The sequence below is a fragment of the Coloeus monedula genome (genome assembly GCF_965178545.1).
Source record: "Coloeus monedula genome assembly, chromosome: 1".
NCBI classification, from domain to species: Eukaryota; Metazoa; Chordata; class Aves; order Passeriformes; family Corvidae; genus Coloeus; species Coloeus monedula.
Window position 1 is genome coordinate 33,695,832 of NC_138781.1, and position 71,270 is coordinate 33,767,101.

Here is a 71,270-nt window from a genome sequence, read left to right on the forward strand (position 1 = left end):
ACTTTTGTCCTCTTCCCAAACAAAGCCAACACATTCCTGCCACATACATCAAATTATCTTATTTTCTGCGTTTTAGTATATTTTGTTCTGTTTGAGATAGTTTAAAGGATTTTCTTCTTGGATTTTTTTTTTATTCCATCTTCTTTCCCTTAGCTTTCAGCTAGTGTCCCTGGTGGGTTTTTTGTTGTTGTCTTTTGGCTTTCAGTGTTTGGTTCTTTTTTTTATATGGAAGGATCAATCACTTCTCACTTATCACTCTCTCCAGGAAGAAGTCAAGTGTTCCTCAGGTTACAACTGTTATTTCCACCAGCCTTGTAGTCCAAGTGTGTTTCTGTACATGTGTGCTGTCTTCTCCTCATGCACATGCCATTGTGACTGTGTTGGTAGGAGGAATTCCTGCTGAGCTGTGGCCTCAGCTGGTTCCCAGCTACTGTCTGAAGAAGGAATAAAACATGAAGGCACAGATTCACAAAAAGCCCTTAGGTGTTTTACACCCACCTATACACGGCTGCCACCAACTGTTCATGTACTGAGATCAGTAGATGCAACAAAAAGATGCCACAGAGGAACAAAGAGTGAATTTCCCAGAGCTCAGGCTACTGGGACAGGACAAATGGCCTCCCTTGTGGAGGATGGAGAGGAAGCTGGATCATATCCAGGCATGCCTTAAAAAATGCAATGTTGGAAGTTGGATGTCTGCTACTTTTTGAACTGTATGTCAACGAGGGAAAATGATACCTTCCATGGTTGTAAAAGGAATTGACATTTAATATATATTCTCCAGATGGTATAGAGATAAAACACTAAGTAGGTGGATGGTATGGGTCAAAAGAGAAAACCAGGAACCATCCCTTCCTGTGGGAGACTGCTGTGCCTAGGCAGAGTGCCAGAAACTGGGGGGCAGCTTGGGTAAGTGTTTGAAGGAGAGTTGACAGCTTGAATCTAAGAGATGGGTTGTGCAAAGAAAGTGAGTTTCAGCTTCGTACCACTTCTTGTCACACACTTAACTAGTTAAATCTGGGAATGAGTGGTTCAATGTCCAGGGAACAAAGCTTTTAGCTTTTTACTTTTTACTCTTTCAATATCTAGAACATAAGGTCTTTCTGTGTTGAGGATTAACTGACCTCCCACCCCTGAGGATAGATAGAGAGATAGAGAGATAGATAGATAGATAGATAGATAGATAGATAGACAGATAGATAGATAGACAGATTTAGATCTGTATCTGCTTATATCCCTTGCAAGGAGGTATAATGAGAGACAAGACATGAAAGCATGTGTGTGCTACAGCCCTGCTTAGGAGGACTTCATGACCCACTCTCCCATGATCTGTGTCCAGCTCTACAAGCCATGGGCTCAGCAGCACTAATGCAGCTATTTCAGAGCCCTTCCAAAGGATTTGTAGTAAGAGCTTAGCAAGATACATGATCCAGCCTGGTGTTTATACAGTCATTTCACTGGCATTGTATCTGTGCATCTGACATAAAGGAGAGTTGGTTTGAGTGTGTGAAAGTGATAAAAATGTGGTGTGTAGAAAATGGGTTCCAGATACCTGCTCAGTTTGTGTCTTTTGACTCAGAAAATGCCAGACCTGGCCACTGCAGATTCATTGGCTTTTTTTTTCCTTACTGCCCGTACAAACACCTGTAATTCATTAGTTTTTTGCAACACACAGGGCAAATATTTGACCAAAATTAACAAAGGGGTTTTTTTCTATTTGTTTTATAGCTAAAACTGTTAGGAGTGATAAATGAAACCACTTATTTAGTGGTAGGTTTGTGAGAAAGTGGTTATATCCACTACCAGTTGTAGAATCTCCTGTGACACAAAAAGTATGAAAGTGAAACAAGAACAGGGGTGTCTGTTAGGGAAGTAATAAAAGTGTTGCTATCTGGTCACAGTTAGGGTGACAAACTAATATCATGGTGAGAAATCAGTCAGATTTATAATAATAAAATTGGAAAATTATTACAGTCTAAAGCCAGGAAACAAATTCTTGACATTTGAATATTTGTGACTGACAGTACCTGCCTGCTCTAAGAGTCCCAACTTAAAACTTGCATTAGCTGTTGCAAGGATTTCTACTGCATCACTTGGCTTCTGCTGTAAATGCGCTGATGGTAAAGAGCCTGTCCCTTCTGTTCAACACTGGCATGAAGCACAAAGGTGTGATGGGGAGCAATGCACCAGTCTAGCACAGCAGAATCAACACTAAGTAGTTGAGCAACATACTTATTAAAGCTGATGTCAATGCTTCTCTGAGAGAAGATTATCTAAATAGGTTACCTTGATTAAAAGCATGTTTCAAAAGAAATAGGTTTATAAATTGAAAGAATTCAGAATTATGTATGAAATCTCACATGCAAGCAACTTTGCTGATGTGTTATTAAACAAAATTAACTGTTTTCAGAATTCAGCATAAGGGAAAAAACACAGTTATTTACTAGATTCACTGAATGTAAGACTCAGTATTTGAAACTACTGAACAATTTCTCTGGAATTAATGACTACAGATGCTCTCAGGAGGCTGTAAACAGCTGGGATGTAATCACCTGCAGCTCCATACATGGACACATATGCACTCTGTTCTCTAGGAATTCACACCAGGAGTCTGGTAAAAACCATTGTGGCACTTACCTGGGCTATGTGTCCAGCTTTCCCATATGCAGAGACAAGTGTAGGAGACCACATGCCATAGGGATCAACTCTCATTTCCATTTGAGTAACTTGGAAGAAACTTTGAGAAGTTACTACATTGCAAATTGAGGTAAAGAAGGAGACAGCAGCTTTCATTTTTACGTGCCCGGGCAGCCAGGAGGGCCAACCATGTCCTGGCTGGCACAGAATCACCAACTGGGCAAGGGAGGAGGTTGTCCCACTCCACTCTGCACTGGGGCGGCCTCACCTCAAGTGCTGGGGGCAGTTTTGGGCACCACGATAAAAAAACCCATTAAGCTGTTAGAGAGTGTCCAAAGGAGGGCCATGACAATGGTGAAGGGTCTGGAGGGGAAGTCTTATGAAATGCAGCTGAGGTCACTTGGTTTGTTCAGCCTGGAGAAGAGGAGGCTGAGGGGGGACCTCATTGTGGTCTTCAACAACCTCAAGAGGGGGAGCAGAAGGGCAAGTACTGATCTCTTCACTCTCACAACCAGCGATAGGACTCAAGGAAATGGCATGAAGCTGAGTCTGGGGAGGTTTAGGTTGGATACCAGGGAAAGATTCTTCACCCGGAGGGTGGCTGGCACTGGAATGGGTTCCCCAGGGAAATGGTCCCAGCACTGAGCCCGTCTGAGTTCAAGAAGCTTTTGGACAATGCTCTCAGGCACATGGTGTGACTCTTGGGGTGTCCAGTGCAGGGTCAGGAGTTGGACTCGATGATCCTGATAGGTCTCTTCCAATTCAGCATTTCGTATGATTCTATGATTTTTCATAGACTCAGATCAAGCTTTTAGTCAGACATAGGGAAGTCAATTGTCTCTTTTCCCCCAGCAGTGAGCTACCAGAGCAGGCCAAACTGATATGAATTGTCACATTTGCTGTTGTGCTGAACTTGACTAAGAGGTTTGGGGAGGTCTCTTGTTTAAGGGGTTCATTTTAAAAGGAGTGTTCATGCTATGACATTATCTACGTAGTGGTCCTTGCATTGATTCCTTAGTAAACATGCACAGAAAGAATACTGACTTTGCAGATCAGGAGGAAAGGCTTACTGTCTATGTAGACAGAGTGTCTAATGTGCAAAACAGCCACAGCATTGACTGGAAGAGGGCAGACAAGCTCTCTGACACCAATGCCTTCTCTGCGGGATAGTGCTAACTGAGCACACACTCGTTCATCACTATTTCAGGGCAGGATTTTAAAATCCTGAATCCTGAGCCAGAGACCTGAACAGAATCCCTAAATCTGCCACCATGGAATCTTTTCTGAGTGAAGGTTATCTCCAGTTTAAAGTATCTGGGCCAGCCTGAGGTTTCAGTCCCGCTCTAATGCCTGTGTGTGTTGCTGAGGGTCTTAAGGACCACGATTTAAAACCCAGTTCAGACGAAAACCTAACAGCCAAAAGCAACTGTAACAGTTCAGAGCTTCTGTTAAACATTTTGAACACATCTTGCTAAAGACTAAACGATTAAACAGGCCTGATTCATGTACATCGTTGCAGTGGCCTACAGTGGCCACAAAGAGGCTCTTGTCTCCCTTGGGGAGTGGGATGTGCCAAGTTCCTTCCTCCTTTCTTGCAAGAAATTCTACAGGCTATATTCACTTGTCATATATTTTCTTATCATTAGAAGACTTGATCTACAAACATAAAAATTATGTGCAAAGATTTTTGACCATGCTGAGAAAAAACCCCAAACAATAAAAGGTTTAACACCAATACATAATGTGCAATATAAGGACTTATGGTGGCTGTCTGTCTTGGCCTTTATGCAGTGAATCAGGATTGTAAATGTATTTACCTTAACACACATATAATTTATTTTTCCAACACCAAAATCAACTTTACATCCTCTTTAAAATCCAGAGCTCTCACTCTGGCATTGGGAAAAAAAACAAAACAAAACAAAACAAAACAAAACAAAACAAAAAAAAAAAAAAAAAAAAAAAAGCTGGCAATGAAAGATTGGTAAGATTGTATCCTATGCCAGGACATTTAGATCTTTTAAAGAAAACTGTTACTTCATTAGAATTCAAGAAACAAATTGCAATAAAACGTTAGGAATACTCTAATACACTCGTAGCGTGGTATCACACAGGACCCCACAAAAAAAGGAAATGTCCTCTGTGATAACAGTGAAATTGAGAAACTGTACCGGTTACACACAGAGTCATCACTGGGGAAGTGACAATTTCAGCGTCTGCCCGAAGAGCCTAACGCCTTCCAAATGCCAAAACAAGTCTGAAACACTCAGATAAGTAGAAGTGATGAGAAGAGATAAGGGACCTTTTCAGAGGACGGAGAACACACAGCTGGAAAATATATCTCTACCATGTGCGAGAGTAAGTTCCTGTAGTGCTGAGTAGATGTGCCGAGGAAAATGCAGTCCAATAGGTGGGAAAGAGAAGCCACTGAAGAGATACTTAGGGAGCAGGTTGATTGTAGTTAAAACCTGTACCTCCATCCTGTATTTTTATTTGGGGATTCTATTGACCGGGGCTTGTGGAGAATCTCTTTGCTTTTTACTTTTTTTTTTCCTTCCGGCTACTGTCCCATGTAACTCGTCTCCTTTATTTCCAGCTTGCTGCAGCAACCGCATGCTGCTCCTGCCCCCGGCACACTGACCCCCCAGGCCCCAGGTGGGGTCGCGGGCCCGCGGTGCCGCGGTGTCCCCGTCCCGCCCCGGCGCCGCCTCCCGTCCGCGGGCAGGGCCGGTGCGGCGGCGGGGAGAGCAGCGGGGAGCGGGCTTGCGGCTGCGGGGCTGGGGCTGCGGTCCGCGTCCCCCGGAGCACACGCACCTCCCGACGGCCTGCCCCGGGCAGTCATGGGGCACCGAGCCCCCGAGCCCCGCGGGCCCGCTCCCCCGGCCCCGCCCCGCCCTGGTGGAGCCGTCCCCCGCCCCGCCGCGGGAGGAGGATGAGGCGGCGGCGGCCCTGGCGGACGCGGCTGCCCCATGGCGGAGGTAAGGGAGGTGCGGGTGGCCCCCGCAGCCGCCTCGGCCGAGCGGGGAGGGCGCGCACCGGGGCGGGCGGTCTGGGGTGTTCGTGGGGGGCGAGAGGTGGGGACGTGGAGGAGGACGCTTTTCTGAGCCAGGCACTGTCCCACAAAGGAAAAAAAAAAAGAAAAATATAAGCGAGGGGGGACACACACCTTCGGCGGTGTGCGGGGCTGGCCCGTGCCCTGCCCGCGTCCCGGGCGGCGGGAGCCAAAGCACCGAGCGGCGGGGCCGGGCTGCGGGGCAGCCTCTGCTAACGGAGCGACGGAGTCTCCGTGCACCGGAGCGAGGTCAGCCCCGCAGAGCTGCCCTGGCCCGGGCACACGCCGGGCCCCAGCGCCGCTGTCACCTGCCAGGCAGAGTTGTACGGCCAGGACGGACGATTCTGCTTGGCATTTCCTCCGGCATCGCTTCTGTTTTCTTTATGTGGGCACCCAGGCTTCTCAAGAATATCCCGCAGCTGCAGAAATGCAGCTTCTCCATAGTACATCACATAGTGCACCCCTCACCTGGGCGCAGGGCACGCGTATGTCGTAGTCCGGTAACTACACTTGTCAGGAACATTTCTTACATGTAGAGGATCTTACTGTGCCAAGGCTATCCTCTGGGCTCCCTTATCTGCCCTCCGTTATCAGCGCGGCAGTTTGAAAACTCCCCGTGAGGCAGTAAGCACCAAGCAGTGCTGACCCATTTCCCTGGTTAGTCGCGCCTCATGCGGTCCGTGCTGCGCTTCTGTCTCCTTGCACCCACTCCTGCCCTCGTTCTGCACAGAGCTGAAGAGTTGTGCACAGCTGTAGCTCCAACATTAGCCAAGCCACTCGGCTGCGGCGCCGGCTTTTCTCAGTTAAATTGCTGTTGAGAATAGAGTTTCATTGTTTCGTGCGTAGTTTATGATCTGGGACTTCTGTGGTGCGCTTCGTGGATACAAAAGATACAGGAATGCCAAGATGGTGGGCTTGTGACTCTGATGTTCAGTACATTTTGAAATATCAAGTTGAACTACCAACATTTTTCAAGTTGGTTTTGAACAATTGTGGATAGCTGGTTCTTATTATGAATTAATGGGCCAACATCAAATGGTAATTGTTAAATTTGTCATGCATGGTAGATTTTATTTTTCTTTTTAAATTTTAGTTTAATTTTTTTTTCTTCTCCCCAATTTCCCCTTGTGTTAAGTTGGTTATTTCTGTAAAGTAGTTGCAAAACTAGTTTCAACACCCTGACTGTAAGAGATGACTCTTTTATGTGGAGAGAAGATGATTCATTTCTTTGCTAAATGTAGGTCTGGGCCTCTCTCTTAAGCACAATGCATTTAAGTGACATAATGACAGGAGCAAGACAAGGCATTTGTTCAGTTCTTGAAATAAAATGTAAAGGGACATCTATGTGGAAAACCCCATGTCTCCTCCACCAGATTTCTTTTGAAGTGCATGGCAGCTCCAAAACATGAAATTCAGATCAAAAAGTAGATCTTTGTTTTAAAGGTGGCCTTTGGTAGGTTTGACTGAGTCTACGTATGCTGTCAAAATGTTATTGTAATAGTGTAATGATTGCAGAGTGGTTCAGCTGATTTATAACATTCAATTTGCCTTTTGTAAGAATAGATTTGAGCTATTTTTAGCATTTCTCTTATCCACGCTAGATCAGGACAAGAAGTCTATGTAAACAGGTGGAAGTATTTGGGTTTTTTCTGCCTGGTATTGTGTTACATCATGAAAAGTTTGCAGCTGGATTTATCCATCCCTGGATTCATTTTATTCATTGGACTCTGGTCCCTGCTGAGAGCGTTGCTGGCAACACAATGCAAGCTGTTGGTCCTCGTCCTTTGAGATCTGGTACTTAAAACTGCTCTTGAAGACAACTGCAGATGAAAAAGAAAATTAATTCAGGGGTTTGCCTATTTTTCTGTCCTGTGCTAAGGTGAAGTGAAGTGTTAGAACGGCCTGAGCACTTTGGTTTTGATAAGGAGTAAAGTGAGCAGGTGTGTTCCTACACTCACCTTGTTGCCCAGCAGTCTGGGATCATCCCTAACCTTCGTATTCACTATATTCCCCACAAACTATTTCATGCTGTTAATTTCTGTAATCAAACATAGACTTGCTCATGAAATGTAAACCCCACAATATCTTACTGCCTTAGTAATAAAAATAACAAAATGTATTTCCTCTGAAATACACCCTTTAATGGAGAAAATAATCATATTATCCCGGTGTCTTGCTACTCATTTTCTTAGATGGATGTGTGTAACAGGACCAGGGACAAAAGCGTTTGTACCACTGCAGAGACTACATTAAAAAGAAGGGTTTTGTTCCAAGTGTTGAACTGTCCATACTACCCTGTTCTGCATCCCCTACAGAAGGTCAAAGCAGGCTACTGGTAGATGTGCCCTAATGGCTTAGGGTATTAGTTTAATGCCTCTGCACTGTTCTGATCTGGGGCAGCTACAGAATCCAGGCTCGTAGGTTTCGTTCTCAGGGATGTTTGAGATTAAGGTACCAGGATTCCTCCCTGAGAACCATGAGTTTAGAGGAAAAGAAGTAAAAAAGCAATAAACAATTACTTTGGGTAACTGGAAAAACATGCATTAGTTCATGCAAGGAAATGGATTCATTTCTGTAGTTATGAAAGGTGGTGATTCAGGCCCTACCTCTTTGCAGAACACCGGAGACCGGGAGTCCAGGCTCCTGTGGGCATGTTTGCTAAGGAAACAGATGAAAAGCCACTTAAGAGTGAACCAGGTCTTTTCTTTGGGGTGATTATTTCTCATGCTACTTTTTTTCCCCAGATCCAACAGTGTAGTGCTGCACCTAGTCTTTCTCTTCACAGTTTGCTGAAAAAAAGAGAGTGCAGTCCTGGTTGGTTTTGTTTGGATTTTTTTTTAAGGATTTATAATGGGAGCACCACTTACTCCTTAATAGTCAGCACTTGTTTGAATGCTGACATCTCCCTATTGAAAACAGGGTACCTAACTTTTTTTGTCCTACTCAAACCTACTCACACAAGTAAGTCACATTGAGTTACTCACACAGGTAAAGTTGGGTATATCTGCTTATTTTTCCCCAATGTGCTTGTAAATTATTGTTGGATTGCTCAAGGAAATAGCTTATTGTAAGGAAAACTAAAATTGAAATTTAGTGAAATTTAGAGGCACTGTGTGGCTGTATACATTTTGAAGTTTTAAGCACAGAGAAAGAAAAAAAAAGGGGGGGCACAGGGAGGAAGACATGTCGCTGACACTGGGTGTAGGTCTTACATTGGTGGGGAAAAGAGAGAAGCCATTCTACAGGCGCCTAACTTGGGTTACATTCCATGCCCCACTCTGCCAGCTGCATTTTCCTTGGGCTTCTCAGTGTAATACTGCCTCAAGAACACTTCTGAAAGCTCTTACACTGAGCCCTAAGTCCATATGAAAAATGGATGAGACACATTTTCCAAAGCACCTTAAAAACTGTGTGTGGGGAAACGGGAGGCCTCAGTGCCGCAAGATGCATCAGTCCTATGTGTGTGGTACTAATATTCCCAAACAGGGAAAGTCTCAAGAAGCTTGTCATTCAAAAGTGTCTTAGCTGAAGGTCTTGCAAGGGTTCAGAACTGCTCTAATTGATCCAGTGATTCTCTTTTCCCTTTCTGTGTATCAGTATTTCTAATGTGTGTAAGTATATGTTTATGTATGTATGTAGACATTTGAAGAAAGGGAGTTTAAAAACTCAATAGGTTCTTTATCTTTTACAGAATATACATGGAAAAATGGATGGACTGTGTAGCTCTTCTACTTTTTCTCTGTGTTAGTCTTACAGTAAAAATGTTCATTCTAAATCCCGTGAACCCCAGGCACTGATGCTGCCCATGCCAGCAGAAGAGGCAGTGCCTGAATGAGGGCAGGAGTTGCTGTGCAGGGTCATTGCACTGCATGTGAAACAAGCTCCAGCTTGGGGTGAGACAGAGAAGGAGGGTTCTGCTCCTACACGTCAAGTAGGTTTGTTATATCTGAATGCATTGCATTCTTTCAACAGATCTTTGAGGCCCTTTCCAAGAGCTGAATTCCTGCACTCGATTAAAGACCTGCTCTAAGTAATAACTGACAGCATAACATTACTGTTGTTTATGAATTACAACATTTAAGGAAGAAGATGCACAGTGTATAATTTGTATTGTTTGTACTGTTGTCTCTATGTTACTGTTTAGAAAGGGCAGTTTGAGTCAGGTTATGTAAAATCTCATACAAGCACACTTCTTTGAACCCTGTCAGAGGCAGAGTTTCATGGTATTAAAGCACTGGAAGGGGGGAGTCCATCCCAGACTTTGAGCACTGCTTGAGGTGTTTATATTGAGTGAGAATAATTCGAGTTATGGATTTTTTCTTTTTAAATTTTTTTTCTTGGTGAATGTCAAAGTTTGGCAAAGTGAAAATTAAGTATGAACCAGGTAGGCTTTTCTCTTAAGGTTTATCTCTGAAGGCTTTTCCCTAGTTCATTTGAGAGCTTCCCACTGAAGCTGTGTGCTTAACGTACAGAACATATTTCAAATTATTCTTTTCTTTTTTTCTTTTTGAATTCATTGAGCAGTAGGACATGGCAATATTGCTGTGGAGGGACATCTGCAAATAGATCGGTGGGCTAGGCCCCTGTTTGTGGATGGCCTTTACCTGCTGGCCAGAATTCACCTATGTAGTAAGGAGGTGGGGGAAGGATCTCATGGTGTTCCAGAAAGAGGTGGGATAAGAGAAGAACCTCAAACTTAGTCCTGAAAGGGTTTGGAAAAGCCAAATTCATTCAGAGAGGGTGTTAGAGGAAGTTAGAGTTGTGGTGTAGGACTGACTTGAACCAGCATTTTCCTGCTCTCTGGAGAGTGGCCAAGGTGTTCCCAGTGCTGGGGGTGCATGAAAAGTGCATGTGAAAGTAGATGAGGGGAATATCAGGCATAAAGAAGGAAGAATTAGAGTGTGGTAAATGTGGAAAATAGAAGAGGAATTACATACAGTGTCAGAGGGAAGGTGAAGATACTCAAATCCTAGAGGAGCCAATGTGTCAAGACTGGCTTTTAGCCATGCTCCGTATGCAGAGTTGTGACTTGGAAGACATTTGGTGTTGCAAAGAGGCTGGTAGCTTGGGAAATCTGGGAGTTGGATGCTTGAGAAAGTATGTTTGCCTTGGAGGACTCAAAAGGAGGACATCTGGAATCAAATTGTGTACAAAGTTTTATCTGAAAGGGTGGTCCCTGAGTAATTTTATGTTTATTGAGTAGCGACTACATCATACCAATGACGATATACAACCAATCTAGGGTAAAGGTAGAGCAGGAAGGGAGGGAGAACTTACAGAACCCTGATGTCAGGTAGTTCACTGACCACAAAAGAAAGTATCTTGGGGCACCAGAGGCATAGAAAGAGGTTTTGGGTTTGGGGTTGATTTTGGTTTTGGGGTTTTTTTGGGGGGGTGGTGGGAGGGCACGCATTGGGTTTGGTTTGGGTTTTTTTACTGTGCTCTGTCTGAAAGAGTGACTGAATAAATTTAATTACCTTAATCACATTTACTGTCAGGGGTATTGCATACTTTACTGATACCAAAATTGGCTGGAAAAGAAACTTGCTAACACAACTTGAAGTATTAGACAGCAGGCTTTCTTTGCTCTCAGTATGCTGAACACACCCGGGGATATCTCCTCTAACTGGGTGTGTGTGAAGCTTTACAACAAGGTATTTATTCCATCATGACCAGAGATACTCATTACAGTGTAGTTCCTAGCTAATACAGAAACATCACTTTTCCTAGAACTAATTTGCATGCATCTGCCTCTTACTGGAAGTCCTTTTATGGTCCTAGAGGGTTGTCTGAAGGGGTCTCTGGTGGTCATACTCACTGAGTGCTCCCAGTGTGACAGATGACCTTGCCTTGAACTTGTCTTAGGGCATGCGCTGTTGCTTCTTGTTACATGGCTTTGCCACAAAAGCCACTGTATTCCTCATTATCAGTTTATCCACTGGTTCCAGCTACATTTAGCATCCTGTGTGTCTACTTTTGTGTTCTTTTATCTACTTTGCTGCTTAGTCTTTAAGCTCTATTTGGCAGCTTTGAGGGGACCTGAAAATTTTTATTCTCTTTGTTGTCTGTCATTACAATGAAATCAGTTTTTGGTGGAAAACATCTGCACAGGACCAAATGGCTGGAGTGTGCACCTGTTTGGTGTGTATGTTAGAAGTGGTTTTAAAATCTCATTTTGAAGAGGATATTGAGCTGTTTTCAGCATGAAAACTGATGTTTTAATTGAAATCAGTGACAACACTATCAGTCTCTGTGTCTTCAGTTTTTACCTGTCTCTGCCTCCATCTGGGCAGTAGGTTGGTGTTAATTTTGTGTTGGAACAGAGTGCCCAGAGTATGTGTGTTTTGTAATAGCTGACACAGCTGGCCCATGCTGTCTAAAGCCCTGAAATGCATGTGGTTAGAGGTGCTACCATCTCCCTGCAGCACACAGGAGGGCTCTCACAGGGAGTGCTTGGTTGCAGCCCAGGTGGCATTATTAGGATTTAGAGTAGAAGCGTCATAAATGTTTGACAGGTGCCACATTTGGAGTCACATCTATGAACCGCTTGATCTACTCAGTAGCATTGCTTAGCTAGCATGGTTTATTGTAATTTTTAAGCCTAGCCACGTATAACATAAAAGTTACTTTGATATTTGGTGTTTCCATCCACCATTCCACCCTCCACACGTCCTTAACCCTGGCTGCATGAAGTACTCTTCTGTTCTGGTGTTCTCAGGATATTTTAGGGCTCATTATGAATATAGAGAAACAGCAAGAAATACTTTTTTTTTTCTTTTTTTCTTATCTACTAAGTAGATAGCAGTTTGTAAGATTATCATTACATATTTAAAGTACACAGGCAAAGAGCAAGACCACTAAACTTAGAGCTGAATGATATCAGCTATGCATCATTCTATTTAATTATTAATTGTATTTGATCCTACCAAGTAGTAAAGTGAAACTACTGGTTATGTTACTAGAAGCTGTTTTGCTTAACTTCTGCTGGCATTGTGCAAACTTTAAGGATCATTCCAACACAAACCATTCTGTGATTCTATTCTGGAAATGCTACTTAATTATTCAATATGTGGCGAAGAGCACCACGCCGGTGCCACATCTTTTCAGGTAATAACAAGGAGAGAGGTAGTTCTACAGAGAAGTGCAGTTAGTAATGGTGAAGGGACAAAAGTTTGTAGAAAACCATCTCAAAGGTTAATGACATCAATGGAGCAGTTTAAAACTTAACAAGTAAAATAAAGAGAGCATAATGTGGAGTAATTAGAAGATAGCACATGAACAAGATACATGAGTAATCAGCACCAAAAAAAAGAGGTGTTTTGCAAATTATTGTGGTCATGTACCTTTGCTCCAGCGCTGGGATATTTGTAGTGATAACTCTGAGTCTGACTGCAGTGGAAGAGCTTTCCAGGGGCAGGTGTCCCCTGCCTCTCAGTGCTGTCTGTGCACCCAGCCAAACCACCCTGTCTGCTCTGCTCTCTTCCAGCAAGACCTTTCTGTTACTCCAGAGACAGTTCAAGTATTTCTGGTACTTGTAGCCCTGGGTCGTGTAGGTTTAGTCCTGTGTGCCAACTGCACACAGATCAATAGCTGAAAACAGCTCAATTATGCTTTCTGCTGCTCCTTCAGAGAGAGCTTATTCACCCACCCAATACACCACAGTAGACCTGTTTGTATTTTGGTGTCATTACAGGTTCTGCTCCCTATACTTTCTTTTAAGGACAGTAGATAAGACATGGGTGTAGGAAACAAGGGGAGGAGGTATGTGGAGGGGTGGTTTGGTGTACAGTACACCCAGTTCATGCTGAGATCAATACTCTGATTTACTTAATTGGAAACTGAAAGCTCTATTTTTAACGTAGAGTAAGAAACTCTGGAAACCTGCCAGAGCAGGCAGCATGCTTCCAATTAAGTGTAGGCCAGGCCACCCACAAAACCATACCTTCTCTCACTTCCACATTGATTCTTGACCCTCCTTAAGTAGCAGTTTTGACATAAACTACTATTTTTCGTATTCCAAAGACTGACAAACTGAAGCCTGTAGCTGACCTGTGGTAAGCTGTACCCCAGGGAAGGGGCAGGTGTGTGGTTAGAGCCCAGCCCTCCACATACAAGGCTGGTGGATAATTTGGTAAATCAGACTCCATCTCAGACTGTGTTCTTTAATGCAACTGAAACTAGTAAGTGGCAGAAGCAAGATGAGAATTTAAGATGCGTGGGATTTTATATTTTTTATCATTATTTTATGGAGAATTTTAGTGTAACTCTCTGGCTTTGTGCTTGCACAGGAGTCCTTCCAAATGCAAATCGAAGGTTGCCCTCCAGTAGGGTTGCAGTTTTACCATTTGGGAACAGTCTGCTGTTGGAGGCATGAACTTCCACACCCTCCAGTGGTAGAAGTGGAAAGGCTGCAGCAATAGATGGGTTTGGTGGTATTATTAAGTCTTCTACAATCAGCAAAAATCAAGTCTTTTTCTCTATACAGAGACAACCACATGCTGTCCCAATTTCTTGGACTCATTGTGGTATCACTATGACTTAATTAGTGTTTATTCTGTTACCCTTGTTGCAAAACAAGGAACAGGAAGGACAGAAATAGTGAGTGTGGCAGCACAGTAAATAGTATCTACACCTAATCCCTCTTGTCATTAGATTAATATCCAGACTCTGTAATAAAGCTTTTGTCATTAGATGTACATTTAGTCTGTAAAATTATGGTATCTTTAAGGAAATGCCTTATTCAAAAACACAGTGTGGCTGTTTCTCGGGGAGACACCCCTCCTATTCTCCCTGTAGCAGTAGTCCAGCAGTCAATCCCAAGTGATACAACAGGCCTGGAAGAAAGCATTCTGTTGTTGAGCTGTGCTGTTCAGCCATTCTTCATCACTGAGGAAGACTAACAAGCTGATGCAAGGTGTAATGTCAGAGCATAAGCCTTTATTAGTAATCCAGGGGATTTTTATGAAAAGCCAAAACAGAGAAACAAAGGTGAAAAGGTTCTGGTTGATTTCTGTGTAGAGGGTGTCACTGAAATGATCCCATAGGTAAAATTGGTGATGTGAAATATCTTATATATGCTGTATCTATACCACCACTGTTGTGAAAAGCTGGCTATAGGGCCAGGATCCTTCAGAAACTGCTCTGGTAGTGGTGGAAATAGGTTTTTTCAAAGGATGGATAACTTATTGCAGTAATAATCGCTGTGAGCAGCCATGAGTATATTTTAATATCATCTGCCAGAGGGAGAAATGGTGTTAGTAAGACTAATCTTCAGAGCCACACAGTGCAGCATTATTAAGCTCGCTCAGAAGAGCTGACACATTCCCTTTGGTAAGCTACAGGGAATGGCCATGACTGCAAATGTGTGACCCTGCTTCACTCCCTTCCACACTGGCACCTCTGCTGCATTCACATCAGCAGGAGCTCTCTGCAAAGATCAGAGGGAGATTCTGACCTCCATTCTGTGCTTAAGCCAAAGAGTCCTTTAGGCAAAATGGTTTGTGATCCTGTAGTGCAGTTGGTGCTCTTAGCCTGGAAACTAAGGGTAGACACCATCTATGGCAGAGTAGAGAAAATAGTCAGACTTTTTTTTTTTTTCTTAAAAGATGTATAAAAATGAATGCAGACTCCAGATAAGTTCCAAAATTTGTAGTTAGAAATATTCCCCTTCTCCTTAACAGTCAACAGTTTTATATAGTAATAAGAAAAGACCTGAAAATTCAGTTATCTTTGACATCCTGGGGAAATGAAATCCACAACAGTTTTCAGGAATTTCTATGAGCTTCAGGAGCATTTAGTTTCCCTTTCAGAAAGGAGATGTCCTATCAGGTACATTAGAAATTCAGTTCTCCTCACAGTGGTTTGGGGAAGGACCATCTCCATGGCAGACTTTAGAAGACCAGCATCATCTGCAGTCAGATTTCCACTGTAAGCAAGTTGAACTGTGAGGATTTTGAATGATCTGTAGGACACACCATGGGTTCTTAGCAAAGTTACCCTGAGCTTTTCTTTTCCCTGGAAATTTTAAAAGGAAGAATCAAGTTGTGACTCATACACCTTTTGTATTCAAACCCAGTGCTTGCAGTTGGTTTTTTGAGGCATCACATTACAGATACCGCATTTCTAACTATTTCCTGCATTTGCCTCTTCTGCAGCCAGTAGAGTAATCAATTTGCTGTGTTATCCAGGAGCTGAATGTTCTGCCACAGTAGCAGCTTTCCAGGCCACTTGGCTCCAGAGGAGCTGCTTAAGGTCTTTAATAGCAGTTTTCCTTGACTTCTTATTCACTTTTGATGATCATGAATTTTATTAATTAGAATGATCAGCAGGTCACATTAATTGGACAAGTATTAGGTTGGTTTTCTGTAAAATTAAAGACTAGCTGTGATCTTGCAAGCACATAAGTATGGCACTAACTTCATGCCTGTGATCTGCTGCATTGGACTCATTTAAGTGTTTGCAGGTAGTTACATACCATGTTCTCAGTGTCTTGTACACTAAATTTCCTCTCCTCCTGTTCAACTATATAAAGAAAACTGTTGGTTAGGAGGTTTGTTTGGTTGGTATTGTTGTTTTGTATGTGTGCATGTATGTTTTTAGGCAAGTAAATTTGTTTTCTCATATTTGGCAATAAAAAAAATCATCTGGTCATTTCCAACTGCAGCTGACAAAGAAGACATAACGTTCTGGAATATCATTTCTAATGACTAGAAACTGTGTTAGGCATCATTGAAGGAAACTCTTCACTCTTACATCAGAGTGACACATGAGTGCCCTGTAGATCTATTTGTTTTTCAGAAATGGCTGTTTATAAAGCTCAAGTTCTCTTTCAGTCTTGAAAAGAAACTACAGAAAAATTGAAAGCCAACAAACAAAATTAGTCTAAAATAAAATTAGTTTTCACATTTTAAAATATTTAAATAGAATGTCCAAGATTGAAAATAATATTCATTTATTTTAAGATTATATTTAATTTTACTCCAGGGTCCTGTTTTTAAACTTCTGACATTTACTTTTTAATGTGTTTTGTATGAAGGAACAATATAAATACTTTTATATGTTTTGATGACTATTATAACTGCAGGTTTTATATAGTTTATGGTTTCTTAACAAACTTGTAAAGTAAATTGTTTGCTGAGAATTTTAGAACTGCACACTATCTCATTCTGTTTGCTGCTATTAAAAACTTGCCATAACATTTTGCTGGGGATATATGGAAATAATGCAGTGTGGCTACTTGGTTTTCTGGCTGCCATTCCACTGAGTTTGCATTTCAATAACACAGACTTGCCCTGTAAAAGCTGAAATATCAAAGTTTTTTTAAATTATAAACACACACTTTTAAAAAATATAAATTAGCACTGATTACTTCTTACTTTAGCAATACTCCAGCCCTATATAATAAACAATTAAGAAGTCTGATGATATGACTATAGATAAAATAAAAACTGAAAATTGCTTCTGAGGCCCCTAAATGTGAACCATTTCATAACTGGAGATTAAAAAACTCCATCATTTGGATAAATGAGAATGGGTAATGTCTACATGGAAGTGATGGGAAACAGAGCTGCTATTACAATACAGGTAAGCAAGGGATTTTGCTAACTGGCCATAAATAATTGCCTATTTTAATACTCCATCATTGAGTATCTATCTGGCTTGGATATGCTGTTGTGAAACTACCTCAAAAGACACTGATAGTCCAAACTTTTCATGAAATCACATCGTGGTTCTTTGTCTGGTTTAGAAGAATTTGTTTCCAGTGTCCATTTCTACTACAGACAGGTTCAGTGCCTGGGCACCAGAACAGGAGGTAGGGGCTGCCCCCCTGAACTGACACTGGTCTCATTCTGCCCCCAAAGCCTACACAGTCCATCCACATGACCTGTTCCGTGCATATTTTATTTGGAATGCTATCGCTGTAGCAAAAAAGTGCATTTTAAAGATTAATTCTGACAGCATGCTGTGTAATAGAACTTTTATTTGTCTTCAGGATGTTGACCTGAAAGCATGTCAGGGACCTTTGGATGACTGCTGTCCACATCAAGGAGAGGATCAGCTGGAACTGCAAGAGGAGGAGGAGGAGAAAGACATAAATCAAGTAAATGGTGAAAAAAAGGGAAGCAGGGAAAACTGAAGAGGAAGTGAGGGAAGATACAGAACTTACCACTAAGATAAAAAGTAGTGAAAAGCAGTGGAGTGAAAGGTTTTGAAAGGAATAATTTATTTCCTCTTTTAATTTGAAGTGTCCCCTGCCAGGGCAGGAAAGGAATGGTCACTTCAGACAATACTTCGTGAATGATGCTCTTGTACACCTTTTTGAAAATTGCCTCCTTCCCTCAATCCCCCACTATTTTTTGTGTAGTTGAAATACTCTCAGGTTTACAGAAAACACTTGCAACTAACCATTTTTCAATTTGGGTTTATTTTCTCCATTGTGAAAGTTTTGTGCTTGTGGGCAAGGATGTTTTTGCCTACAAAGACTAGACATGGATGCTAAATTATACTGTTCTCACCATTTATTTAAGCTTGATGCTCAGAATTACATTTGGGACCCTGGACTGTTCAGTTTTATTCTCTCTGAGAGCTACAATGAAAAGGGCACTCAATTTTCTTGAGACCATGTGGGAGCTGAGAACATCTGATCCAGGTGTCTTGACAGCCTCCCTGTTTGCCACTCCCCTGAGAACCTGGCTTTGAAAAAATACCTGATTTTTCCGCACTGGTGGGGAGGTGCAGCTTCAGAGGAAAGCCCAGTTCTGCTGTTGTGGGCAGAGCAGGGATGCTCAGGCCATGGAGCTGTTCTGCTCGTTCTAGCAGTGTGTCATCTCCCATCAGGATGAAGACTTGATGATGGGGTCAGCAGCAGTACTGCACTGTGCTCTTTTTCCTCTCAGACTTTGCTTTTTACCTCCTTTTACATAAAATAACTGTGCTTTACATGTTTCTCTTTCTTTTGTCACAGAGCAACTGCAACCATGGAGATTCCCTTCTCTCCTTAGAGGGCTATTTACAGCTTCTGTCATCGCAGGTGGGAAACATGCTAGAGGTAAATGAGAAAATACAGGTATTGCCAGTAGATTGGAATACAGTCAGCAATTACTGGGTAATGACTTACTCTGATCAAATAACCACAGCCGTCCCCACCCACGCTGGGAATATATAAGCAAATCAATGAAGTAAAACTTACCTGAGGATGCTAAAGATGCTACTATCCACCTTGTCCTGCAGCTCTCATTGGCTCTACTTGAGAAATTTTCCCCAGCAACTTGTCTGGTGTAAGAGCTGTGTCTTCACTGTGATCTGGTGTTCAAAGCTGGAGGGAGCTACTGGACAACTCAGTTCAACTAACAGTTGCCTTTCTGAAACCTAATGCCAATTTGTATTTATGCAGCAGCTGTGTTTCTCTAGAGCAACATTTATTATACAGTAGCAGCTATTGAGCATTTGTGAAAGATTACAGTTGTCATAAATATTGGGTCAAGTGCTTACAAGGTTACTACTCTCAAGAAGAACAGATCCATCTTCACTGCAAATCAGGTCAGTCAGCATTAGCAGTAAACCCATTTAGTGTTTTGGTTTTTGGGGTTTTTTAAAAATCTTGTAGCCCTCTGATACTGTATTTTACTTTCTGTGTGCCTGTCTTCACAAAAAACAGTTGTTATCTTAATTGAAGTCTCCTTCTTCTCCCACAGTTCATAGGTGCAACCATTGACCAGGAAGCTACTTCCTACATTACTTTTCTGCAATACTTCAAGGGCATCTTACATACACTTCCCATCATAGGATCCTCTTCCAGGGTTATTAGTGTTTTCCATGTAACTTCATGCTTATGTAGTTTTGGGAATCTCTAGGTTGGATAGTACCTTCTAGCCCACAAATTAGCCTCCTCTTCTGTTCAGCTCTGGAAATGGATTGCACACTAACCAGATGTAGAAGTTCATCAGTTTAATTTTCTCCATCCTCCTCATAGTTTGAAAGGAATTTGGCTGTAGCCTTTATGCAGCTATTACAAAACACAGTTGCATATTTTATTTAACATTATTAATGCACTGCCATCTTGTGACAATCTATCTGTTGAATATGGATTGATTGTTTCTTCCAAGTATCAAGTCTTTACAGCAAGTGGGATTTTTTAATAGCTGACTGCTAAGAATCATTCTTTTTAAGGGATTAGTTGAAAATAGCATCTCTATCTCAGACTAGAGACCACTGCAGGTGGTCTAGTACAAGGCAACTCCCTAGGAGAAATAAGGCAAGACCTTCTTCTGTTACCTGAGCTCCCAGTAAGCATAATAGAGAACTTAAGATGTTCTGGTCCTTAGGTACTTCATTCCTTCCCTGTGGAAAGTGCTTTTTACATAGTCTGTTTGCTGAATGCAATCAGAAAGTCCTTTCCTGAGACACAGTGAGGACACTCAACTATGGAAGAATCCTATACACTTCTTACTTGATGTATTTACCTTTTCAAGTACTTTTTATCCATCTATTTTCTGACTACTCTGCTTGTCAACAAGCACCTGACATAATCTTGGACAGTGGCTTTGTGCTTCTAAGACCCAGCAACTGTAACTCAGGTCCACAAAAGGTGGGCCTTAGTGCTACTGCAGCATTACCAGTCCAGTTTATTGTTTGGACATCAGGGCCAACAGATCATGTTTCAGCTTTGGTTTTGTAAAAAAAACCCTGAGTAGTAAGTTAAAGTCAAGACATCTACAAAAGATGTGATTTGGTGGGGGGGGATGTTACCTCCAAACTGATTAGTAAAGAAGTTCAGCTTAGTTTTGGATGCAGTAGACCTCAGTTAAGTGGAACTAAATCAAATGTGGCACCTCACAGCCCCAAAAACTTCATAAATTGTAAAATAAGCAGTGAGACTGTGACAGCACAGTCTTAATGTTCCTGGCTTCCACTCCTCTTTTCATCACCATTGTCCTCACTTCTGCAGATGAGCTATTTATCTTCTTTAAAAAGTTCATTTTCTTTAGCACCTTGAACCAGCTCACCCTTGAATCATCAATACCGCTACCAGGGAAGGGTAATGACCCCTTAGAAGGACCTTTTTCTTAGACCAGATCAGACAGAACACATAGGCTATAGTTTGTACACGTGGCAACAGTCCCATGTTTACCTCTCAACTCTCATCAGTCCCACACTGTCCTTTGCAAGTACTTCTCCCATTCCTTCAGTCACCTTTCTACTGCACCCTTCCTGCTTCCTTTTGCCATATGCCAATACAGATTATGCTTTGTACAGATGGGAAACAGCATTCCAAATAGCTAAGAGTTTAACATACAAAAATTTGGCTTTAATAGAATCAAATAGTGGAATATTAAAGAATAAATTGATCATGACTGTGTAGGTGAGGGCTGTAGAAGCATTCATTTTGTGAAAGATTCCATTTTTTCCCCCCCTTCATCTTTTAGGTGAACTTACTGGAAGATCCACAAGTTGCTACTTCTAGTAGAGGTCAAGACCCATCACCCTCACACCACAATATAAATTTGACCCAGACATTTCACAACAGTTTGAGTCCTCCTGATGCAATGCTCCTAAGAACAGACTACCCCACTCAATCAAAACCAAGACATTTACAAAGGCAAGAGTTTTTTTCTCAATCAAGCTCTGATACCACAAATCCAGAATCACTATTTCATGGGTCAAATTTGACAGGGCTGTTTTCAGCTGCTGACCTTAGAAATCTAACAGCCCATGATGGTAATTTTGATGAAATTAAACTCATGTCTTTGGCTTTGGAGGAAGGCTTTAGTCCTATAGAAGTTTCTCAGATCTTTGAAGAGCCTGGCTCAGATTCAGGACTATCTTTGAATTCAAATCACAGCACCACCTCTTACTCAGTCTGCTGTGAAGATGCTGTTGGGTATAGCAGTAGTGTTAAATCTGCTCCTTCACATGGCTTAGGAGCTGTTGGTGGCCTCTGCCAAGAAAACACTAAACACAGCCTTGTGGAATATCCAGGTGATACAGAGTGTTCTACAGAAGCCATGCTTCCACAGTTTCTTCATAGTCACACTTACACTCAGCTGCCAAGTCAAGCAGCATCCACTCCACAGCCTCATCAACAGATGTGGATGAAGAAATCAAACGAAGTAAAGGATAGGTGCCATAATTATACTGCTACAAACCGGAGCAGAGATGAATGTAGTGCAAAAGCTCTGAGAATACCGTTTTCAGACGATGAAATTGTGAGCATGTCCGTCGACTCTTTCAACACATTGCTAGCAAAGAACCAGCTGACAGAAACTCAGGTATCACTTCTACGTGACATCAGACGAAGAGGAAAAAACAAAGTAGCTGCCCAAAAATGTCGTAAACGCAAACTGAATGCAATTCTTAACTTGGAAGAAGATGTGTGTAATCTCCAAACACAAAAGGAGAGCCTTAAAAAGGAGCACTCCCAGTGTAGCAAATCAATCAACCAGATAAAGCAAAAATTAAACAACTTGTACCACGACATTTTCAGTAGATTGAGGGATGACCAGGGCAGACCTGTTAACCCACGCCAGTATGTCATTCATTGCAGTAGCAATGGTAGTGTTCTCATAATTCCCAAGGACTTGGTCAAATCTGAACAGAAACAAGGTAACAGAAAAGAGAAGAAACAAAAATAAGATGACTGAGATCGCCTAAATCGCCTTTATTTTGCCTGAAAGCTTGTGTGAAGACTAAAGGTCAGTGATTACAGCAGTTCAAACAGAAACAACTATGCTCGAGGACAAACACTCTATGTTCAAGGGTCTGCCAAACCCAACCGCGATCTCTTAGAAAGTCTATGAGCTGAGGCTTCTGGATGAGGAAATCTGTTTAGTTTTAGTTACAATTAAAGGAGCTAGACCATCAGTGTAGCTTTATAGACCTATGTTAAAACTAGAATGTAGTTACTGGTAATGGGGGCAGAGGGCAGAACATCCTGGCCTAAGTCAACTTTAGATCAACGTTACACGTGCAAGAAAAATGTTTTAGTCTTGTGTACTTGACTCTTCGTACAGAAAATGAACTTATTTTATTCTCTAGCACTGAAAGAAAAATTATAGTTTTAGTGCATCTTCAACTTAAATTCGCTGTGGATTTACATAGTCTCGAGAGATAACTGCATGCTTTGCATTTGTTCACAATGGCTCTGATTTTCCTAGTTTTCCTTTGAGGAGAGCAACCCGGGACAGTACTGCATTTTTCCTCACTACTTTCACCATTTTAACTCCAAGCAAAGATAATCTACCACTTAATTTTACAACTCAGTCAATCTGCAAATAGATGCTGAAAAATGTGTCTGATTCAATACTGTCTTACCTGCATCCTCTGCAACTGAATCATTCTCAGCTTTCTTCCACGAAAATGACCAATGGTGAATGAGTTCCTGTTCTGTTTCCTAGTGACTGTTACACATTTAGTTCTGTACCTTCCCTTTTCCGCTCATTTTGATACCTTCGTCAAGAAGTACTTGAGTTTTTCTCTTTGGCTTTTTTAACTGGTATTTTTAAGGTATCTTTAATGTTCCAGATTTAATTTTTTAAAATAAATATTTTACCTAATCTTTAAACTAAATTGAACGAAACTGTTTATCTACACTTGTAATTATGACGTTACACTCTGATAGTGCTCCAAATGAAGAGGTTTTGGATTTGACATTTGTGCTATTAAAAAGGAGAAATTTTATTCACTCATGAACTTACAACATCCTATCCTTTACTGTTTTACAGCCTGTAAAAGGTCTGCAAAAGAGATGGCCTAAAAGGCGTATAATGAATGATAAGGAAGGAATGTTGAGGTATATTATTATGAAAATTACTACTAATATTAATGTCTAAATAACAACAAATACTTCTTATTTGTTTTATAACAAAAACACATAAAGCCAGTATTAAAAAAGTTCCCATTGATCGTGGCATGATGACAATGGAGCAAATTTACATTCAGGTATGTTAAAAAAAAATCACTTGCACCAAACACGTAAGAACTACACATACAAGCAATACAAGCTTAAATGCCAAATTATACCTTCTGAAGAAACAAATGGCCACTAGCATGTAACTCACACTGGCTGCTTGCACTTAGCTGTAGCAAAACCGATACTATCAAATGGCATTTTCTAAAAGGGGAGCACTAAGATAGTGTCAAGTACACTGAATTATCAATAATGAAATCAGCCTGTCTGAACAATTTGCTCAGCATTTTCTGTTAAAAGATTTCTTTAAATAAATGTGTGCGTGTGTTCGTTATCGGTTTCAGCACAGCCTCAAACTGGTAAGTGTAAATTCATAGCAGAAAGTCTCATTACTGAGGCCATGCAATTTCTTGCTGTTGGTTACGCACCAGCGAGAGACACATCTATCCTAACTGGTATTCACATAGGATTTGTCTACTAGCTACATCACAAACTTCAACCAAAAGATGCAAGAGGTATCAGATGCATATGATGAATTGTGAACTTTATTTCTAGTTGCAGGGGGAAAAGGAAGTATGTATTTAAGTCAGATTGATCATAATCAATTAAATGACATAATAAGCATTTTTAAAGTCCATGCACTTACCCTTTGCAGGACCAGGTCCTTAACCCTACTCCACTGCCCATGTGCATAAATTCTGATAGATACTGGATCAGGCTCATTAACTGAGAAATCCAGAAAGCCAAGTATTTCTTGGGCCTTTAGGGCCTCACATGGGAAGAAAAAAAAAGTAAAGCCTAAACTTTTTGGTGCCCACTCCTTCAGTAGCAGTGGCAAGTGAGCTCTGTGGATTTTTTTAAGGCCAGCTGCTAATGGAGTATTGCATATACCTAGTTGGGAAACAGCTACATGGTTAAATTTTGGCACATGCCAAAAATAAAGCATACTGTAACCCTTTCAGAACACAATCCTAATGGAAAGCAGCTTACTCCACCTGTTCCATTTAAGACATCAGCCCCAACCCCATTATGTGTAAATTTGAAAGATTGTAAAGGATTATGAAATGCCTCAGCTAATTCAACTGTCATTTTTGTTCAGTAACTTTATTTCTTTAAAGTTGATGTAATCAATTGTTGATGTTTTGATGTAATCAAAAGTTGATCAATTCCTCAGAACCCAACAAGCAACTCTACCCCTACAAAAATCTCTTAGCTGAAATACTACTTTTGGGTGGACTGCAGCAGTACTGATGATACAATGAGCATTAGGTCTGGCTGTACATTTTTTCAAACCATCAGCTACCTGCCCACAGGACAAAACTGTAGGTAGATAGACCAATGTCGTGTTTTGAGTTGGAGTAGACTCTCATATTTCACCTAAAAGCTCTTGCAGTGTCTTCCCTTTCTGCCACTGGGCTGTATTTAAAGAAAAATACCAAACACTATCAAAAACAAAAGGCAAACAAAAAATTCACAAACACTGCCTGGTCTTGGCTATACCTTACAGTTTCATGTCATTAAATGATATGTGCAATTCAGCTAGACAGCCTGAAGCTTTTAATACACTTCATGTACTGGCCTTAGTCTGTAATTGCAACCTCTATACAAAATGGAGACATTGTAGAGTTGAGCTTCTCAGGTAAACAGGACTGATAAAAAACAAGTTGTTACTGAAATAGTTGTAAAATGTGGGTAACACCTGACTGAAGTCTGGCTTAGCATCATTATTGACAGATCAAGATTTTCACAAAATCAAAATCCCAAGCATGCAAACCAGGAACTTTACTGTGTGAAAAGACATGTGGTATCAAACCTACTCTGGAGCCAGATGTGACAAAGCCATTATGGCTGTGTCCTACCTTACTACTACAATGTTGAAACCTAAGTCTCTGAAGTTAGAATGAAAACACTTTTTAAAAACATAGCTAGGAAACCACAAAACTGATGATTGTTAACATAACTGTTGACAACAAAAACCAGAAAGACTGAAGTGGGAGTGTTCATTAAAATACTGTTCCCATGGTAAAGCTTTTAAGTAGTCTGTAACACTTCAGTGGTAAACTACATTTTTATGTTAAATAAGAGGTTATCTGCAAGACGTGAGGGAAGATGAAGTATAAAGGAAAAACACTGGGTGGCGGGGACATCACCATGCACACATACTACATTCCCATTACTGATGGCAGCAACATGAACTATGGAGCATTACTTGCTGGCTGCTCTTAGATCCATACCTGTTCTGGAGGAACACCCGCCAGCAACAAACGCAAGCAAAGTCTTTTATTAAACTGCAACACCCATAGGATGTTTCTTGAAATATAAGGCTGAACACTCTCATAGAGAGATCCTGTGAACAAGCCCTCCCAGAACACAGCACTCTGCTGAAACACTACAGACACTTTGAATGACCACTACAGCACTGCACTGAAGTGCAGCTTTAAATTAATGTTTTAGGTTTTATTCAGTAGATTTGGCTTTTTTACAAGCTAAGGCTGCTCCTGCTCCAGAGCTTACAATCTAGTTTTAGATGGGGGGGAACCAGAAGAACAAACTTCAATGACAAAATAAAGAACAAAGCAACTTCATGAGTATCAACTTGTCAATCTTTGTCCCTAAGCACACACACATTTGTTCATTCTCTGGGAGTCAGTACAGTTCTATTCTAACAAGAATCTTGAGGACAGAAGAGGCAGAGACCTATAAATGAGGCAACAAGACACTCAGCACCACGGTGTAGTGAAAAACTGTTTATTAAGTAAACCAAATAGAGATGGCAGATGTAACCATGTGAAATCTTATTACTGTAGTGTACCCATAAAGTACTGCAACTTGACACCTGCTGCACAGCTACTAAAACTCCATCAGCCACCCATTTTCATACAAGAATGCCAAAACAAAGGGGGGGGGGGAGGAGAAGAGTGCTGGTAACAGCAATTTTCTAGGACTTTCCCCCAGTCACCCTTTCTCATACAGTGAAGCAGCATGGGAGGTCACGCAAGCTAGTTTTTAACTACAAGGTCCCCAAACACTGTTGACCTAGTATGTTCATAGCACTGTCAGGCAAGTCACACAGCTATTTTTACACTGTTAATTTTACTGCTGATAAACAAACCAGTTCTTGCTCCATTAACTGGAGTTAACTGACAAAATTTCTGTGCAACACAAACCAACAGTAGCTGCAAAGCAAGAACACAACTGTTAAAAAGGGACAGTACTTCTGGAAAAATGGATCATTATTACCCAGGTAAACCCTTCCATGTAACAGTGCTATACATTCCTAGATCCACTGAATGGTATGGCTGAATAAACATGGCTGAAGAGAAACAGCCATCTCCCTTACGTGGAAAAGAACTAACAGCAGTACTATGGAGTTTCACTTGCATCACACACTGCTTCAAAAACAGGAACACTAAACCTACAGGGAATGTACAGCCCCAGTATGTTCCCAGCAATTTATCCTCTACCAGTGAGGTCAAGCTGCCAAAACAAACTCGGCTGACAACTGTTTGAAAATTCAGATCCATTTCTGGGGCTTGAGTTTTCTTCCCCAGAGTGATACGATTTCATCCCCAAGGTATCATGTACATTCACCATCAAACTAAAAGAGTACAGTCTTCTTTCCCACACATGAAGTTCAAGTCCTGTCCATTTTACAGTATTAAAAGCAATTGTTTGCATTTTCGTAAATACTTTTCAGCACCTGCAGCACAACAGAAGTGAGTAAAATTCAACTTTCTTTGTAAATAGTCTGAGTGGCCAGAACCCTACTACTGACCTCTTTCCTCTTTTCACCATCACTTTATAAATACAAGTCATACACTCTATTTTTGGGTGTCCTTTGGTTCACATACCAGTTTATCACTGAGTTATGTTGTTTTTCCTTCTTCCCTCAGTTTGCTGTACAGTGTTCACTGGGGGAAGGACAACCTGATCCTCAACTGTTAGTACTTAGAAATACTGTGTTACCCTTACTTGGAAAACAAAGTCTGTTAGTGACAAAACACAACTTGATATAAAGTAAGAATACATTGTCTACAAATTGATGACCAGTAATTGACCACACAATACTGTTTTTATTTGAAGTTGCTAACTTCCAGTATCAGGCTGACTCAAAACTGTGACTTCTCTCACCACATTCATTGCTGAACTTTGTGACTGTCACTTGCCGTAACTCTTAAGACCATACCAAGAGTAAAGAATATAAGGAAACTTAAATACACCAGGTTTTCAAGCCGTTAAAATATCCAGTAACTTCATTCTTGCACAGCGCTGTCCCCCTATACACTGCCTTCCCCCACTGCCAACTGATCAAAATAAGAACATCCTTATTATGGAAAATACACTTGAATATATTTGAAACCTTATTGCAAAACTACTGAAGTAGCATCTCAAATAGAAAAATAATTACTGCCCCTTTGAAGTAGTTTTGTTTTTTTAAATGGTGTATGAATGTGGACTTGGCAACTGAAAGAAAAAACTTCCATCAACTACATCTAAGTTATAGGAAAGAAGGCAAATTCCTTATGATCTGGTCATTCTGTTGGAAAGAAGAAAGTAAAGCAGGTTTGTGCGTCTTCATGTTCTGCTTCCGTTGCAGCCCACCGGTTACCTATGCAAACACTTCAAAATTTAACTTAAGAAACAGAAAAAAATTGTACGTGAATCCTTAAACAGTATTATAAAGGTTAAAGACATGATGATTCTGCCGAAGTATATAAATTTCAAGTTTGAATAAACCATGTATGAAGATAAGTGGTTAAAACAGTATAACCTCAAGATACCTTCCCTTAAATACACTTCCAACTGAAGCTTTCCCAAGCTCACACTTCGTGTTTTAGTGGTTTTGTTTGGTTTGGGATTTTTTGTTTTGGTAATTTTTTCCGCCCCCAGATACACCTATTGGTAATACAGTTTTGTACAGCAGGAACTCTACATTTCAGTCAGTCTGTCTTTGTTCACACTTAAAGCTCTTTAGAGATGAAAAGAATAAAGCTCTTGTCCTATTGCAATCTGACAAACTGACTTAGGTCATTAGTTTCATTAACAGGAAAGCATGAGATAATATAAAACACAGCCAAAAAAAGCTACTTTTAGGCACTTGTGTCCAACAGCAAAGACATCAGCACTTTAAATTTGCAGCACTGTTTCTCCCAACAGAGAACAGATGCCTATGGTCAGAGAAACAAGTTCCATGAACACACTTGTCAAACTGATTTTTAAATTCACCTCAAAATGGAATGTTTCAAATCATGAAAGGGTCTAAACATAAACATTATTTAATGTTAGATACACACTAATTTTTTATTAAGCATTACACTAGAACTACTTTGGTATAAAAATACTTTATTTTAAAGCTATGAAAGTTATAAATATATGTAGTTAAACTTTCTACTCACAGAATGTTTGCTATTTTAACATTAGTGATTTGTTTCTCCTAACGAATCTGAATTTTATTCGAAAGGTTTACAAGACATTATCACTATAATTTTAAAAAACCCATCATTACAGGGAGCTGTACTAATTGTGATGTTTTATCAGTATTCATTTAACCTCTAGATTTTTAATGAAGGCAGCAAAAACAACTATTTTCTGATGATACAGAATTTCTTATTTCTTGAAGCGTTTCTGTGGTTGACCACTTCTTCATTAGTTACCTGCAGCATGGCACCTTCCTGCCAAAGAAAAAAAAAGTGTATCTGAAGATGTTTATCACATATGTCTAAACCAAATTACCAATAGGGGAACTTCAGCCATTTTTAAAAAAAATAAGTATAAGCAGTTCACTGGTGTGTCTAACACAAAAGGAACAGGACTTTTGTTAGCTGAGTCCACGTTCTTCAATGGGTAGCCTTTTAAAGGCAATGAACTTTGAAATGAAGGCATTTTTGGTTGCCTTTTTTTTTTGGTAGGTTTTGTTGATTTTTATTTAAAAACCAAATCTAGTAGAGTATGCCACTCTTACTCTGAGTAACTCATTCATTACTTGATAAATTTCCATTAATTTGAGGTGCAAACATTCAATGCAGTGAGAGTAAGGCTGACTAAATTTGGCACTAAGGTTTGTTAGCTGCAAGAACTATAAAAAATGGTGGAAACCTCAACATTCTAGCCAAATCCAATTTACATAAATACATTGTACACTTATGAAATACCACCTGCAGTTTCATTTGAAGTTTTCACTTCCCCTCCTAAAGAACTGCTTATGCAGTTGTTAAAAGAATGGACGACACATTCCTTCACAGAGGCAGATGTATTCTGTGGTGCAATTTTTCCTTACACGTAAACAGTCTACAGTTACTTGGGAACCTTCAGGATGAAATGTGTTATATAAAATAGATTACAGCAGACAAGACACATAACAACATAGTTCATTTTCAACAGCACAGAACTACCTTCATTGCATTACCTTGCAACCACCATAATGCATAGACTCCCAAGAAAAAAGAAAATGTTGCAGGATGCAAAAATAAAGTTGTATGATTTAATTAACTTGTGACCTACCATTTTAACTACCAACACCAGGGATGGAACCCTTGCAAAGCTTTACTAATGGACACTTGCAGGTCTCATTTGTTCAACTGTAGCAGTGTACAGTGGCAGCAGTCTATGCTTGTCCAGGGTTCATATCATAGCTAGATTCCAGTAGGAAAAAAATATGTTAAGTAGCTGAAATTAACAATTTTTTTTTGTAAAAAAATTTAATAATACAAGAAAACAGGATTCACAAGTTTCTTTTCAATTTGTAATTGTTAACTCAATTGATTGCTATGTTAAACTACATAACGATAATCACTATACTGAAAGAATACTGTCATACATTATTAGTTTCTTGGTTTTGAAACATTAAGAAAGGAAAAGTAAATAAGATCTTACCTAAAGAAGTTTAACTGAAGCTTAGAACTATTTTGCTCTACACCCTCAGCCTTCGTTGCCATCCTTATAAACAATCTACCGTAGTTAAAGCTTTGCAGAGATACAGCACAGCTTTTTAAGACTGGCTGAACTTTTAGTGACGTTCTCAAGAGTTCTCTTGTACTAGACCTGCGTCCCTGGAAGAGTACCTTGCTGGGGGTATTTCCTTTCCTTGCCATTGAAGAAGCAGCATCTAAAAAATCTAAAAAGGTGTTTCTCCTTGCAGAGATACCCCTTAAGTTACCTAGATATTTTAAACCTGGTAATTTACAGACAACATACTTTTTTCTCACCAGCATTAAATTTTACACGTACAACAATAGCTTTGTATTATTTGTGGGACCTTATACTACCCACTCCTTGCCTTATTTTACAGTATTAAAAAAAAAATCTAAAATTACACAATATTTCCTTTAGAATTATTTTATTAAAATCATAAATGTACAACAGCTTCTTAACTCTACACACGCACTTAAATTTTTAAAAGGAAAACGTTATGTCTTATTACACCATGATCCTGGCTAAAAGCTTTTCAAAACTTTGAGAAAAATCTTAAAAAAGGTTTCACATGTCACCTGAAACTTACAAATTTAACATTATCAAAGGAATGCTTCTACACTTACAAAGACCACTAGAAAGAAACAACAATTAAAAAGCTAAGAAACTGTCTCAAAGGCATTTTTACAATCCTTCCTCCACAGTAAGGTAATGTTATTAAATAATCCAAATCCATTCACAAAATGGCTCTCTGCATCTGCTCTGGTGTCTTCTGCCATATCACTGCATATTTATGCATGACTGAGATAAGTGTTTCCTTAACATTGTTATTTCGATAACCTGAAGCTGTTCTGTTACCTCTGGGCTCTCATCCTCTCCTATTTATACAGTGAAGCCTGTTTCAACAGAAGTAAAGAGTAAAAAAATAGGTTATGAAATTATTCATCTAACCATTTTTTAAAGGAAAGATAATATCCTAAAAAGCTTTTAACTCCTGCAGCTACTCTCAAGAATCACTGCAATTTTAACACTTATAAACATACTTACCCATGGCATGCTTGAAGAAACTCAGTAACGGCTCCTCCCTCCATATCCACCACTTCCTCCACTGCCCCCTGGACCATAGTTTCCTGCAATTGCAGAACAAGAAACAGAATGGTCCCATCAGTACACTTTTTTAATCTAGGAATGTTTTTGACTGGAACAATCAACCAAAGCTTGACTGAACGAAGATTAACATCTGCTTTACTTCCAGCAACAGCATATACAACAAAAACTTCTAACATTTCACTGTCTTCCTCTAAATAACCTCCAAGGAGTGCCACAGGAAGCAACTACCTGCTGAAATCTTAGAATATTCAACACTGCCACACGTAATTTGATGCACTGTGCTGGATTGAGCCTGTGAGGGCTGACTTTGTTTGCATGATAAACCTTACAAAAAAGGGCTTCATGTTTCAGTTTCCATTTCACAAGCTTTATAGTCCATATTAAGTAACATTCAGACAACAAAAAGCAGGAAGTGTCAGAAAAAAATGACACAAAAGAAGGATAAAAAGAAGTCCCAGCAAATATGCTAGAGATTAAGTAATTAAACTCTCCGCAAATAGTGTGAGCTGACAGCAAAGAACATGAAATAAAATCTTTCAACTTGAAATTGCAAAACACTGTGGAAAAACTTAGTATATTTTAATTGCTTAAAAATAATTAAATTTTCCCTGAGACAAGCTTTACAATCTCAAGATGAGACACTGAAGCCAACTTGCAGAAAGAACACAGGCACTGCAGTCCATCTGTTGCAGAAGTTATCCAATTTCTACCATATCCATCCTGGAATCATACAGAATGACATGGGTTGGAAGGGACCTTTCAAGGTCATCTAGTTCCAACCCCTCTGCCATGGGCAGGGATATCTTTCACTAGACTACAATGCTCAAAGCCCCGTCTAACCCTGCCTTGAAAACTGCCAGGGATGGGACACCCACACCACCCTCTGAGCAACCTGTTCCAGTGCCTCATTACCCTCACAATAAAGTTTTTCCTAATATCTGATCTCAGTCTAACATTTCTTTTAGTTTAAAACAGTTACCCCATGTCTTATCTTCTCTTCCATTTCCCCGAAGATCTAGAAGCCCACCCACTCTGGCTACAAGGAAAGTCAGGACATATACAGTACCTCCACCATATGGTCCACCCATGTTCCTGCTGCCACCAAAATTTCCACTCTTCATCGGACCATAATTTGAAGGTTGTTGGTTGTAGTTCCCAAAATCATTATAGTTTCCACTTCCATAATTGCCTGTATTACCAACACAAAAGTGGAAATACCTAGATGAGCTAAAATGGATACAAACACTCAAAGTTACCTCATTATAGAAATTCTAAATAAAGTGCAAAATGACATATGTATTCCAGCAGTGCATGCACCAAACGGCGTTTTCATTTTATTTCCTACTACGTGAAAAACAACAGCTTCCTTAGGCAACATTTACAAACACCCCTCCCCCCAGCCTCAAATGACTTGCAGTAACTGAAATGCTTGAACATTTTAAGCCCAAATATTACCTCCTCCATAGTTGTCATAACCACCTCCATAGCCCCCACCCTGGTTGCCATATCCAGGTCCTCCTCCACCATAACCTCCTCTTCCTCCTCCATAACCAGGACTGCCACCAAAGTTGCCACCTGTGACAACATAATCCCTTTAAATGAACTTTTCAATATAGAGGGCACTCAAATGATATACAAACTAAGTATATTTTTTCTGTTTAGAAGAAAAAAGAGAAAGAAAAAGGTAGTTTTGTAAAGAAATTTCTATGAACAGTATTTTTTAAAGCACATACCAACTCCCACCCTAACTGAACTGTGACCAAACCCCACCACTCAGCTGCCTAAAGACCTCAACTGAAAGGCTTAATTAAAATCTTCATTTTTCAAGAAATTTAAGACCCACTCCTATCTTAAAGAAAAGAATGGTTGTCCAAGGAATAACCATATAGTTTTCCATATGGAAGTTTGACATAAGCCAAGAACCATGTATGCTTCTTAAAGCCAAGAAAATGGCTCAGTTAATTAATATAAACATGGCAGTGTTCCCTTACAAGAGAAAAATACATCATCACAACAGCAAACTAACCTCCAGGTCCTCCACCATATCCGTTATATCCATCACCAAATCCACGGCCACTTCCATATCCATCTATTGGGAGAAAACAACCCAAAGGATTTCAATTTACCTGTAGCAAACTCAGCAAATTCTCAAACCCTTATGACCCTAAGAACTAAATCTCAGAAATTATCAATTAAGAACATGTACAATTAACTTCAGAAAAACAGAAGTGAAACATCCAATCATTGCTCTACATTTTTCCTCTTCTTGCATTTGTACAGTACCCAGTTTTAAAAGGTCAGGCAAGTACTGCACAGAATCAGACAATCTCTGATGTTAACAAGTTATTCAGTTTAGGTCACTTTTGGCTTTCAATAAAAGCTAAAAAAACAAAACAAAACAAAACAAAAACACAACCAAAACAAAAAAACCAAAACACAACTTCATTTGCGAATTACTTTTCCCAAAAATTATTTCAACTGCTACAGCTGCATTTAAATTAAACAGCACTAGAGCATACAAAGTTATCCAGAACCAGAAAGACAGTATTAATAAAGTAAAAAATGTAAATGCTACAAACATGCCTGTCTTACCAGCTCCCCCTCTGAAATTGCTGCCAGGTCCTGGACCAAAGTTGCCACCACCTCCACGAGCATCACCAAAACCGAAGTTCCCTGTAACAGTTCAACATTTGTAAGTAGCAAGATTGTGGAAAGCGAACACAAAAATCAACCACAAACCGTTAATCATTACTTGTCATTACCTCCTCTCCCACTCCTAGAATTTTGAACCTCCTGCATTTCCTGTCTAGAGAGAGCTTTCCTTACTTCTGCGTTATGGCCATTGATGGTGTGGTACTTCTGCACTGTAACCATACAAAGTAAGAGGCTATCAGCATTTAACTGGCAACAAGTCAGATATCAGACTTCCAATCCATACACATTCTGAATAATATGGAAGAACACAAAATACCAAATGATTTTTAAACAAAGATGACAATACTTATTTGAAATACACGTTCCCACGCAATTCAGCAACCTATGACGTAGCAAATATACAGGCACACAACTAATCCCAGTATCTGTAAGTTTAGCTTTACACAACCACCAAGGCTGCAAGAATTAATATTATCAAAGGAAAGAGTGAAATTACTTACATACAATTTTATCCACAGGATCATGGTCATCAAATGTAACAAATCCAAACCCTCTCTTTTTACCAGACTGTCTGTCAGTAATGATTTCAATAGTGTCAATTTTTCCATATTCCTCAAAGTAGTCACGAAGGTGGTGCTCTTCAGTGTCTTCTTTAATACCACCAACAAATAGTTTTTTCACAGTAACATGAGCACCAGGTTTTCCAGATTCCTGTTTAAAAGAACTCTTTAAATTAGCACAAAGAAAAACAATTTGGCAAAGCACTATTTTGCTAGGATTTCAGGAATAGAATTCAGATAAACTAGGATTTTTCAAGCACAGAGGGACAGCCCTTTTATGAGTCATGGCCTTGCAAGATTGTGTAGGGGGCCTTCTGGGAGGGAAGTAACACAGGGTTACTTGGAGGTTTTACCTCTCCTCTTTATGTCAAAGCCTTAAAAGCACTGAAAAAAACACAAATCAGCCATTTGAAAGAACTGCAAGTATTTATTAAGTTAGAGCATGATTCTTGTAATTGTTTAAACAAAGATGCATTAGCTTCTTCTGCCCAATTCCCCAACAGCATCAATACACATTCCACTTGTATCAAGGTCCTTCAACCTCACCAAGTTCAGGATATGCACTTTAACCCCTTCAGACAGTATGCACACGTGCTGCTGCAACTACTTTTTTAAAAATGCTAACCAACCCTACATTCTGCAGAGAATAGAAAGAAAACCGGGGTAGCTAACAGGGGTACCTGTGATTACAATTTTCATTTCCCCATACCTTTGGGACAGCTCATTCAATTCCAATTTATCAGTTCAAATATTAAACACCTTGGTCCAACCTTAATCTGGTAAAGCCTCCCAGAGCTCCCATGTGGTGAACAGAACTTGCCTTATAATCCACACTTGCTCCTCAAGTGCCTCAGTGCCACAGTAACCTGGCTTACAGGTTCACCTTGTTCCTGTATACATACCCCTAATTCGTACCCTGAAATTGAAATCAAGTATGCCTGGGGCTAAAATCAGCACAAATCCACAGATGATTCTGGACATCACCACTGGAAAAAAGTTTCCCCACTACATTCTCTGTTTTTATATACCTCTTAGAAATACCCCAAGATCATCTTGGAAGAGTCAGAGAGACTGACAGGAGTTTATTAATTTGAGCCTTAGTAACTGTAACCATTCCAGAGAAGAGTTACTTTGCATAATTACAGTATTCAACATGTTTTCTACAACACTGTTTTCAAACCTCAGATGTGTCCCTTGCAGATATAATTCCACAACCAGAATAACCTAATAATTCACTGTAATAACAGACATTTATCTAAGAGACCAGAAGTGTGGGAAATAGTGCCCCAACTTTGGCCTTTAATTAGGTAATATAACCCAGGCAATTTCAAACAAAAACAAAGTGTCTGACCAAAACAGGTATTTTTCAAAGCACGAGAAGCATCTGCTTTCAAAGCCATACTTACCTCTCTAGCCACAGCTCTCTTAGGCTCAACCACCCTCCCATCAATCGTGTGAGGTCTTGCAGCCATAGCTGCATCAACTTCAGCCATGGAAGAGAATGTTACAAAACCAAACCCCCTTGATCTTTTGCTTGCAGGATCCCTCATTACCTAAAACCAATAAACACATTTAAACCATTTATACCTGTCTCATGTTAAGCTTTTTGCTAACAGTATTTGGAGTAACTGTGTAAGCTTAACTTACATTTTCCTTGATTTGATTTCAAAACACAATTATAGTGAAGTAGCAGACTGCTGATTTAATACATGGATGGCACTGCTTGGGATCAAAGAAATTTAAACCATTGTTGTCCTCCAGGACTCAGTTAACTCAGAAATGCTGCTAGATCAGTGAGGTGCATTTATATTTATGTTTGCTTTTGCAAAAAAAAAAAAAAAACCATACACATAATTTCTTTTAAGCTTCAGGAAGACCACACACTTTAAATCTGTGTTATGTAATATATGTATTTACTACTCCCAAGACAAACTCAGCAGAGAACGTCTAGCAGAGCCACCATCCCTGTCAGTACTTAAGACACGCACAGATGTGGCACTCAAGGACATAGTTTAGTGATGAACTTGTCAGTGCTGGGTTAAGAGTAGATGACCTAAATGGTTTCCGCTAACCTTAATGGCTCTGTGAAAACACCACAGAGACAGACATCCTTTTCCAGCTTTACTGAGGCTGCTTACTGCTTACCACAATATCAGCTTTTTGCCAAATGTTACCAACCACAGAGATATAATAGCGCTCTGTATAAGCACTTCCTAATGCACTACAGCCAATGATACCACAGTTGAACTGTTGAAATCAGTGGTTATAGATAATCTGGGAGCATTTTACAGAAAACACTGTGAATGCTCCCAAACTCTGTCAAATTTGCAAGAGAAAAACGCATGCATTGCTACAATGGACTGAACTGTGTATAAACCAACTGTACAATTAAAATTTAATATTCTGTCTTCTCTAAGTTAACCACAAAACAAACTCCCCATTTAAAATTCCTATATATCCCATGCCATTGGTACATATTAGTACGCTAAACTTACCACACAGTCTGTAAGCTTTCCCCATTGCTCATAGTAACTCCTCAAGCTTTCTTCTGTGGTTTCAAAGCTTAAGCCGCCAATAAACAGTTTGCGGAACTGCTCCTTTTCCCTCTGCCACAGAAAAAAAAGATTACATTAATATAATTTAAAACACCTCTTCTGCATTAGTAAATATAATGATATTTATATATTGGCAGATACTAGCCAAGATTTTCCTAAGTGTCAAAAACTTTCAGTAAGACTTATTTTCAAAACAATACCTGGTTCTTCTAAACATTCTACCCTATTTAAAAAGTTAACCTTTTATGCAATTCTACAGGTCCACTTTTACAATACAATTTTTATTTTAGCCCTTTTTCCTGTCTCTCCCTCTAGATATCAAGAACAAGAGACCACACCTGAAGACTTCCAGAATATTCCTCTCAACAACCTATATGAGATGCTTCTTAAAGAAAATGAGAACTTTGGGGTTTGTTTTTAATACAGAAAATATGAATTAATTCATACTGTCTCAGTCTATCCCAGGTAACATTCATCTTCAAAAACCATTCTGGCTTAAACTGTTTTACATAAATACTACCACACTATTCATCTAAGGCATTAAGAGTAAAAATAAATACATCTAAAGGTGTTCTGAAACAGATTAACAATCAGTATTTTCTCCATAATTACTAAAACAAATTAAAGTCAAGCATCTGTAAAATGAATCTGGGATCCCACACCATTTGAATTAGCAACAAGCCCATACACTCTCAACGAGCAATATTAAAATAATTCCCTTTAAAATAGAAATGTGAATAATATGTATTCATATCCACTAATATAAATCTTGCTTCCAGTAAGACCTAATTTCCTTGCAGAGAAATTATCACTGCACTTGTTCAGCAGAGATCTCTTTTGCAATGACAAGTGCATCATAAAAAACCCCAAACAAACCCAACAAAAAACAAAACCAGTAACTAGGCGTTGCATTTACTATTTTGGATTTAGTGGTAAACTAAAGCAGGACAACCTTCCAACTTCTACCAGTTCAAAACACTTTTATAGTAACTTTTTATACAAAGCAGGCATCTTAATTGCCATTTTCTATATACAGTAGAAAATATACAATATAATAATATCACTAGTCCATACATGTCAAAATTTCATGCCAAACAATTAAAAAATGCACTAAAAAGTAGTCCTCTTCCACAAATTTATTATTTTAGAATGTTGTTTTCAAGCAAACTGTTCTGCTAGGGACAAGAGAACTCAAACCCAATTACTTCAGCTTTATACTGGTAACTAACTTTAAAAATCAAGAAATTCTGCTTGGGTGATTGGTTGTGTGTTTTTTTTTAGTGTGGTGGTTGCATTTTATACAATTCAAACATTGCACCAGTAGGTGTAACTGACAAACACAGCATTATTAACTGTGCAACAGGCATTAAGATAAATTCAAAAAGGAAACCAGAAAAACAATGAGACTAAGAAAACAAGCAAAATACTTCAGTGCACATATGCTTTTAGAATTATTAAGCCAATTTACGTGTAGACCAACACGTTTTCTGAAGTTGTCCAAGGCAGGCCTGGATCTAAATGCATGTAACAGGAAAACAATTAGGGTAGGCAGTAACCAACCAAGTTTTTTTCAAAATACACCTCCATATTACCAGCTTGACATACTGCAGTCTGACAAGGAAGTCAACTTTCTCCCCTCCCCCCTCCAAATATATACTGTTTGAGACTGATCAATTCCAATTTCTCTTGAAAATACCTGGAATCTGCTGTTGGATCTAGCTTTTTTTTTTCTTCTAGAAACACAAAGAAAGCTAGTATTGTCTCCTCCTTGCACAGACAGGCAAAATGAGACAAGTTTTTAAAAGCAGCAGACGTGTTTTAAGTCATTTCCCTTCACCTCATCACATAAAAGGAACAAATCAAAGAATGCTGCATACCAGACCAGTACTAAAAAAATCGTGTGTTCATTGTATGCCATACTATTATTTATTAATTTTGAGTATGCTGGCAAAGAAAAATTTTTAAGCAACAATACTGAAAAAAAAATCCTCCCTTTAGTTCTGCTGCTTGAGAATTAGGGACCACTTGCTTACAGTTTCATAGGCCCACAAAAGACACTTTCCCCTGTATTATCATTTGCCATGCATTTAATAAAGTACATTATAACAAAAATAAGAGAACCAAGAAAATTTAGTAGGCAAGTAGGATTTTTCCAATAGGTGTTACGTTTACTCCTGAAAAGCTATAAACCTGTAAATGAAATGCAAGGGAAGAACAGAATCTATCAGCTGTAACAATGACACAAATTATAACACACATTAGTAATAGACGTTGAACAGAATAGTAATGCATTTTATAGACGTATTTAGGGTCATGCCCAGAACAACATCTAGGCACCACACACGTCAGAAGACAGCAGTAATGAAACTCATTACCAGTTCTTCAATGAAAACCACAGTGCGAAAACAGCACAAACATGCTGCTCCACTAATGCGCACAACAATCTCCAGATCCGGAGAAGCTGTTTGTCTTAAATATGTCAGTTTCAAGAAGCTCTGGTTAGCCTAACACTAAACTGTCCCACCTGAGCCCAGAGAGTTCTGCCCATCGGAAGTTTGAGCTGAAGGTATAAAATGTATAACAGTAATTATCATCATGCCAGTACCTCCCAGAATCCTGAAGAAAATACTTTTCTTTTGTAAAGACACAGACACCTCATAGCCACGAAGGGCCACAACATAAAAGCTGGAAGTTAACACCTCTTTCAAGATTTCCACAGTACATCCAGGAACCGAGCGCCAGAAGAAATCTTTACAACCTCCGTAGGATCTTCATCCGTGCGTATTTTAAGCTTTCCTTCACGGGCTTAAACCAACTTGAAAGGACTGGAAAACGCACAGCCTTTATTGGAAAATTCATTACCGGAGCAAGGAAAGGTGTCTCATATAGCACTAACGTGCGCACACACAATCCACGCTGACCGCGGAATTAAGAACCCGGGTAACAAAATGTTTAACGGAGACAAGCGACGGGGATCCCTGAACTCCCGAGCTCTGCAATCCCTCAGCAGCTGCTCACCCGCCGCCTGCAGCGGCCGGGACGCAGCGGCCGCGCCGGCTCCGCCATGTGGCGGCAGCGGGAACACCGCGGCCCCGAGCCGGGCGGGGAAAATGGCGCCCGGGAGCAGCCGCCGCCTCCAGGGAGAGCACTGCAAACCGCTTCTAGCGTGCACCTACACACACGGTACCAAGACCTCTCCGGCACTCCTCGCCCCCGCCAATACTAGACGACTACAGCTGGCCCCCGCCCTACCCGCTCTCCCAGAGCGATCCCCACTGCCCCCTCGCAGTCGCGAGTCTCGGCCAGGCCGCCATTTTACCCCTCCCCCTCGCCACCGCCATTACCCGCAGCGCCGCCTCGGCCGCTCAACGCCTCGTGGGGCCAAGACTGCCCCCGGCCCGCGGAGCTCCGAATCCCCCTCCTCCTCCACCTCAGCAACAGCGCAGCTAACACCCATGGCCACGGGCTTAAGAACGCGCTGTCCACCATGCACGGTTACCGCAGCTTCCGCCGCCTTGCCCGGCTGCGCACCAGCCCCAGCCGCCGCTTCCAGAACCTTCCTCCGCGCAAAGACATCCAGCATCCGCCCCATGTTGCGAACCGGCAGCGGCGCCCGGACTTGCGCGGACGACTCAAGCGTTCCTGTAATTCCTAGCCCCGAAAAAATTCACTCTGTCTGCACAAGCAAACGCGTCTCCCTCCTTAAAAGCAAACTCTAAATCCTCCCATCCCACGTACCATGTTCTTCATGGTTTACGTATTCCTGCCCGAGAGTGCCGTACAACCGGTCGGTAATGGCTGCCTGAGCTGTTACGTAATTTGAAATTCAGCTCCGCGTAGTGTTAGCGCCCTCCTTCTCCAGTCCGGGCTCGCTTCCGAGTTTTAATTAATTAAAAAAAAAAAAAAAAAAAAAAAGCCAGGATCTGGAGCTTAAGTATCTCCAAAGGGGCTGCAGTTCTGAATAACGCCCCTACGTGTTTTTATCATGTAATGAAAAGTCACCGACTCCGTTAGTAATGGCCGTCTCCGAAATGAGCCGAAGGAGCCGTAGTCGTCGAGCTTATCCGCTTCGACAGTCGCCGGAAAAAGCCGAACCAGGCATGGCAGCCCATTCGGCTCGCTTCGGTAATTTCCGGAACCTGCCGCAGCACACGAAAATGGCGCTCGGCGCCACCTCGGCAATTTCCGGAGAGAAAGACGCAGCAAGTCATCGACTACCTCAGCCCGCTCGGCACTTTCCGACAACGGAGAGGCTCGCGAGACGTGCCCGAACGCAGCCGAAGCGGCCTCGAACGCCGCTGGCACGGTGTCACTTTCTTGTTTGTTTTTTCCGGAAATTGACAAAAGGCCCCGAAGGCTCAAACCTCGGCATTAGTATCAACCGGGGGCGGCCGCGCATCGGCCCCCCACACCTGCAGTAATGGCAGGGAGCGAGCGGGGGATAGCGCCAACCCCGAAACCTCGCCCTGGCCCCCTTCCCCCTCCGCCCGGGTAGGAGGAAGTGAGAAGTACACAGATTTTGGCACAAGCGCGACACATCGCGGGGCCCCGCGAAGGGAGGCGGACTTCACCGCAGCCCGTTCCGCTCTACCCCGCGCCGCCCGCTCCGCCGCTCTGTTCTCGTCCCCTCCTTCATCCCCTCCCTCCCTGCCCTCCTTTTTTCTATCTCCGGCGGCCCTGCACGCACCGCGACAAAGGGTGAGTGCTGCCGCCCCGCGCGCCAGGGAAATGGCGCTGGAGCGGCTCCTTTCTTCCCGCCCCCTCTGCTCCCCCTCCCTTTCAGCTTCACCGCGGATCCACCCGCGATCTCCCGCCTGCAGCGAAGCCTCCCCAGCCGACTCCCCCGACCCCTTTTCCCACTTATGAATGAATTTTGAGGCCCCAGAGCCCCACTGCTTTTCGAGCCCGCTTCCCTCCCCCCGCCCCTCGCTCACGCCCGGGCCTCCCCGCCGCAACGCGGGAAATGGCCGCGCTCCAAGGGGGGTCCCTCCAAACGAGCTTCAAACCCACTCCGGCGCTCCTCGCCCGCCCTCCCCGCGCCCGGGAGCCGCCCTACCGCACCGACCGAGGGCCCCCCTCCACGGCGGCGGGCAGCATCGGCCCGGCGCGCATTCGCATCGGCAGCCATGATGGCGGCTGCAGCGCCCGGGGTCCGCCAGCCCGCTGCGCTTCCCCGGGCTTACCCAGTCGCTTTCCCTGTCGCCGCGAGGCATCTTCCTTCTTTTGGACGCCTGGCGCGGTCCTGCGCTCGCCCCGCGTTGGAGAGACGTCTTGGCCCCCCTCCTGTGCCGGCGGCGACGACGGTCGGAGGTTGTAGCGGCTCGCGCGTAGGCGGCGGCGGCGTCGTGCGCTCTGCCCCGTCACAGCCGCCGGCGCGCAGTGCTCGCCCAGCCCAGCCCAGCCGCCGCCGCGCCGCTCCCCGCCCTCCGCCTCCCGCCCTCCCTCTCTCTCTCCCTCCCTGCCCCCACCCCCCGCCTCAGCCCCCCGCGGATGTCGCTGTTGCTGCCGCCGCCGCTCAGTGCGCGCAGGGCGGGAGCGAGGAGGAGACGGGAGACCCAAGCCGCTGGGCACCATTGAAGTCTGTATCCTTCTCTCTCTCTCTCTCTCTCTCCCTCTCTTTTCTCTCGCTGCAGCTGCCTCCTTTCACCCCACTCACCCTCGAGTCCCTTTCCCTGACTCCCCTTTCCTCTGCGGCTCGCTGCGGGCCGCCGCGGGGAGATGCGGAGCGCAGTCCGCCCGCCTCCCCCCACCGCCGCTTCTTCCCCACCCCCGCTTCCTTGGCGGTGGGGGGTGGCGGGCGGAGCGGGGCTGCCGGGGGGTCGGGGCCTCGGCACTCGCGCGGGGAGGGAGACCCCCGGACCCGCGGGCGCTGTCGCCCCGGGAAGGGAGGGCAGCGCCGGGGGCGGGGGCAGCGGCACCCGCGCGGCAGACAAAGCCGGCCCGCCGGCGGTCGCTGCGTGTGCCCGGCCTGGGGGAAACGTGGAGGGGCGGGGGGAAAACGGCGTGGAAGAGGCCCTGTCACTGGCGGCGGGAGCGGCCCGGGGCCTCCGTCCCCGTTACCTCGCCCGGGGCGGCCCCGCCGGCCTCATGTGCGTCCGCCGCAGGCCCGAGGCGCAGCCGCCCGCAGCAGGCCTCCGCAGGGCTGCCTCTTTTCTGGTGGGAGGTTTGTTACTGGTTTTGTTGGTTTGGGGTTTTTTTTACCCCTTTCTGCTACCTTTCAAGCGGAGGGACACAAGGCAAGACCCTCCGCACTGGCGCCTTGGCCCCGGCCCTTCTCCCACGTCGCCTACCCCACCACCCATGGGACTGCCAAAATCCACCTCCTGTGTCAGGGGAGGATTGGGCGGGATTGCTGAGGCCGGGAGGTTTTCTGGCCTTAAAGGACTTTTCTGCCTTACCCAGGCATATGGGGAATTCTAACAGTTATATAGCTCACTGCGGGGCGGGGATAGTACATGCCTACGGAGCTGGTCGGTATGAGAAATGACATGGAAAAGGGGATGGATTGTGTTCAACGTAATTTACGTAGGTTAAATGTGTAGTATGTACATTTTAGCTGAGTTAATATTGCTCTAGGACCTTAACTCTTGCAAACCTGAGAATCAGAAGGCAACGTTACAGTTGCATTAAGATAAACATTTGTTGTTTGTAAGAATTTGCTACCATGTAAGAATAATGGGTGATTCATTACACCACAAATATGTATCTGTTCCCCATCAGATTTGCAGTTAATATACCTTAGGTATATCTTCAACTGCTAGAATCTGAACTCTTGTTCTATTTGGTTTAAGGAAATAAGCATCCCTGATGGTCCTCCCCCTTTTCCCTAGAAACATGTCTATGCTTTTGAAGGCCTTGGGAAAAACCTTTTTTCAAGCCTATATACCACCTTGTCAGTATAGTTTATCCTGGCTAGCCTAATGGTGCATTACTGGGTTATACCGGACAAAGTAGTAACCTACTTTTTGTTCTGGATTTAATCCGTATAAGAAATGTTGTATGCAATGAATACATGGGGGTTGGAACAAGGACCATGCTTGTCTTGGGATGCCTTTCTTTGAGTAATGCAAACTTCCTTTTAATTGTCATGCATTTTTCTAGTAAAAGCTCTGCAAGTCTGCAATAAAAATGGCCTCCAATAAAACTACATTGGTAAGTTCATGCACACCTAAAGTATATAAGGATTTAATCAACATATTTTTCTTCAAACTTATAACTTGGCATCTCCATTTAAAAGATACATCCACATCTCCCCTCCCCAGCATTATTCTGACCAAAATTTCAGATCCAGAAAGTAAGGCTACTAGAAAGGACATTGTCTTTGGTTTTAATAAATCTGCCATTTCTAAAGAGAAACTTATTGGGTAAAAAGTGTGAAAGGACTCTGCACTATTTCATCTGTCCTACAATAGAAAACACTAAGGATTTTTTTAGACTCCTTTCAGCATACCATGTAATTCATCATACATGTAAAAAATAAAGTCTAAATCATGTACTCATTTAATTTCTCCCAGTGTATTTGGAGAAAACTATTTGCCTGACAAAAGGCAGTCTTTACAGATGAAAAGTAACATTATTGAGAAATGATGTGGCATAGTTAAGATGCCTTTTGAAATGATTTTTAACAAATAACAGTTTGTTTGAATTTCATAGGAGCAGAGATTATCAGATGTCAACCCCTCCTGGACCATTTTAATGATGCATTCATGGATCTCAAGTCCTCTAAAGCTTTGCTTGACATTAGAATATGGACTCCTAAGGGCAGTTGGTTGCTGGTTATAATTCAACTAATAATGATACATAGTTTCATGAAAGACAGAACTGTAGAAGTATAATGTGAGATATATCTGAGGTTGAGATGGGGAAGTAAGCAAAAAATATATGTGCGCAATTCAAAACTTCGATAGCAGAACAACTGGTTTATAATACGCTCAAAAGGCCTGTTCTTAAATTTTCAGAAATGATTACTGGTTTACTCAGCTCAAAATATATTAAAAACTTGTATTAACTCCAGGCTTAGAAGTGCAATGGAGTGCTTCCTCTGTGTTGTACTGTTTTAAAATACTTCACCAGGGTGAATGTCTGAACTTTCTGTTCGTAATTGATTGTCCACTTATCCCTAATTTGGAGAAGGAGTTAGCCAGCTTGGGGAGGGGGTGCTTTGGAGAGAGGAAAAAATCTATGAATGCAGTATTTTTAATCTTTTGATGTTGTTGAGAATTTTGCTGCACAGGTCAGGAAAATCAGTTATGGTTCCCATGGGAACCATAACTAATTCTGCTTCGTTATGTATTTGCATGCAAAACCTAAATGTGTTAAGGGATATAGGGTAGCTCTAGAGCTGTAATTCCAATTTTCTTACCTCCTGTATAGTAAAATTCTACACCAAAGTGTCACATCAGTATTTGAACCTTGCCCCTCAAAGAAAGAGTGATTATCCATAGATCTGCATCTGTTATATGTGACTTCTGAATGCAGAAAAAGAAATGAGCTATACGTGAGCCTTCAATGATCGAATGCCCAAGTTACAGCTTTCAACATGCAACCCTAGAGAAAGAGAGCTTCGGGGGTCAAGTGGACATTTAGAACGCTTTAACTTCAGTCAGATATCACAATTCACTTGTGGGCTGAGATTTGCATGGGCATGTATAATCTCAGAATGTACAGGTTTTTAACATGTTCAGTATTTCTGCAGGCTCTGCAATCAAGTATTATTTTAATAGGCTCAAGAGTTTGAAGAGCAGTGCTGATGCATGAGACCTAATTAAATCTATAATATTTAAAACAGAAGCAGCATACTCTTGATTTTGCTATTTCTTACTGCACTTCAAGAAATAAATACAGACCCCCATGACATTTAATTTTCCTCTGTGGAAGATACTTAAGATACTTAAGTCTTAGAAAGTAAAAAAACAAATTGTTGCTTTGATACAGAAATCCAAAACATTGATCTTTAAGTGACAAGAATTAGTGAAGCCGAAAAGAGTACCAGAAAACAGTCTTCCATTGAATCAAAGAATTTTAGTCCAACGGAGAATACAGATGGAGATGTTCCCCACTTGTAGCCTGCTTGCCTCATCACCAGTAATTATAATGTTATTACTATGGTATAGTGAGTCTGTCTTTTCCTGTGTTGTTGTTTTTCCCTCTGCTACTTCTGTTGTTTGTTTATTTTCCTCATATCTACCCCTTTCTATTTCACACTTCCATTTTTTGAAAGAAGCTGCCCTCATAGAAGCCTTGGACATCTTCATGTTGTATTTCTCTTCAATATCAGTCTTGCATTCTTTTTCCTGTGGAGGCAAAAAAAGCCAATGTGCTTAAGTTTACACTTTTCAGATATGAATGCTGTGGTCAAAATATACCTGGGATATGCAGGCACTTAAAATCTAATTGGAAATACATGCTCTGTTCTCTCTTCTATGCTCTCAAATCAAAACGATTGCCATGTGAGATATATACAGAAACTTGCTGTTTAAATGAGAAACTAGAAACCGTTTCTCCTTTTTGTTGTTTGAACCTTCAATTTATGGGTTGCTAACCGTAAAGACTAAAGTAGTTTGGGGAGGGAGGGCAAAATTAATTACAAAAAATAAGGGGTACAAAGACAGGGCTTTGGCAAGAGAATCATCTTCCAGTCTTCAGTTTACTAAAAGAAGACAGTTTTTGTTCTAACATACTTTTTTTTTTTTTTACCTTTCACCACATCAAGACAAAATTCTACTGAGTCCAAAAGTTTGAAAATTTCAAAGTTAGAGAGGACTAGAGAATGGCTATCAAGCAAATAGAGGTGCTTCATGATATTTGCTCGTCTGTTTTCTGTTGTATAGGAAGTGCTTTAGTGAGGAATTAGTTCTGTCCACTTTGATTTAGGGTGCTGCATAACTCTGTTTTAGGAGCTTAATATTTAGTTGATGGCTGCCACTTAACAATTTCCTTAGGAGGTGCAGTCCAAAATGGCAAGCAAACTGCTTTTGGTCTGCCAGTCCTCCAGAAATGTGATACAACATGATAGGCTTGTTTGAACCTTTTTAAGATTACAAACAAGGAAATTCTGAAATGTGTCCTTCTACTACTATTTAATTGTGCCTTATTAAACTGGGAATGCCTTGAGGATGATGTGGATGTAATATTTGTTTTAAGACCTTAAAGAATATTACTTGAAATATCAAATGTAAACTTTAAAACACTTTAAAAGTTTTGTAAGTTAGCAAAATTCCATTTATGTGTTAAGTATAAGCTGTACTTAAGTTTAGCAGTCTTAAATTTATGCACCTTTGTGACATGTCTTTGTAAGTCACATGGGTGCATGGCTAAGAATGAGAAGGGACTGCAGTAATGGAATGTTCCTAGCATGTGTCCTGTTCAATAGTTGGGGGTTATTGTTGAGTATTTTGCTTATTGTAGCAATACAACATAAACTTTGCTGCCATCAGTTTCTCCTTGGTTTTTTTGGAAAAAGTAGAAACCACCTTTTTTTCAGTACCATCCCTTTTCTATTTTATGCATTTTCACAGTTACCTTATTACTTTTCTTTACTTCTGCCTTGCCCTCTGCCTTTTCACAGGCATAGAGTTAACTTTTAGAAGCTTCCTGGTGTTTCGAGCATGTAGCACTGAGAATTAAATTTTTAAGGGGAGTATAGTCGATGAGTATGTGGACAAAAATTTGTTTAAAATTTTTTTTAAACGTTTTTAAAAACTGGTCTTGGGTATCTCATTAAACAACTGAAAAAATCCCAAAACATTAACATGTCTTGCTCAGGTTACGTGACCACATGCACTAACGTAAAAGGAGTCTGAGCTTCTGGCTTTAGTATTAGTAAGCCAGTGAAGTAACTGTGTAAAGTGGAAAAAAAAAAAAAAGAATAATGTCATTCTGAATTTCTTTTGTAGCACAAAATGGGAAAGAAACAGAATGGCAAAGGTAAAAAAGTTGAAGAGGCAGAGCCTGAAGAATTTGTTGTGGAGAAAGTCCTGGACAGACGTGTTGTAAATGGAAAGGTGGAATACTACTTGAAGTGGAAAGGATTTACAGAGTAAGGCATTACCCTTTCTTTTTCTTCTTCTGATAGAATGATAAACACTAATCATAGATTTGAAACAACTGTGCAAAGAGGAGATTGGATGATGGGCATCCACTCCAAAGAACCTTGAGGGAAGGACATCCATAAATGCATAGTCAGGTGGGACAGTCGAGTATAGAAGATAATGTAGTTCATTGTTTGCGCTGTATAAAATATTCGAGGACTTTTACCAAGTTCTTAGTGATTGTTCTTTTACCACTCTGGTAGAGCTTGTGTCCATATCTATCAAGGTAAGATAGACTGACAGTTGTTACATATGTAGCAGCATGAATGGTACTTCTGAGTAAGAAATCATGCAGGGATTTCAACTGCAGGCAGCTCTGAAGCAGATAGTTCACTTATTATTAATTTTCCTGAACTGTTCTCAAATTAACTGAATTTGCCTGTGGAATGGTTACCTTCATTAGGCATACCTGAAAGGAATTTTTGAGTGCCTTTCCCAGGATTTATGTATGTACATGAAAACTTTACAGTAGACTTAAGAAGTTGATTAAGAAGGAATGCAGTAGTGTCTCCTCCCAGTGACACTCTGTGGCAGCTTGCTTTACCAGCTGAAAGAAGATGATGCACCTAGAAGTTGTGCATAAATGGTTGTGTATGGAGTGGTGGTATTTTGTATACCTCCCAAAGTGAGTGCATTGCAACATTGTGCACTCTGGCACCTGAAATATGTGTAGTGATGTGTGCATAAGCACAAAGCACAATGTTTAGCGTTTGAGGGTCTGATTTGAACTTGTAGTAATAGGGATTGTATTGGAAAATAATACGTAGGTATCATGCTCGTGCAGTACTGCTGTGGCAGTATTTGCGCGTGAGGTGCATAGTGGTTGTGGAGAGCATTCATGGACTTCTTAAAATTTTAGTTAACAAAATGCATACTCACTGAAACATACGCAGTGTCCAGCTCTGCCCACGTTTGTTTGCTCCTGCAGTCAGTCAGCTAAGGAAGCAGATAGTTCTAGGTATAGTTGCATGCACTGCTCAGAGACAACTTGAGAGTGTTCTTCGTATCTAAGAGCTTAAAAATACATATATGTATATATTAGGCTGTTTGTAATAACTGCTGGGTACACTGTTCTCTGCAAGTCTTAGTGCTCATATCATAGTGTTTGTTTACATGGACAATCTTTAGAGGAACCAGGGAAGTGAGTCAGTTTAAATGTACAGGTAAGTTTTGGGAGGGTGCAGATTGCTTAACTCTCACACTCCACTGAGAACATAGGTGTTCATAGAGCTGCTTTTTGTGTTATCTTCAGTTTAAGAACATTGTTTCTCAATACTAGTGGAATGTCCTTCTTCCAATCATCAAATGCAGTACATGAAGGCTATTAAAGATGGCAAGATAAACATCCTTAGGGTTTAATAAACCTACCTTATATAGTGAGACAAAAATTAACTTGCTTAAATGAAGGAGAGCCATGGGGCTAGTTTTACATTTTTCTTCTTTACCTAGTTTTACATAAATGTGTGTATGTTTCAGTGCTGACAACACATGGGAACCTGAAGAGAACTTAGATTGTCCAGAGCTAATTGAAGCTTTTCTGAACTCTCAGAAAGCTGGTAAAGAAAAAACAGATGGTGCCAAAAGAAAATCTTTGTCAGATAGCGAATCTGATGATAGTAAATCAAAGAAAAAGCGTGATTCTGTAAGTATATGTTCACGTATTAAGTTTTTGTTTCCCTGCATCTCTTCCCTACCTCTCCATCCCTCCAAAAAACATATGTTGACTTTGAGAATGAGACTGAACACTGATTTAAAAATGTAAAAATTGCATAGCATCTGGATCTGTGGTTAAAAAACGGGTATATATTCATTGTGGTTAATGAGACTGTCCAAATGGTAAGTGAAGGATGATTGACTGACATGATGATTAAAAGTTCTTACATTGTCCCATAACACTCACTGAAGAATTGAAAGTAGGACTGGTTAAGAGTTATTAATTAATGGTATTAGGTGATCAGTTTATATTTGAGAAATGGATGGAACATGAATGGAACAAAGATGAAGTTCTGGTTTGGCTTTCGTATTTAGTATATGATTTTGAATAGGTGAGTGGCAAGGTGGCAAAATGTGAAAACCAATCAGTTACTTTTACTAGGACCAGACATGATGGTGGAGGAGTAGAAAGGGTGAATGAAGAAAGCCTACCTTTCCTGAGAGGTCTGAATTTCTCCTTCAGTTTAAATGAGTGAACAACTTGACGCATTTAGTGCTGATAAGTACAGAGTAATGCACACATAGTAATGTCTTCAACAGTTCACATTTTCTTCCATAAACTTTCAGACTAGCAGTTTGAAACCACTGACACTGCCAACCATTTTCATGTACTGAAGACAGCAGTTGGACATGTGGTTACTGTCAAAAAGGTTGGAAGGCATCAGAAAGAATAGTTAATGAATAACACAAAGAATATTTTGCTTTCTGTATGGAGTCAGTTGTTCAGCTTCATCTGGTACAATAGTGGCCACTGTCTCTAAAAGGATATTGTGAACCTAAAAAGAAGCTAATACAGGAAATAGTTGTGATATTCTTTGTCACCAGTGTGATCTCAGTGAACCTAGAAGAGTTGAGGTGTTCCCCAAGGGTGCAGTTTCATTGTTAGCTTAGTCAACCCAAACCTGTTGTTTTGCTGGAAAGGATGTGTTTTTTCCACTTCCAGGCGTGCATTTTTACTTTGCTGCTTTTGTTACTTTTACTGACCATGCTTGGTTCTTTATCTAGTAAAATGATTTTAGACCATTTGTTACATCTATCGTGTTTCAGAAATAAATGCTGGAAACATGGATATAAAATCCTTTATTATTACCCTACATCTGAATGACTTGGCCTGAAAATCCATCATGAAAAAATCAATGTCATATTCAGACAATAATACGTAATTACAGATTTGATGGGGTTTTAAGGCTATTTTTTTTCATTCTGATACACACACATACATGTATGTACAAAAATTTATGTATCTAGTACCAAAATAGAATTTTGTCTTAAACTAGATAATCATCTTCTAACTTAATAGGTTGATAAACCAAGAGGGTTTGCAAGGGGTCTTGATCCTGAGCGGATAATTGGGGCTACGGATAGCAGTGGAGAGCTTATGTTCCTCATGAAATGGTAAGTCTTATATCCACAGTCCTTGTTCATGAAGGGAGGGGAGGCAGCTGCACTTAGGCTAAAGAGATAACTTCATTTCAGGGGTAAGACAGAGAAACTGGTGCTCTCCTTATTGTTTTCTTAGAAAGACAAGCTTTATATATTCAGTTAGGATTTAATCCCTCTTCCTTCAAAACCCAAAATATCTTTCATTTCTGTTGGTTCAGTTTTACTTTGAAAGGTAATTTCTGATAAAATAGGGGGAAATTGGCATTTGTATGGAAAAACTGGATCTTGGTAATGCTCTTGCTGAGAGAATGGCAGGCAGAAATCCAGCTTTACATGTTTCAATAAGCAGAAGCCAGCTGCTGGATAGCCAACCATTTAACCAAGCAGAGTGCCAGCTGTTCTGCATGCAACAAAGTGAAATTGGAAGCAACTAGGGAAGAAAGCAGAGGTGGAGATGAAAAATAAACAATATGGAGAGGCTTGACCTTATGGGCTAGTAAGAGGGGAGAGTGATGTGGGGAGTTTGTGTTGTTGGGAGGGTAGGTGGGGACCAGCTTCATTAGCTGCAGTGTTGGGAAAAGGATTTCTTGCCATGTGAACAAATGGGATAAAATTAGTGCTTCCTCCCAGTGTTGAGAAATCAAGAGTTTGAATTGACATTTGCTGGGAGTCAGATTTCTTAAGGTGGTGGGATAAGAAGAAGGATGGCTTTCCACAGCCTTTGAGAAGGGCAGATTTGCAGAATGGAGTCAAAATGAGTGATCTCCTGAGACATGATTTGTCTTGGGATGTGCCTAGACTGCTGAAGATGAGTGTTGTAGGAGATTGTCTCCCTTCTGCCTTCTCAAATTCTCTGTAAATTTTAGGGGAAGCTTAGAAAAGTTGCAAAACAAAGATCATGAGTATTTGAATTTCTATAGGGATCATTGGCAAAATCAAACAGAGGACTTCTTTTTTTTTGTTTAGTTAGTTGCAGCTGATTAGTTTTTCATAATTGGTCGTTGACAAACGTAGATACGAGTTTGTATGCACAAAGCTGACTTGTCAAGGCAGCATACACTTTAAAATGGAATCTGAAGCATGTCAGACTGGCAAGCGTGATTTGTTACCCCAAGACAGCATCAAGAATAACAATATGAAATACAGGAAGTTACTTGCATAAACAGTAAACATAATTTGCATGTAAGTACCAGTTCTTAAGATTCATCCTATTGATTTTTAAGTCTTACTTTGAAGTTTTGATTAGCCTTTAAAAGACAAAATTAACCAAATTTTACTTGTTTCATTGCATACTGCAGTATGTAACCTTGTAGCTGGTTCCCTTTCAATAGCATTTTCCTTTCAAACAGTAAAAAATATAGGAAGGGAAGAGCAATGGAGCTATGAAACCTTGTCATTACCATTAATATGGAAAGTCTTGGTAGCTTTAGTGAAAGGTATACTGGAAACTGATTTCTAGCTGACATTCTTTTCAGAACTTAGGACTTAGCAAGAGCTGCTAAATGTTCTGAAATACTGATTATTCATCTTCTTAAATCCTGCTCTCTTCTACATCAGGAAAGACTCTGATGAGGCAGATCTGGTGCTGGCCAAAGAAGCTAACGTGAAGTGTCCTCAGATTGTAATCGCTTTTTATGAAGAACGGCTAACTTGGCATTCATGCCCAGAAGATGAAGCACAATAATTGTTTGCATTGCTTTTTTTTTATATATAAGAATATTAAAACCCGAAATTTGATTTATTAGCAATGTGAGAAGCATACATTCTAACAAGTTTCAAATTTGATATTTTTTTGAAGTAGTATGTTTTGCATCAACAGCAAGTAAATAAAAGCTTTCTGCAACTTGTTTCATTTATCACAAGAGAGCATTTGATACTACTACTTCCTCCATATTAGGTAAAAGCTTTTATAAAACATTGATGAACTTCCATAGTTATTACGGAATCATAATGAATGTCTAAACAAACTCACAGATGTTTTGTAGTCTTCTATACTATTGATGTGCATGTATCTTCTTTACCCAAACCTAGCCCTTTAAACCTGTAGGGTCATTCTTTTTAGTATTTGGGATCACTTGGTCTTAAGAAGACCAGGTGAAAACTAACTTTGTAGTAATTTGAATGTTATCAGACTGTATATTGTTTACTTTATTGTAAATACTGGTGAACAGTGGTCAATAAAATAGTTTTATATTCTTCCTTTATACTGATAGGCTGTGACTCTTTTGAAGCGGGGTATTTCTCAACTTTTGATATGTTAAACTCAATTTGTAATAAATATTTAACTGTAAGTTGGTTTTTTGGGGGGTAGGTTGATTATTACCCCACTGCTACTCTTACCACAATACTGGACAAGTACCAGGCTTTGATTATAAGTTGGGGGTTTTTGTGAATACTGCCTGAGACATGGGGTTTTTTTCAGTTAGGAAGGTTCTGTAAAATGAATATGCTTTGGGTACTCCTATAAGTCACAGATGGCAACCACATGGCTTGGGTGTAACAGTTGGTCACAAGGCCAAGAAGCCTCTGCAGGCATACTAGGAAATATTTGATGTGTGTTGACAATATTAGCCTTTGCTTTAATTTCATGTCTTAATAAGAGGCTATAGTGTACTTAGGGCTGGTTTAGATGGAATTATTCTTCAGGCCATTGCCTGAAGAATACTTCCATAGCTCAGCCTTTAAAGTGGAATATTTAAATGAAGACACTTAAGTCATATACTTGGAACAAAAGACTTGCTTTCTATTTCAGATTGAATTTTGAAATTAGTCCTATAATCAGCTGCTTGGAGAATGCCTTCAGAAGGGCAGAAGTGAAGGGTGGGGAACTCAGGAAGAGTAAAGTTGCTATTCATCTTTTCACTTGCTTTTATCTACATGCCTTTTATTTGTGCTTTGACTACCATAGCATAGTTTGCCTTAAGCTGTGCTTATATGTCAATGGCCAAGATTATTTCAGAATTAAACTTAGAGTTTTGACTAAAAAATATAATCCTGTAGTATGTTGTCAGTGTCAATATAATCATAGAGTGGTTTGGATTGAAAGGGACCTTAAAGATCATCCAGTTCCAACCTGCCTGCCATGTGCAGGGACACCTTTCACTAGACCAGGTTGCTCAGAGCCCCAGCCAACCTGGCCTTGAACACTTCCAGGGATGGGTTGTCAGCAGCTTCTCTGGGCAACCTAACCTGTTCCAGTGCCTCACCACCCTCAAAGATAAAAATTTCTTCCTATAATATCTAACCCTACTCTCAGGTGGAAGCCATTTCTCCTTGTCCTGGCACTAAATGCCTTTGTAATTCCTCTCCAGCCTTGTAGTAAGCCTCCTTTAGGTCCTGGAAGGTGTTCTAAGGTCTCACTGGAGCCTTCTCTTCTCCAGGCTTAACAATCCCAACTCTCTCAGCCTGTCTTCACAGGAGAGGTGCTACAACCCTCTGATCATCTTCATGGCCCTTCTCAAAGGTGAGACAGTTGGGATTGCCTGGTTATGTACTGTTAGAAGATAAAAAAAAGATGGATGTTCCTGGAAACCCTAAGACGGTGTGCATAGCCTGAAGAGTGAAGGAATCCAGTCTGTGCTTGATGTTCTTTTGATACTGTTTCACAAATCATTGCTGTGATTATTTGTCGCTTCCATAGTTTCAAAAGCCATTTATATTGTGAAACAAAACCTGTCACCGTAGAACACCTACTTATCTTTAAACAGCAGTGGCTAAACTTGCTATGTGAACTTTTTCCTAAAGATTTTTTATTACTGGTTTTGGGCAGAATTCAGTCTCTTACCTATTGTGGCTCTAGGAAAAATCTGATATCCCTGTTAACGTGGGGCTCCCTTGCACCGGATAACGATAATTTCAGCATTTAACTAACCTCTCTTGCCTGTTCGTTAGACAAATCGCCCCAACTTTGTCACATGTGTAAGCCTTCTACAGAGTTCATGGCTTAATTTTTGGGAGGCCTATAATAGAAATATTTATAAACCTAGTATATAGAATTCTGAAATCCTTGCTTTTTTATCCAGTAGCTTGAGAAACACATGGGCTAAAGAGGAATTCCAAAGCAGCTTGTGTTCTCCTGCCAGTTTCTTCAGTATGGAGTGCTTTGTAAAGAGTCTTAAAACTGTTACTGTACAAGTTGCATTTTACTGCCTGAAACTGCAGTTTCTGTAACTCGTTTCAAGTGTGGGTATCAAGTGTGTGAAGTTGCTGATTTGAAGCGATACAGGTTAAACAGTTGTTTTTAATTATTGGTTATTGTAAGTGGTAGACAAAGATTTTTGTTGAGAGGTTGGTTCTTCTCAATTTGTGACCCTTAAAATACAGATTTGTAACTAGATACAGCTTTTTACATTATATTTGGTTCTTCCTTCTGACTTAATAAAAATATGATGTATTCACTTTTAAACATCTTTGCAGCTTGTTAGGCAGTTCTTTAGATTGCTGATTTTTTAATATTATGATGGTAAATATGCTGACTGGCATTTGTTTCCTTTTTTTTTCTCCTCACTTTGTGTCAAACTGCATTTTGCTAGTAATGAAATGCAACACTTTAAAGTTACAAGTTATGTAAAGTTATGCTGAATGTGCTGCATACATAGGCAAAAAGTTAACAAATGTTATTAATTTAAAATTAACTGATTAAATAAATGAGATATCTTCTGTAGTTAGTGAGTTGTGCGGAGGTTTCTTGTCATTGTCTCCTTTCTTACACCAAACCAAATAGGTTTCAGTCTGTCATTTTGTGATTGCTCTGTGTTAATGCTGCTGTTCTGGGGAAAAAAAAGACACAAACCACAAAAAAACCAGTCATGCTTGCTCCAATGCTTCTCAGTCTCCCTGAAGAAAATACTCAGGTTAAACGTAACTGGGGAGTGCTAGGTTTTGTAAAATTGAAATCATGATCAGTTATTACATCATCCTCTTATAGCCTGGTTTCTACTTCTTTGTTAGGAAAGAATAAAACTCCTAATTTCTTACTTAGTATTGTATTAATTGCAAATGAATCAAAGAGTAATTGCTGTTAAATGGAATAAAACAAATACAGTACCTGCAAAAAAACTATTAGCATTGCAAGTGATTTTTATCAGTTCAGCACAAATGGATTCTGCATGTTTTGTGGTAATTCTTCTAGATTCATTGTGCAGTTCTCATTAAAACTGTTTGACAGTTTCTTAGCAATAGATTATAGTACGTTTAGGACTCAACATATGTTCCCATAACTTGAAATTTAACTAGAACTACATTTTCCTTTAACTGCAAATTATCTTGCTTGCTTGCCTGAATTAGGCTCTTGCAGTATAAAAGATTGTACTCCTTTCCTAGTCTAAGGCCCTTCTCCAACATTCACAGCATTTTCCTTGCCATTGGTGTCCTTCTCTTTCTGTTTAATACGTCTTCTCAAAATGCCACCTTTTATTCAACTGTTGAATTTAGCTGCTTATGTTAAGACATGTATACTCTGCTGAGAGAGACTTCTAAACTTGGACTAGTAGCCAAGCCTGATGCCCCCAGACTTGTTTCTGAGATGCCTCTCCTGAAATGAAAAGTTGCTGCACCGACCTGCTGCACCTTAGAAGCTGAAGTGCAAGTACCATGGAAATGGGGCTGTGTCATTCCTGGAACAAAATGTCACAGGATCAAATAGAACCATGGTTTTCCCTCTAGGTTTATAAAGCCATGTCTCCACTAGCTCAAGGAGTTGTACTTTGTTTTGCAGAGTGAATATCCAGACTAGCTCCTGGGGGGCTTATCTGACTCTGATGCATACTTTCCCATGCAGTTTCCACCTGACAGTGTTTTACTGTTCTCCTAGCCCTTAGTTGTGACAACACTTGAAGGCATGCAGCAGCGGAGGTAAAAGTGTTTGGTAGTCCCTTCTCAGCAGGACCAGGAAAGAGTAGCAGAGGCTTTGTGCTTCATTCCTGCTCCCTCTTGTTGGCACAATCCCTGCCATCAGTTTGGGTAACACCACATCCTTTTGAAGTTTAAATGGAGAACTTCCATGTCTCAAAATCCCTTTCAGAGACTCCTATGAAAGCATTCTGGGTTCTGATTTAAAATAAATGATAGATGGTTTAAGCTAAAAGAACTAATAAGTTATGCCAAGCAAAATTGAAACACTTGTCCCAGAGAAAGAGCCTGCAATTGTTCCAGCCTGATGCAAGTAGAAATGGTGCTCTTCTTCCTTGTAAAGTGCTGTAGCATTTTTTAACTTGGTGAGAGAATTGGATATGATTCCCAGGGCTCCAGATGGCACCTGCCAGATGAAAGCTCATATTGTATGAAGATGCTGGTGTTGATGGCATGGTGTTTGAGAAGGCAATAACCTTTTGTGATGGATTTTCTTACTAGATAAAGTAAGTGGTCAAGTATTTGCATACATTGCAGTGTCTGCGAAATTATTTTAATCTGGTGAAAAGGTCACCCTTCTGGGGATGGGATGGCAGAGTTTGGTTCCTTCTTTTTCCTTGATTAAATGTACAAATCCCTCCAATTTGCTTAGACCAGAGGAGGTATCATTGGCTTCTATATACGATTTCTCCTTCCCAGAAATGTTATCCAGGTGCGTTGCTCTGCTCAGAGTTCCAATGTGAAATGTGCATGTAGTTTTGCTCCAACATCTTTCTTGAAAAGCACAGGGCCTTGTTGCCTGAGTTTCTATAAGCAGGGCCAATGATGAGGAGGTTCTGTCTTTATAAAGAAAAGGCATGTTAAAGAAACTTAGAATCAAAAGAATCATTTTGTTTGGGAAAGACCTTTAAGGTCATTGAGTGCAAACATTAACAGAGCACTGCCAAGTCCATTGCTAAACTGTGTCCCTAAGTGTCACATACACACATCTTTTAAATACCTCTGGGGATAGTGAATCTACTACTTCCCATGGGCAGCCTGTTCCAATGATTGAGAAGTCTTTCAGCAAGAAAAGAATTCCTAATATCCAATCTAAACCTCCTCTGGTGCAACTTGAGGCCATTTCCTCTCGTCCTGTCACTTGTTTGGGAAAAGAGACTGACCTCAACCTAGCTACAACCTCCTTTCAGGCGGCTGTAGAGAATGACAAGATCCCCTCTGAGCCTCCTCCAGGCTAAGTGACCCCAGCTCGCTCAGACACTCCACATAGGACTTGTGCTCCAGACCCTTTCCCAGCTCTGGTGCCCTTCCCTGGACAGGCTCCAGCACCTCAAGGTCCTTCTTGAACTGAGGGGCCCAAAACTGGACACAGGATTTGAGGCCTGGCCTCACCAGTGCCCAGTACAGAGGGACAATCACTGCCCTGGTCCTGCTGGCCACACTATCCTTGACCCAAGCCAGGCTTCCATTGGCCTTCTTGGCCACCTGGGATCACTCCTGGCTCATGTTCAGCTGCTGTTGACCAGCACCCCCAGGTCCTTTTCCACTTGGCCACTTTTCAGCCACTCTGCCCCCAGCCTGTAGCACTGCCTGGGATTGTTGTGACCCAAATGCAGGACTCAGCATTTTGCCTTGTTGAACCTCAGACCATTTACTTCAGCCCCTTGATCCAGCCTGTCCAGATCCCCCTGCAGAGCCTTCCTACCCTCCTGCAGATCAACACTCCTGCTCACCTTAGTGTTGTCCATGAACAGACTGAGGGTGCACTCGATATCCTCATCTGGATCATCAATAAAGATGCGGAACAAGGCTGGCCCCAATGCTGAACCTCTTGTGACTGGATGTAGCACCATTCATCACCACTCTCTGGGACCATACAACCAGATTTTTACCTAGTGAACACTGTACCTGTCTATGAGCAGCCAGTTTCTCCAGGAGAATGCTGTGAGAAAGGGTGTCAAAATCTTTGCTGAAGTGTAGGTGACAAAATCCACAGCCTTTCCTTCTTCACTAAGAGGGTCACCAGGTCATAGAAGGAGATCAGGTTGGTCAACCCATGCTGGCTGGGCCTAATCCCCTGGTTATCCTGCACTTGCTGGCACTTGAGTTGCTCACTAACCTTCCCCAGCACCAACACTAGACTGACAGTTCTGTAGTTCCCCGAATCCTTCCAGCCCCTCCTGCAGATGGGTGTCACATTTGCTGACTTCCAGTCAACTTGGACCTCCCTGGTCAGCAAGGGCTGCTGATAAATGATGGATAGTGGCTTGGTGAGCATTTTCATCAGCTCCCTCTGTACCCTCATCTGGCCCCACAGACTTGTGTTTGTCTAAGTGGTGCAGCAGGTTGATGACCATTTCCCCTTGGATTATGGGAGCTTCATTCTGCTACTTGCCTGTCTTCCAACTCAAGAGGCTAGATACTCCAAGAATAGCTGGACTTACCATTAAAGACTGCAGCAAAGAAGGCATGAAGTAACTCAGCCTGGGCTCCAGCCAAAGCTGTTCAGCCAGGCTGGTTTTCTCCACTGATTCATCTTTTGCATATGGGGACTGCCTGCTCCTCTGCCTTTAAGATTTCCCTGTTGAAGAATGACCAGCCTTCCTGGATTCTTTTGCCCCTCAGGGCTGCCTCCCAAGGGAAAATGTTAATCAGTCTCCTCAACAGGCCAAAATCTGCCCTCCAGAAGTCCAAGGAGCAGTTCTGTTGACCCTCCTTCTTACTTCTCTGGGAATTAAAAACTCTTATCAGTGATTGCTGTATCACAAGACAGGATGTGGAGACTGAATGCAATGTAGTATCACATGATTTTAAGTGGAGCACCATCACCCACCCAGAGCAAAGATGAATTATGTCTCTTTGGATGGAAGATGAGCAAGTTACATTATTCTCAGCTTGAAGGTATTTTGAATTCTAGAACAGACAATACTTGTTCACACATTTAAAGGCACATGTCTGCTCTGGGAAATCATAATGAAAAGATGGTGACTTTTTTTTTCTTCTCAATAAGTTCTAGATTAAATTATTTCAATCTGAAGTAGTCCTTTCCCTTTTTTAAGGAAGTCACTATTTCTTATCATGTTCTTCTAGAGCCCACCTTTCCCCTTTTGTGTCCATCTCTGCCCCTGTCTCCTAGATGGGCCTGGGATGTGCAATGCAGAGAGATGCTGTCCTGGATGGACCCCTCACTTCTACATCAGAGTTTGTCGTGTATAATGCTGGGCATAACTATTCTATTTTATTCATAGAATCATAGAATGGCCCGGGTTGGAAACCTTAAACATCATGTAGTTTCAATTCCCCCACTGTAGACAGGGACACCTTCCACTAGACCAAGTTGCTTAGAGCTCCATCCAACCTGGCCTTAAATGCTTCCAGGGATGGAGCATCCACAACTTCCTGGAGCATTCTATTCCAGTGCCTCACTATGTTCACAGTAAAGAATTTTTTTCTATTCTATTCTATTCTATTCTATTCTATTCCCTGAACTCACAATTAGCTGAATGAAAATGACACCATTAGTTGCATGAAATGCCAGGGGTTTGTCAGCTACAAAAACCACTTTCAAGAAGACAAATAAAAAAACCCTGGAAACAGGGTTTTATTTTTCTGAATTTGTTTCAGAGTTGATGCTGACAAGCATTAACACAATGTGCATGTGGGCAGGCTTGTAGCATTTCAGAAATATCTTGGATTTGTTGCAGGGAGTGTTTATAAATTTGCTGGTGTTAATTAACATTAATGTGTCTAGTCTGGGGGTTTACTTGTTGCATTTCTGCTTGAATGCAACACTGCACTGATTGCTGCTTAATTCTATATTGTTGACAGATCAATAAAGCATTCTGATCCCTATTTGGTTTAAAGCTGTGTGGACTGAGCAGGTTCCCTGCAAAACTCAGGAAAAGCAAGAATTTAAAAAACCTCACCTAATGATCATGTAAGGGTACTGGATAGAAGGCAGATATTTAGAGATTGATAACAAATCACTCTGGCAAGGTTGTTCGCATCCTTGAAATGCAGAACGACTGTTGATCTCTCTCACAATAAGGCTTATTTCTTGAGTGGTCTCTCAGGGGAAAAGGGAGAGTCACTGTGCTTGTTATTGGAGATGTTGCTGTAGGCTGCAGAAGATGGCCCCAGCTGGGCTCCTATCTGAAATGAGAAAAATTTTGTGCTTGTTTGAACAAACTGTTCTTTTAGGCACAACACTGTTATTCACATTCAAAAGAGCAGTAGAGAATGCTAGTGTCTTTGCCCATTCCTGGAAGAAAGTGAGCAAAATCACCTCTTAGAAACCACCAGGAAAAAACCACACACATACAACTACACACATCTGTATCTGTATCTGTATCTGTATCTGTATCTGTATCTGTATCTGTATCTGTATGGCTACATCTATATCTGTATCTATAATCTGTGTGTATATATATGTATGTGTATCTATACCCATCTGCTGAGTTAGTGCAGATAAACCCTGACATTACAGCAGTACTGGTAAGCCCAGGTGAGGGTGTGTGCTGAGGACACCAGTTCAACACAGCAGCACTGCAGCCAAGGCAGAGAGAGACAAGCTGGAGGGAACTGCAGCAGCAATGCCATTGCAGGGGAGGTACCTAAGCAAAGGCAGGAAAAAGGAGAAGCCATGAAAGGACAGGTTGCTGATTCATGCTATATCCTGAATTGGTACTCAAGGAAAAGGCATAACCTTCTCCATAATTTTTCCAGGTACTGAATCAGTTTTGCACACAGAGTTGCACACCAGTTCTACATCGCCACAGAAAAGGAGCTGTTACAGAAAATTGGGTGAGGTCTAATGATACTACCAGACCCTACTGTAATTCAGGACTTTGTGTTCAGTGGATTGGTTACCACAATTTGGAATTACTGACCTGAAACCAAAAAAACCTGCAGAAAAGCATTGTCTTAATGTTTCGGAAAAGCTTGTATTGCTGAAATCATAGATACACAAGGGAATCTTCTTTGCATAACAAAGAATAGTAGTTTTATTAATTAATTTTTAATCATATGAACAGAGTTGCAGTTTGGGTTTTCAGTTAATTTTCTTTTATTTGATTAATTGAGAAAAAAACAAACGGACATACAACTGTGAAACTAGAAAGGAGAAATTTTTCACTAGGGCAAGGAAAGCAATCAGCTTATATGCTGAATCTTTAAACTTGATACTCCAACAGTTGTACTAAGCCATATATCCTGTGAAGGCAGTAAAATCAGAGATTCAAGGGAGAAACAGCATCTCACCTTGTTGTCAGAGATATTCTGCAGTTGTTGCAGGAACACCACTCTCTGTTACTGAGCAGCATTTCTGATTATTCTCTATGATTCCATTTATTGCAGCTGATTAATCTGCAGTTTTAGATGTTATTGCAAAAAATTTCTTGATTTTGACAAGTCACAGCATGGTCAATTCTCTAGCAAATGCATTTCTCTGAATTCAGGATTTTATATTTGGCAACTCCCTTGTTTCTCTCACTGCAACGTGAAATCTGACAAAGAAATAGGTCAGTGCAACTCTCTGGATGAGGAAATTTATGGCAAGAGATACTACAAGCATACATCTGAGATGTATGTAAAGGTGAATAAAGAGTTCTTCCTTCGTTAAGAAATTAGGAATTACAAATGTTGATTTTCACTATAATTCTCAGTGATGTCTGCCCTAATAGACCAAGTTGCAAATTTTCAAGTATTCTGTAAATGATGTTAGAAAGTCAGACCTTCTTTCCCTTTAATGACAACTTTAAACTAGATAACTACAGTTAAACACAAATAAAACAGGAAAATACTGAGGAATACATAAAAGCAGTTCTCAGCTAGAGAGAACAATAACACTTACTACCACAATATTGATTTGTATTGTCTTTTGCTGTCCCATAGGCAGTAACAATTTCTCCTGAGTGTGCACATGCTATGGTCAGCAAGCTAAAAATAACTCTCATTTTTGTGGACCATCTGTTTCAAAAGAAGCCAAGAGAATGTCACCAATCAAGTTAAATACAGTTATGGAGGCTTCTATGATGCCATGAGAATTTTTTGCCTTTTCTTTTATACCCCTGCTGTACCTTTTTTACAACTTCTGTGTTCTTGGTGTTTTTCCCTACATTCTTGGACATGTTTGTCAAGCTGAGAGACTGAACATTTTGGAAGCTTCGTAGCTGAAAATCAGTGTGCCCCGGACCCGAAGGTCCTCTCCAGAACACATTCTGTGGGCTGGGATGAGGCCATCTAGGAGAAGGCTCCTTGGGGAGGGAGGCTCACTTGAGCCTCTCATTAAGGAATCTTTGGTGGATGTGCTAGTTGGTGAAACCTGGAGTGTTGTGCCCGATCTTTTGAGGGGAGCATTTTGCGCGGTGCATTGGGGTGCATATGACCTGGACGTGTGCACCTAAGGATCCTTAAAATAAATACCAAGGTAAAATCCCTTTTCCCCTTCTAACCGTGTATGACTTGATTTTAAGACCAGGAAAAGGCATCAACTATACAGGAGCCAATATATTCACACAACCTGGACAACAGAAGGCTGCTAAATGTATTTTATTCTTCCACTGTCTGCAATTCAAAGGCTGCTTGAACTTCTTTCCCCCCACCTGTTAAATTACCGATCAAAAGGCAGGGAATGAATTGTGACTTTGGTTTTCCCAGAACCACCAAGTGCTGTTTGTACTAAATGTACTGGGAAGGTGGAGAACCAAAAACCTATTTACTCCTTCAATCACCAAGCACCACAAGAAGCCTGGACAGGACACAACATTTCTGTTGAACAAAAGCCAGGTGAAACAGCGTGCAGGCAGCACGCTTCCAATCACCTGAGAAATGCCTGTATCCTGACAGTGTTAACAATTATTTTATTAATGATCCAGGTGGAGGTGCTTAAAATTTCTGCTATTTATCTAAGAACTACTTATGGTAGTTCTTTATCTAAGAACTACTTACTTAGATAAATAGCAGAATTCGTGTACTTCCCATTAAAATTCTGTTGTTTCTCTAAGCAGTCATAGATGTACAGGTGGCATGTCTGTCAGTATTCTGCACATCACTGCTTAGAAAATGTATGCTATACCCTCAATTTAGAAAAGAACCTAGTCAAATCTATCTTCTTTTTTTTTTAATGAGTTGTTGACTTACAGCTGATTTTACTCATTCAGGGGCAGCTGAGGACATAATTTCTAGGTTTAAGCATTTGAACATGTGGTTAGATATACGACATAATTGAAGTATCTCCAGTGTTGCTGCTTCTGTTTCAAATTCTCTGGCTATGTCACCAAATTGTCACGGGCAGCAGTGGTGGTGATTCAGTAGGTGGCACTCCAGCCTGGGAGTCATGTTGCTGCCTGCACCCAGCCCTGCCAGTCCCCAGCAGGTGGAGTGGCCGTGCCCGCGCTGCCTGGGCGGGCACCTACGAGGAGGTGATGGGGAGCCACAGGGGACCTCTGAAAACACCTGGCTGTGCATGCTGTGAACGACGTCGTGGTCGTGCAGAGAGTCAGTCATCCTGTGCCGTCCTGCTGTTGACTCTTCCACGAGCTTCATGGCTAAAGGGACCCGAAGCTCTTGCGTTTTAACAGCAGATTGCAGCAGCCTGTTCCTCCCCTTTCAGAAATGTGCTGGGTGGTGATGTTTGGGTTTCCCCACATAACTGCAAAGAATTCATAGCCCGTGTGCTATTCTGCAATGAAATACTTTATGTTTGCCCCATGCAACGTGTCTTACAACCTATCAGAATACTAAGGATTGGGGTCAAACTGACAATGTACCCTTTTTTCCATGATCAGTGCTCCAGAGTAAATTTGCTGCCAGTGTTCTGGGTGCCATATTCAAAATACCGTGCACCATCTTTCTGACAGACACTAAGACTGAACTGTTCTTCAGCCATATTGGCCCTTGTCTTGGTGGGTGACTTCAAAGAGTTGGAAGATGGGGCTTTGAGCAACATGGTCTAATGGAAAGTGTCCCTGCCCATGGCAGAGGGGGTGAATTAGGTAATCCTTAAGGCCCCTTTCAGCCCAAACCATTCTGTGATTCTATGATTCTATGCCACTGTGACATAACATGCAGAGAAGGGGGACCATGAAAGCAGCTGTTTCTGTATGGCCATCTCCTTGTGAAGGTCCACTCAGGATGTGCTAGTCCCAAGAATGGAATGGCAAACAGTGGCTGAAGAATTTCAGAGGTGAATGGTGACTTCCCTCAAGATGGTTCCAGACATTGACATCTCCTCCAGGAATCTAATTATGCCCATTGCTTTCTAGTGACTGATCTATTTGCCGCCAGTAGATCAGGGGTCAGAGCTGCTGTCATGAAGATTAGTGCTTCCATTAAGAGGATGTTGTGTTCATTTAGAGGGAAGTAAGTGAACCAAGCGAATAAAGGTAGTATTGTAAGTCTTCGATATTAACTGCTTATATATGGTTCAAGGCTTGAATAATGAGATTTTGATTTTCTTTATCTCATGGCAGATATGCAAGATCCAGGCTGAAGCTTGTAAATGCATTTTTAGGATGAATGATGACCAAATATTAAACTTAAATTCAGTAGATATGTAAAATGGATTAGAACATTAAAATCCCTTGCCAAAGACATTGTAAAGGACTCTTTTAAAAACTACCAATAGTTCTGATGCAAAAGATCAGCTTCTCAAGCTGATTTTGGGGGAGTCATGGTTGCCTTCCTGCATGTGATTTCATGGCTGCTTGTCACACTGGTAGTGGTGTGACATTCTAAATACACAACTGTGTATTTAGCATTGTATGAAGCACACACAGTGTGCTTCACTGGCTTAAAAATGGCCTTATTGAACATTAGGGCAGGAGGCAGAAGTTGTTTAACTTCATCCAGGACAGGTGTGGAGTAGCAGGAGAGAGCAGATATGGAGGAATGCCGACCAGCTGTACACAGCGATGTGCAGTTCGCCTGCTGTGCCTATGTGCAAGAGCAACAGAAGAACCAGAGCAAATGGTGATAAACAGATCTGGGAAACTTCTCAACAGCTGGAAGTGTTGCCTCTGCAAAATGTGAATATTTCGAATCGGTTAAAAGACTATGCATTGATAAATCGCTATCTTTCCAAGAAAGCTGTAGTGCTAAAACAGCCCTTGAAGCAGCACCTACCGAAACATTCCTGCTGTTTTTGCAGTAAATGCTGGAAGAGACTCACAGAGCTGACCTGCTAATGCAAGGCTCAGGATGCAGCAAGGCACCTGAAGAAAAACAGTGAAAATAAATGAGAGCACTTTACCCATATAGATAGAATGACCGAGTACATACTGGGGATGTTATGTGAAAACAAAAGACTTGGAGCCTTCTTTTTTAACACAATTGCAAGAAACCTGTAACACCAATGCCATCACAGGCTTGATCCCTAGTCCCTCACTCTTTCCCATGATGAATATAAACTTCTCTCAAAGTAAGAGATGCTGTATCTTGGAAAAAGGGGGAAATTGATTTGATAGTGCTTTGAAAAAGCAAAATTGAAGTTTAAGGCAATACTAAAGCTTGGATTAGCAGAGGATGATGTATGTACCTAAAGACATCAGCACTGAAGTAGATTTCAAAGACAGTTACAATCTTAAGAGATACTCTCTCGGTGGAGAAATGAGGTTCAAACATTTGAACCAAAACTGAGGTTCAAAAATCCTTCTCTTTCTTATCACCCTTCATATTCCTTGCCATCTGAAGCTGCTCAATTAGAGTGGCTACAGACCGCCCACCGCTTGTCTCTATTTTGAATAAACACAAAACCAGATCTGACTTCATCTTTTTGAGTCTGACCCAGCCACATGTCACTATTAAGACAATATGGCCGGATCTCACTTGAAATTTGCACGCCTCTTTCCTGTACATAGGGAGAAATGAATTTACTAGTTGCTGAGGTTGGTCTGAGTGGAGGTCAGTATATCAAGGCCTGGACATTGCAGATATGAATGAATACATGCTCTGCAAAGGCAGATGAGTGCCACAGGTAAAGGAGAGTTGCTTATGTAGTCCCTTGAAATCTCAGTTCTCCCTGTTCCCCAGCCATTGCACAACGTTTCTGTAATCAGAGTATAATGGCTGTAACAGCAACAGCAAGCCCAACTACCGTGCTCTCCATTCACACAGGCAAAATGCTTCTTTATTATTTCGTTTTCGTTTGGCTTAGTAATACAAAAACTTTCTGGGAAAAGAAATAAATAATTGCAAAAATGCTTCTGGTTTCTTGCTTAACTGTGCTAATGAAGTGAGAGAATGCAGCACAGTACAGCATGGAGATAATTACATGAAATCATGGCAAGTGCATAGTAGAGTCCCACATCCCAAACTGAGATGAGACAGGAGGCATTACAAATCTCCCTAGGAATATTGCAATACCAACAAATCTCAAGGTCAGACCAATGACTTTTGTAAAAATTTAACCAAGAAATTCTTACCATTCTTCACACATTACATTGTTATCCAAAACTGGTGGTTTACAAGGTAATTAAAAAACAGACCCAAATGTTTTAAAATTTGGAGTCAGAAAGAGGAAATCAAGCCACAGGTGGAAACTAGAGTCAATCAAATGCCTAAAGCCATGTCTACTTAAGTAACACATTTCAGATAGACCTTGGCATTAGCTTTTTTGGCCATGTAATATAATTTTAAAACCTCACACAAGGACATTAAGGGCAGACGAAGCAATGATCTACACCACAGGACTTCTCTACACAGGAAAGAGCTGAGAATAACCACTGCAGAATATCTGTTCTGCAACAGCTTTCCATAGGGACAATTTTCTTCTTGCACTAAGTACTCATTTGTGTGGTTTAGCCGACCATGAGAAGTGAACTGTGTTAAAAGCAAACAGACGCATCCATCATGGAAAATAAGAGCATCTCCTTTAGGAACTGGTACACCACAGCTGCTGGGCTCTCAATTCTGCACTTCAGATCTTTTCCTAGTAACCACCTTGCATGGATCAATCCAAAGTGCACTACTCCTCCAGTGTAAATGCACAAAATGAAGGAAATTGAACAATAGACCACATGGATTCATGATGAGGTAATAGTTAGTTAGCTCACAAAGTCCAGGCTGTCAACTGCAAAGAAGCAACAATAGTCCAGCACCATTCACACCCTACAACATGTTTCTTTGGCTGTAAATGGCATCGCAGATGTTTTTCAGACAATCAAGAAGCTGTTTCAAATTACACTAGTGCATACACTGTAATTCATATTGTAAATTCAAATATTATACAGATGTGACTGTTTATTCCATGCAGATTTTAGACTGTGCCTGAAAAAACTAGCAGCTTTTCTTTGTGGTAATAACTTTAAGACAGTGGATACACTCTTCTGAAAGGAACAGAATATGTGGGGAAACAGGGAGGGCAAAACCTGTCTGATGTGGCTGTGCCAGGCAGCAGGTGGCATCTGATTGAAAGAGCTAAGCAAAACATCCTAAAATACAAGAGGGGATTCTGAACAACTGATAGTTTTACTTGCCCATCTCCTTTGCTGAACAAACCAGTTGGTTTAGTAGATTTCAACCAACTACCTGTACTTGTAGAATTTATCTGCAGCAATGAGGTAGATAGAATTAAAAGTGACAGCCATTGCCATGTTAAATGCTGTAGGTACAGGTTGCCTATGGGAATCTTACCACCACATGAGAGTAGTCTCATTCTAATTATGCAGGTGTGCCTAAAATAATAAAGCCTTGTTGAAGAGTTCACTAAATTGGCATTCAGAGGGTATATGCTTATGCCTGTGCTGAGGAAGAGACTACATTACACTGAGGTAACATAGCTTTAGATCAATTTAATATATTAATGCCAGGAATTGTACCAGTATATTTATTCTGGCAAAAAAAAAAAAAAAAAAAAAAAAAAAACAAAAACCACCCTAAACGGCTCCTACACCAGCACAAACCCTGCATGTAACCAGGCTATGGGGCCAAGGCAGGGGTAATGGCAGGAGGAGTCCACCATGGGAGTTCACCATCGGTCCTTGGCCTGGTGAGATCCATCCACAGACACCATCTCAGAGCACTGGGAAAGCAAGGTGACAGCCTTTAGTTTAAACCTCTCTTGTTTCCTGCTAAATGAGATTGTATGATGTGGCATTAACATAAACCAATAGCAGAGTCACTGAAACTCAGCTGGTGCACAGTAACTTGTTTGGCTGCCACATCTTCAGCAGAGGTGTAAGCCCTGAGACTTTGCTGTTAAAGTACCAGTGGGAGAGGCTTGTTCTGTGTGTGACTAGTACAAGCACGTGCTCTTTGGATGTTAGGAAAAGGAGTCTGTTCCCCAATATCCTAAGCACTGTCAGTAATGCCAGACCCTGTAAACCTTGTTGTTTCCAAACCTGCTTCTCCTAATTTCATCTCTGCTGTTCTGGATCTTCTAACTCCATTGGCAGCCACTTGGCTGCAGCTTCTCCTAAAATATTCACCTCTAACTTGACTCCTCCCATCCGTGCTCATCTCAGACAAAAACAATCAATCCAAATGCCTTTCAAAATTACTAATTCCTCCCAGCCTCTTCACTGTCACACCTGGTTCCCATTGCTGGTACTCCAACTTCCTTCTGCCTGAGGGGAACAAGAAGTTACCTTATCAGGCCACTGCACAGACATTGCTTAGAAGTCAACTGCAGAAGTCTCACCCACCTCACTGGGTGAGACCCACCTGCCCCTCAGGCTTGGGGTCCCAACAGCAGAAGAAGCAAGTTCCTGAGGCTTTAGGAGTGTGGTGAGAACTGTGGGGTAATCTGCTAAAGGAGAGAGATGCTCATTTGGAAATACACGTGTGCAACCTGCTTAAAGCAGGGCTCCATCTAAAGTTTATGAAGAATGGATAATACTTTAAATTTTATTTTATTTTTTTCCAGATGTGGAATAAATGGCTCATGAGAGTTTATCAAAAGAAAAACCAGAAAGGCTTGTACCAACTGAGAGTATTTGGACTGAAAATATCATAAGCCTCTTCTTATTCTACCTCTTCTTATGAATGGATCAGGACAACAGCGGGCAGTACACAATAATCCACATAGGCACTGCCTTTCATATGACATGCACATATTCTGTGCTAACCAAATGGCAGCTCACAGCCAAGCCTCTGGAAACCCAAAGAAAAAGCTACCATTTTATAGCCAGCCTGACCCAGCCATCTCCCACTTGAGGAACGGAATTGCCATAGGCTGCCGCTCTGGGCCCTGGGGGCACAGGTGTTTTCAGAGGACCAATTAAATCTTAGGCAATCTGAATTGTCTGAAGGAAGTGTTTATATCTGCCTTGACTACAAACATCTAAGTACCCTGTGTAAGCAGGGAAAATAGGGCAGCTAGCTGCTTGGCCTTTGTGCCTTGCATCCCAGTAGAAAGGGACACAAAGAGAAAGGGGAGATGGGAAAGATGAAAAAAAACCCCACTTATCTCGAGTCTCCTCCAAGAACAAGATTGTTCTGGTCTCACATTCTGCAAGAAACCAGCACACAACCAATAAGAAACCGCAGATTGAAAACCAGTGTATGAGGCTCTTCCAGTCAACCACTGCTTTACACTATTATTCCCTTCTCTGAAATAGTCATAAATATCAAGCCAAATTTGAGGGCTGTATATTTTGTTAGCTTAGTATTTTCCCTAGATGTTGATTTTAATTGGTTAGTCTGGTATATTCATGCAAATAAACAGTGGCTCTGTGCTATTTTATTAAACCTGACTTTGAGAAACAAAACTGAGCAGAATAAAAATTGCCTAGAAATAAAGGGAGGAAACAATAAAAACCCTGTAAGAAGCAAATTTACACAATCAAATGTGTAAGGAGGAGTCCCTTTAGAAACATTCATGTTTCTTTCATCCTTGCTTATTTTTACTGGAGA

General features: G+C 41.1%; 3 protein-coding genes across 12 annotated transcripts; 2 read left to right on the forward strand and 1 right to left on the reverse strand.

The window, feature by feature from the left end:
• The first annotated feature begins 5,535 nt into the window (after positions 1-5,535).
• Positions 5,536-23,718, forward strand: NFE2L3 (NFE2 like bZIP transcription factor 3). Of its 2 annotated transcripts, XM_082278385.1 has the most exons (4): positions 5,578-5,615; positions 17,682-17,789; positions 18,654-18,737; positions 21,115-23,718. In XM_082278385.1, exons 1-4 carry the CDS (start codon positions 5,607-5,609, stop codon positions 22,318-22,320), a joined length of 1,407 nt encoding a protein of 468 aa, XP_082134511.1. In that variant the 5' UTR covers positions 5,578-5,606; the 3' UTR covers positions 22,321-23,718. The 2 variants fall into 2 exon arrangements, with proteins under 2 accessions (XP_082134512.1, XP_082134511.1); XM_082278386.1 differs by lacking the exon at positions 17,682-17,789 and having other exon boundaries at positions 5,536-5,615.
• A 5,202-nt stretch (positions 23,719-28,920) lies between these two features.
• Positions 28,921-42,770, reverse strand: HNRNPA2B1 (heterogeneous nuclear ribonucleoprotein A2/B1). 6 transcript variants are annotated; one of them, XR_014226521.1, is made up of 12 exons: positions 42,567-42,770; positions 37,324-37,434; positions 36,235-36,381; positions 34,769-34,979; positions 34,376-34,477; positions 34,197-34,286; positions 33,640-33,702; positions 33,069-33,188; positions 32,680-32,802; positions 31,551-31,633; positions 30,096-30,226; positions 28,921-29,266 (listed from the first exon to the last, which is right to left on the reverse strand). XR_014226521.1 is itself a non-coding variant. In XM_082283981.1 (11 exons), exons 1-10 carry the CDS (start codon positions 42,594-42,596, stop codon positions 31,572-31,574), a joined length of 1,059 nt encoding a protein of 352 aa, XP_082140107.1. In that variant the 5' UTR covers positions 42,597-42,770; the 3' UTR covers positions 28,921-29,266; positions 31,551-31,571. The 6 variants fall into 6 exon arrangements, 5 of the variants coding, with proteins under 5 accessions (XP_082140107.1, XP_082140106.1, XP_082140105.1 ...); XM_082283981.1 differs by lacking the exon at positions 30,096-30,226; XM_082283980.1 differs by lacking the exon at positions 28,921-29,266 and having other exon boundaries at positions 30,062-30,226.
• CBX3 (chromobox 3) lies at positions 41,902-53,773 on the forward strand. 4 transcript variants are annotated; one of them, XM_082284034.1, is made up of 6 exons: positions 42,022-42,081; positions 44,485-44,535; positions 48,279-48,421; positions 49,950-50,115; positions 51,487-51,581; positions 53,127-53,773. In XM_082284034.1, the coding sequence occupies exons 2-6, from the start codon at positions 44,512-44,514 to the stop codon at positions 53,251-53,253; spliced, it is 555 nt and encodes a 184-aa protein (XP_082140160.1). In that variant the 5' UTR covers positions 42,022-42,081; positions 44,485-44,511; the 3' UTR covers positions 53,254-53,773. The 4 variants fall into 4 exon arrangements, with proteins under 4 accessions (XP_082140161.1, XP_082140160.1, XP_082140159.1 ...); XM_082284033.1 differs by lacking the exon at positions 42,022-42,081 and adding an exon at positions 42,827-42,961; XM_082284035.1 differs by lacking the exon at positions 44,485-44,535 and having other exon boundaries at positions 41,902-42,081.
• The last annotated feature ends 17,497 nt before the right edge of the window (positions 53,774-71,270 follow it).

Bases quoted from the DNA above. Each gene is read 5' to 3' on its own strand.
- NFE2L3 (XM_082278385.1), top strand. The intron at 17,790-18,653 runs GTAAATGGTGAA...CTTTTGTCACAG, and splicing joins AGGAGAAAGACATAAATCAA to AGCAACTGCAACCATGGAGA. The intron at 18,738-21,114 runs GTAAATGAGAAA...TTCATCTTTTAG, and splicing joins AGGTGGGAAACATGCTAGAG to GTGAACTTACTGGAAGATCC.
- HNRNPA2B1 (XM_082283981.1), bottom strand. From the start codon at position 42,596: ATGCCTCGCGGCGACAGGGAAAGCGACTGG. The intron at 37,435-42,566 runs GTAAGCCCGGGG...TTTCTGTGGCAG, and splicing joins GCGACAGGGAAAGCGACTGG to AGGGAAAAGGAGCAGTTCCG. The intron at 36,382-37,323 runs GTAAGTTTAGCG...TATTGGTTTTAG, and splicing joins GAAAGCTTACAGACTGTGTG to GTAATGAGGGATCCTGCAAG.
- CBX3 (XM_082284034.1), top strand. From the start codon at position 44,512: ATGGCCTCCAATAAAACTACATTG. The intron at 48,422-49,949 runs GTAAGGCATTAC...TGTATGTTTCAG, and splicing joins AAGTGGAAAGGATTTACAGA to TGCTGACAACACATGGGAAC. The intron at 50,116-51,486 runs GTAAGTATATGT...CTAACTTAATAG, and splicing joins CAAAGAAAAAGCGTGATTCT to GTTGATAAACCAAGAGGGTT.